Genomic DNA, 72,089 nt, shown 5'->3' on the forward strand with positions numbered 1-72,089 from the left:
ATCATGTAGCCACAAGCACGGTCCTCTATCTCGAGCTTCTCCAAAGTCCTAATCAAACACAAATATAATATTCCTTGTCATTAACCAATCCAAGACTACCTTCCCGATACCTAATCCACACTCTCGGAACCCCCAAAACCCTAGAACAACATCCTGGAGACATCCCCCGAACCCCCGGAGCAAAGGTCAAAAATTGCAAAATATCACTCCCTGAAATTTTCCTTGTGCCGCGGCACCACATTCCTTGTGCCGCGGCACCCACCTCCAGAGACCCCTAGGCCGCGGCAAGCAAAAGCCGTGCCGCGGCACACCATCGCAGACCCAGATTTCTGGGTTTTCCTTCGCATTTTCCCGAGCTCCAACCTCACCAATTCACCCCAAACTCTATCCTAAGTCCCAAAACCAACTCTAAGCCCCTAACAAACCTCACAACAATCCAAAGACATCATGCCTAAGCTCACTCACACCTTCAATCCTAAAATTCACTTTTGAATTCCCACTTGACAACTCAAACCAGAAAAGTTATGCACAGCTTGAATTCAAGCACAACCCACACTTCAAACTCCCTAAACCTTAACAAAACAAATCTAATAAACATACAGAGACCTTACCTTAAGTGATAGGTTCAACCTCCAGCTCTTGACCTTCTTCCCCCTTGGTTTCCAAATTCTGAAATTACATAAAACCAGCCACCAACTTATCTCAATTCACCTTCCTTAACTAAAATTCAGACTTAAAACTTGGATATAGCATAATCAAAATCTTACCTCTGAGTTTTCTTGGCCTAAACTTGGTTGATAACTTCAGACATCCCTTGATTCTCCTTCCAAGAGTCTAGATTTCTGCTTCTCCTTTCTATCTCGTGTTTGTTCTAATTCTAGGTTTCCACCATTCAGCATAAACCCCTCTCCAAAATATTATACGTATATGTTATTCCCTCAGCTCAAACTCATCTATTTACTACCAAATTACCATTTTAACCCTCCATTAATATCACTTACTAACTAGACCTCAAGGGCTTATTTGTCCTTTCCCTAACTTTGCAATTCTACCACTTTCCCAAAGAAACCTGTTACTCTCTATAGTTACTAACAGTTACGCAGGTTACCAAATCACCAGTTACCATTATCTAGTTTCCTAGGACCGTCTTGGCACGTGCATCACATTTGTATCACAGCAGCCACACAGTACAATTCACATATCATAATTATCACATAATATAATTCACATATCATATAACATGCTTAAAATCATAATCATCACACATAATTCTCATCATGCCCTCCCGGCACACTAATCAAGGCCCTTAAGCCTTATTAGTGAATTTGGGTCGTTACAACTAATGCCCCTGCTGCTTTTATGGATCTGATGAATAGAGTGTTCAAGGATTATTTAGACCAGTTTGTGATCGTCTTCATCGATGATATTCTGGTATATTCTCAGACTGAGTCAGAGCATGAGCATCATTTGAGGTTGGTTCTACAGAGACTGAGGGAACACAGATTGTTTGCTAAATTCAAGAAGTGTGAGTTCTGGTTGTCTCAGGTATCCTTTCTTGGGCATATTGTCAGTAAGGAGGAGATTAAGGTAGATCCAGCAAAGATTGAAGTGGTTAGAGATTGGCCAAGGCCAAAGAATTCTTCTGAGGTTAGAAGTTTCCTTGGATTGGCAGGTTATTATAGGCATTTTGTGGAAGGGTTCTCAAACATAGCTAGTGCTTTGACTGAGCTGACATGCAAGAGCCATAAATTTGTGTGGTCAGATAAGTGTGAGAACAGTTTCCAGGAACTGAAGCAGAGATTGATTACAGCTTCGATTCTGAGTCTTCCAATAGATCAGGAAAAGTTTGTGATTTACTGTGATACTTCTCATAAGGGTTTGGGCTATGTTTTGATGCAATCAGAGAAGGTAATTGCTTATGCTTCTCGTCAGTTGAAGGAGTATGAAAAGAGATATCCTACCCATGATTTAGAGTTGGCGGCTGTGGTTTTTGCTTTAAAGATATGGAGGCATTATCTCTATGGAGAGAAGTGTGAGATCTATACAGACCACAAGAGCCTGAAGTACTTCTTCACCCAGAAAGATCTTAATATGAGGCAAAGGCGTTGGCTGGAGTTAGTAAAAGATTATGACTGTGAGATTTTGTATCATCTACGAAAAGCCAACGTGGTAGCTGATGCTTTAAGCCAGAAGGGTCCGGGATAGATTCATGGAATGAGGCTAATAGCCAGAGAGTTAGCAGATGATATGACCAGAGCTGGTATAGAGTTGCTGGTGGGCCAGTTGGCTAACATTACGCTACAGTCTACACTGTTGGAGAGAATCAAGGAAGGTCAGCTGAGTGATCCACAACTGATCAAGATCAGAGAGGGTGTTTTGGCTGGAGCATCCAGAGATTACACAGTGTCTGAGTTAGGCTTGCTGAGATACAAGGGGCGGATATGTGTTCCACTGGACACTGCTTTGAGGTGAGAGATTCTGGATGAATCTCATACTACACCTTACTCTTTGCATCCATGCACCACGAAGATGTATCAGGATGTGAGATCATTGTATTGGTGGCCGGGGATGAAGAAGGATGTAGTGGAATATGTGGCTAAATGCTTGACTTGTCAATAGGTCAAGGCTAAGTATCAGAGGCCGGCAGGGTTATTGCAGCCTCTGGATATTCCAGAATGGAAATGGGAAGACATCACAATGGATTTTGTGGTGGGCTTACCCAGGACTGTTGGTCAGCATAATTATATTTGGGTGATAGTGGATCGCTACACCAAATAAGCTCACTTCTTGCCAGTGAGGATTACTTATACAGTTGACCAATATGCAGATCTCTATGTGAGAGAGATCGTGCACCTCCATGGAGCACCTAGGTCGATCGTGTCAGATCGGGACCCTACTTTTACTTCCAAGTTCTGGGGGAGTTTGCAGAAGGCCATGGGGACACAACTGAAGTTCAGTACTGCTTATTATCCTTAGACAGATGGGAAATTTGAGAGGACGATCCAGATTCTAGAAGACATGCTGAGAGCATGTGTGCTGGAATTTGGTGGATCTTGGAATAAGTATCTGCCTTTGATAGAGTTCTCCTATAATAACAGTAGTCTACCATTGGAGTTGCACCTTATGAGATGCTATATGGTAGGAAGTGCAGATCTCCTAGACAGGTGAAATGAGATACTTAGGTCCTGAGGCAGTTCAGAGGACCAGTGAAGCCATTAAAAAGATTAGAGCTCGGATGCTTACTTCTCAGAGTAGACAGAAGAGCTATGTGGATCCCAAGCGCAGGAACGTGGAGTTCCAAGTGGGAGACTATGTTTTCCTTAGAGTCTCACCATGGAAATGGGTGAGAAGGTTTGGGAAGAAAGGCAAGCTGAGTCCTAGATTTGTAGGTCCATTTGAGATCCTGGAGAGGATTGGTCAGGTGGCTTACAGATTGGCTTTGCCTCCGGCGTTGTCAGCCGTGCATAATGTATTTCATGTTTCAGCTCTTCGGAGGTATGTATCTGATGTGAGCCATATTTTGAGTTATGAAGATCTGGAGCTTGAGCAAGATCTCTCCTTTGAAGAGCAGCCAGTCCATATTCTTGACAGAAAGGATAAAGTCCTCAGGAATAAGATGATACCTTTGGTTAAGGTGTTGTGGAGGAACAACAAGGTCGAGGAAGCGACCTGGGAGCTGGAGTCAGATATACGGAATCAGTATCCCGAGCTGTTCAGGTAAATTTCGAGGACAAAATTTCTGTAAGGAGGGGATAGTTGTAATGCCCCGAATTCTCCAATGTGGTTTAATGGCGGGATTAGTAGGCTGGGAGGGCCATAATTGTTTAATTATGCCATTAAATGAATATATGCATGTTTATGTGAATTATATTATGATATGATGTTATATGCATGCATGTGGGTCCACATTTTAATTACAGGGGTGTGATGGTAATTTGGCCCGTTGAGGGTATAATTGTATATAAGTATGCATGTCGATGATATATTGTTGAGACCACATTATAATGTGGGTTTGTTCGAGCTATTCGGCATGAGATGATCTTGGATTATTAGTTAGCAGTCTGGTCATAACAGGTTTAAGTTCGGGGCTCGGGATGAGTTTCGGGGTGATTATAATGATTAGAGCATTACCGAGAATTAAAGGGTAACAGGACATGAATTATTGGTGTTTGATATTATCGAGAGTAGCAGAAAATGGAGAGCATTAATTATGATTAATGAGATAGGTTGGAAAGGACAAATTTTCCCTTGGGAGCCTTTAGAAACCCTTAATTGACCTAGGGGTATAATGGTCTTTTTACCCCTAGGATAGATATAAACCCTTTTGGCTGTGAAATAGGCGAAAACAGAGCAAGTTATTGAAGCTTACCCGTACCTTCCTTCTCCTTCATCTTCTTTGTGAATTTTTGAGCACTTGTTGAGGATTCTAGCTTGGGAAGTAGACCTTGGGAGTTTGGGAGAGTGTTCCACCATTGAAGAGCATCACAACCTGGGTTTGAGGTAAGGTTTTAGCCACTAGTTTCCTGGTATGCTCTATTTTGGTGTTTAGTTTCAGCTTGTGGTTTTGTTGTGGATAGTTGGAATTGATGGAAGTTTTGATTGGGGTTTAACTTGGATTTTGATGAGGGAGTGCTATAGATCAAGTTTAGGGGTTGTATTGGATGTTTGAGTGGTGTTTGAGCTTGGTTTGAAAGGTTGGTTCCAAGGGAAATCGCAAGGGAAGAAAAACCAGAGTATTGGCTGAACTGGGGGTTGGGCCGCGGCTCTTGAGGGGTGCTGAAGGAGGCCACCTCTGTTTGAGGGGCGGGCCGCGACATGGCTAGGGAGGGCCGCGGCCCTTAGTGGCATTTTGGCCAGAAATGAGTTTTTGGCTCGGGGGTTCTAGCCTTAGGCCTCGGGATCGATCTTACTACCCAGTTTAGTAGTATTCGATGTCTCGGAGGCTAGGTTTTGGTTTGGGAACCCATTGTTATTCATTTTATTGATGGAATCCCATAATTGGTTATGACCAGGTAACCGCTAAGGAACCAAAAGGTTGATCGTTCTCAGGAGTCGTTCTTATTATTATCTCTCGCTCGAACAGGAGGTAAGAAAATTGCACCTTGTGTGTATATGACATGCGTGATTGTTATTGAGACATGTTGATTGATAAATGTGGACATGGACTACCTATTAAATGCTAGCGAATGTTGTATACTTGTATATGTACTGACTAGTCAGGGACACTGACCTAAGAGTCAGAAATGGCATAGCGTCAAGAACGCAGGGCCAAATGAAGATTAGATCTAATTGATATCAGCGTTGAATGGATCTAAGGCATTAACACTGGACCGAACCTAAGGTCGATGAACTTATAAGCGCTTGCCTAGTCTAAGACTAGTTACTAGAGCCAGGGCCAAAGGCATAGGTGACTGTTTGTCACATGGCTAGGGAACGATGTTCCAGGGTTATGACTCTAAGGTCATGAGGAAGGTTATGTTGGTGACTAGTCACCATGCACCTATCCTGTTCGAACTAATAAAAGTTCACTTATCTATTAAGCCTCGGTGACCCTATCGTCACAAGGCTAAAGGGAGCTGGACCCAACTTAGTGACTTTTGTGACTGTCACCTATTTGTTTGGACTGATGGTCCTGAATGATTATTATGATCATTGATGATATTATATCATGCTTTATTGTGTTTTCTTGCTGGGCCTTGGCTCATGGGTGCTATGTGGTGTAGGTAAAGGAAAAGAAAAGCTCACTCAGCCTTGAGTGGAGAGCTTAGGTGGTGATGTTTACATGTGTGGCCGCTTGACCACCACGACCAAGGAGTTCTCAGAGGAACTAGGGGGTTTACCCTATTTTTGCCGCTTAGGTCGGCGGGTTTGTAATTTTGAAACAGTAATGACCATTTTGAGTTGTAAATAACTTGTAAATGCTTTTATGGGCCCATGAACAGTTTTATGTATTTAATAAAATATATAATTTCCTTTTTATTGATTTTTCCACCTTATCCTGTTATTAACACTTAGAACACGTTTTTAACCAAAGGACTCAGGTAGCGGGTCAAATTTCTGGTTCACCGTTCATTGTAACTATTCTGGGGTAACCAAGGCGTTACACTTGACGTCCATAAGCCATATCTCATAATCATACGTGGCAGCTATGGATAAGGGGATGCGAATGGATTTCAACATGGTCATAGGAGAAAATGTTTCTTCAAATCAACACTTTCTCTCTGAGTGTAACCTTTGTCCACTAGCCTTGCTTTGAAAGTGTCCATTTTCCCATCTACACCTCTTTTCTTCTTGTATATCCATTTACACCCAATGGCCCTGATCTTCAGGTGGATCTACAAGTTCCCAGACAAAATTGGAATACATGGATTCCATTTCTTGGTTCATGACTTTTTGCAATTTCTCATTTTTAGGATCATCCATAGCCTCTTTGAAGGTTAATGGATCGTCCTTATCTGTATTAGAAAAATGGACATGTGCCTCATGTTCATAGTGAACAGGTTGTCTCACAATCCATATTTATGAAAGTGGGGCTTCCTGGGGTTTGTCGTTTATCATTTATCATTTAATGATGAAGATGAATGTGATGGAATCTTATCAGCTGTGCGTTCCTCCAATACTACTTTGCTCCAAGGTTTATAGTTATTCATATAGTCGTGTTCATGGGAGGTCACATTTGTTGAAGCAAATACCTTTTGGTCCTTGGGACTATAGAAGTAACTACCTCTTGTTTCTGGAGCGTAGCCCACAAAAATGCACACTTCAAACTTTGAATCAAGTTTCCTTGATTTTGGTCTAAGAACATGAGCAGGACAACCCCAAATGTGGAAATGGTGCAAACTAGATTTATTTCCTTTCCACAATTCCAATGAAATTTTGCTTATGGTCTTATATGGGACCACATCAAAATGTAAGTCTCTGTTTGAAGTGCATATCCCCAGAATGAGAGAGGAAGTGAAGAGTAGCTTAACATAAACCTGACCATGTCCAACAAGGTCTTATTTCTTCTTTCTGAAACACCATTTTGTTGTGGTGTTCCATGTGCTAAGAGTTGGGTTAGAATATCATGCTCCAGGATGAAATCTTTGAATTCTAAATCCAAATATTCACCACCTCGATCTAATTAAGGTGTTTTAAGAGTCTTACCTAATTGCTTCTCAGCCTTAGCTTTGAATTCTTGAAACTTACCAAAGGTTTCAGATTTCCTAAGCATTATGTAAGTATGACCATATCTTGAGTAATCGTCAATAAAAGTAACAAAGTAATCATACCCACCTCTTGCTTGTACATTGATTGGACCATAGACATTGCTGTGTACAAGCTCCAAAGGTTCTTTAGCTCTGTTGCCTTTTGCTGAGAAATGATGTTTAGTGATTTTGCCTTCTAGACAAGATTCACAAACTGGAAGAGTTCCAACTCTTAGTTCTCTCAAAGGTCCATCTTTTGTTAACCTCTTTATCCTATCTAGTCCTATATGACCTTGTCTAAGATGCCAAAGATATGTGTCATCCTCATTTGAAGTTTTTTGTCTTTTATTTCCTTTCGGTTTAGCTACTTTAAATAATTCCGAGTTATTTAGCGTTTGTTCATTAGGTTTAAGCATATATAGTCTGTTTGTATGTTTTCCTTGACAAATTTTGAAACCATTCTCCGAAATAACAATAACATTATTATTAAAAAAATATATAAAAAAAAATTATTCATGCAACATAGATAAAGAAACTAAGTTTCTAGAAAATTCAAGAATAAAATAAACATTGTTCAAAACAAGATAATTGTTCCCAAAATGTAAATGGACAGTTCCCTTTGCTCTAGCTGAAACGAGCGCTCCACTTCCAACTCAAATTGTCCCCTCACCATCAGCTAGTTCCCTTGACGACTCAAGTGTCTGAATAGAAGAATAAACAGTGTTAGTGACTCTTGAATCTAAAATCCAGGATGACATTTCGTCTTCCACTACACAAGCTTCAAGTACAAGAAAATTAAATTTACCTTTCTTTTTTAGCTCAGCGAGCTACTTTTTACAGTTTCTCTTCTAGTGACCTTCAACTCCACGGTGGAAATATTTTTCCTTTGCTTCCTTCTCTTTGGAGTTGTTGTCATTCTTGTTCTCCTTGGATTCTTGGTGCCTTCTTGCCTTCTTGGACTTCTTGCCCTTACCTTTGTCCTTGTCATTATTCTTCTTCCTCTTCTTGGTTTTATCCTTAGAGGTTGAAGGTTTCTCCTCTACCACATTTGCCTTAGTCTCTTTGGTTTTGGTTTTTTTAAAAGACTCAAATGTCTGTAGTTTATTCAACAACTAGGTCATATTGAATTCCAACTTCTTCATAATATAGTTTGTCGTGAATGCAGAGAAAGCATGGGTGAGTGATTCAAGTATGATGCTTACTTGTGTACGCTCATCAATTACGACCCTATGTATTTCTGCTTCATGCATCACATTAATCATGCTTGAGACATGTTCACGCACAAAATCTCATTTCTTCATCTTAGTAGCCATGTAGGTTCTAGTAGCCTCATGTCTGCTTTGATCAGATTGATGCCTAAACATGGCCTGCAGAGATTCCATTCTCTCAAAAGTAGTTTCCATGGGTTCATGCTCTGTTCTCAGAACATCATTCATGCTCACAAGCATGTAACACTTAGCCTTATTGTTGGATTGAATCTAGACATCATATTTGTCCCGAATATTCTTCTAGGCATTGGCAACGGGCTCTTCATAACATTCCTCGGTTAGGACAAATTTATGGTTCTCACAGATTAACATCAGATTCATCTTCGATTTCCATCTTATAAAATTATTACCATTAAGTTTTTCAAGTGAAAGTAAAGTAGTTATTGAATTGTCACCATTCGACATTACTGAAAGAAATAAAATACAATAATATTACTATTTGAAAAATATCAACAATTTGGAAAGTAAATATGATGCATGAATGCAACAATTAAAACACATAAATTATCATTTACTATTCTACGATAAAACTAGCCAACAAATAAAGTGCCCCATTAGGGCCGGTCAAGTTAAATTAAGATAGCTTATAAGACAATCTTATCTTTATTATTTAAAACTTAAAATAACTCTTTATTTTCTCTTTTAAAAATAAAGTACCGCTGGTTTGGCCAATGTAACAACCCTCAAAATATACAAGACCAATCATGTGGAAATTTAAAACTTTTTTACTTTTAACTCATTGTACCGAAAATCCATATATAAAAACATTTAAAACGATCGAGTGTCCACACTTTTAGTTTAGCAAACAAAATTACAACTACTCTTTTACAGAGTTAAAGCAAAACAAATGTCATAAAAGAAATAACAAGCTCCCAGCGTTTCTTTTCACAATGGTGTTCCATCAAAAACCTCCCCAGGTCAAGCCACGTGAACATATCTGCAACCAGACTCTGACGCTCATTGCTCCACTTTCCTTTTGCCCTTACCTACAACATGAAACAACTAGGTAAGCAAAAACACTTAGTAAGAATAACCTTGCACACAAATATACTAAACCCAGTAACGGGTTGCCCTAAGGTAGTTATCACTATCGATCATTAGCGTATTGGATAAATCACAACCCTATCATAAAGTTCTCAAACAATTGCCAAATTGAAAACAAATAATTTGATTGTACCTAACAAACAACGTTAAACATATCATGATAACCCGCACCCAGAAAATCCTAGAACATTCAAGATATATTACACATATCATAACTAATCAATGAATCAACAGCAAGGGATCCGAGCCTAAACTCGGTTCCAAAATTAATGTCCTGGCTCCAACTTGAACTATGTTGACGCCATTTTTTGTCAATAGTGAATATAGAGCACGAAAACAATAAATAGTTATGGCCAGAAAAATACAATAAAACAAATAGGATTTTTTACGTGGTTCAACAGTTAACTCTGCCTAGTCCACGAGTCTTTGTTATTAGAACTTAAGATGATTTCTGGAACTTCTTCAAGAATGAATTCTCCAGAGTTTTTCTCAAGATCACCAAATTTCCGTCCTTTACAAAGGTACATGACTTCTCTATTTATAGAGATGGTTGCAGAATTCATTCCCACATATTTCGGGAAGATATTCTATAAATCAATTGAAATAATGATATTAAATGCATTATCTCCTATATACACGGAAACGTCCCACGAAGATCAAGAACGGATAACAGATTAAATGGTATCCCTTATATATTGGGATTACACAACATGAGCATGTTCACACGTAATGGGCTATCCCAGGTGATTCATCAAGTCTTTGAGATTAGCGATTGGCATTGAGTCTATCAAGACTTATGAGTCAGTCACGAGCTTGCCACTTAACTTCACGCTATGCTCGGGATAGGTGGGTGCTGACGAGGCTGTCACATCTGAGCTTGCACTTCCCGAGCTCGAGATATCTCGTCTAAAGACAATCGGTAAAAATATATATTCAAGTGTCGTACCTTTACCCATCGTGAGCTCAGAGAATATTCGAGGTTACACATCCTCAAGGTCGTTGTTTTACTTCAGAGGGGTTTAACTGTTGAACCGTATGATGTCTGCATATATTTCGAGCTCGCACCCGACGAGTCCAGCTTTCGAGATCACAATTCTTAAGGCTCGAAATCTGGGTGTAACATTTTGCCCCCTCAAAAGTATTTGTTCGAATCTTATGAGAAGGAAACTTTTGAACTACTTTCTTCGGGAACTGCACCGTCACACATACTTGAGGGTGGACACGTGTCAGTTGGGTATTGCTCATCCAAGGTACTCGAGTACCTTGGAAATCCGCCCACGATCGTTCACCTGCCACCTTTTTGGTACCATCTTGTCATTTGTCCCTGGCCGTCGGATTTTATAAGGATTCTGGCCAATGGCTCGGATTAATCCCTTTTTACCACTTTTAACTATCTGTATATAAGGCCCTGGACATCTTCTTCCTCTTATTTTACACTCATCAGAGAAAACAGAAAAGAGACAAAACCAGAAGCCATCCCAGAGAGCTTTTTGCTTTTGCATGTTCTCCCAGCCAAAGAAACAAAGGACCGCCAGCTTGTTCGAGACCGTGAGGTTATACTTGCAGCCTCTCCTTCAATCAACGATTTCTCTGCAATCGCCATCATTGTGTAAGTATCTGATGATCTTTTCGTTTTTCTTTATGCCTGTTTCTGTCTGTGTTGCTCTTTTATTTTTGGGAATGTGCTGGTTTATTTTTCAGTTTGACACGCTAGGGAGCTTTGACCGAGAGGCATTTAAGTTTAAGTTTCCACGCTAGATTTAAGTCACTGGTTCCAAATCCATTTTTGATGTAGAACAAACTCAAACAAGGTCTCTTTTTTCTGGGTTTTCAAAATTTAAAAGACATATCTTGCACACCAAGATATCAGGTACAAAATCTTGGTTTTAAAGAATGCACGATACCCAAGACTACCATTTCTGAATAACCGTCACCTTTTTCCCTGATATTTCAGGATTCTAAAAAATTAGATCCACTTCCCTCCTTTTTCTCGTAGAATACATGTTCTGACCCTTAATCGGGTTTCCAGGATCGAGCTCGTTTCGTACCCAAGCACTTTCCGAGCTTGTCTTGCCAAGCTCGTAATTCTTGACTCCTTGCATGCATGGCCCTCACCATTTTTTCTTTCTCGCTAGATGTCACAGAATCTGGAAAGACGGTGGGGGTCGCTGCTTGCCATTCTGTACTCGCCAAAAACTCTGAGCCCAGAATCGCTGTTTTCTCAGAACCAACGTTTGATTCGTGAATACGACCTCGCGTCCGAACAGGAAGAAACCCGAGCGCATTATCGCCGCCAAATCGTCAAGGTCATAGAGAAAAAGAGAAGAGTCCTTCGAGAGGCACTTTATCCGGAATTTGGTTCAGGGCCCAGACCGATCCCCCTTGATACTAGGTTAAAGGTGACAATCGCATACAACCTGGGAGAGCTTCAATTCTCACTGATGGGGGAGCCCTCTACCTCACAGCCAAGGAGAGAATTTTTCGAGGACGAGCACTACTGGAGCTCGGTTACCTCGCTGGGTTAGATAAATGATATCCTGGCCTCCCATGGTCTTAGACTGTCAGGCTCCTTAAGGTGCCGAGCTCCTACCTCCCAAGAGCGAAGCTACCGCGCCCCAGGAGATGGAAATCCTGATAACAAGCTGAGGTATGCGGCTTGGAGCCAGGAGCATATGAAGGCAGGAGCGTTACTGCCTTTGAAGTCTTTCTTCAAGGACTTCACGGACTTCGTTGGGTTGGCTCCATTCCAGCTCAACACCAATTCGTATAGGGTTTTGTCTGCCCTGAAGTCGTCAACAAGCTAAAGTGGGAAGGACGCACGCTAGCAGAGATCTTGTATCTCTTTTGTTTGAAAAGCAATCCCTCCTGAGCTCGGGGAGGAGATGGCTTCTATTACCTCTCGAGCTACCCAAAGGAGAAAAAGATGTTTGAGGATCTTCCCAACCATCCTCCTGATTTTAAGAAGGCCTTCTTCTGGACGGATGGCCTGTCTCCGTCACGATGCTATTCCTTCAGTCGGATCCTTAAGTACCCCAACTTCCTTTATCTCTGTGCTCGAACTTTTGTCTATAGGCTTGCACTTAGTTGAGTTGTATTTTATTTTCCAGCCAACTATCATCGTCCCACTCCTTCTGACGAGATGAAGGAGCGTAGGGAGACCCTGCTTCAACTACCTTATGGCAGGAGATCACTCTCATACCTTTTGCATGAAGGTAAACTTTGAGCTTGCAGGCTCTTGGAAGATGGCCAGTCCATCTCGGATTGGTCTAACAAAAAATACGACCGCTGGGATCTCGTTCCCTTGCCAACAGGTGCCCTTCCCCCGAGAAGAGAGGTGAGGCCCCCGCCTCCAGTTCGCCGGAGGAGCCCGCAATCAGGGAATGAGGCCAACGATGAAGCTTCGAGCTCGGGCTCGGATGATCAAGGTACAGTCATCCTAAGCTTGAAAATGAGGTCCCCCACCTTACTAAAACACAAACCCGATAGGTTAGTGTTGTGCAAGGACGATAGGAACCACTTCTATGTGTGGACTTGGGTAGATGAATGGGTTCATAGGTTCGATAGCTGGCTCGGGCAATACGATACTATGTATAGCCTGAACGAGGTATGGAACGGAATAACCATTCAATACGAAACCAATGACTATAGGGACCTTTCGAGGTTGACGTCTACATATAGGGAAGGTACTCCCCCCGCCTCTTCTGAAGATGGGGGAATTTTTTGGTCTCTGAGCTCAAGCCCGACGGGGAGTTCCAGTTAGGTTTTTCTCCACCTGCCCTTTTTATCACTTTGCATGCTGGTGTGATGTTGAGTTACTTTTTATATATTCCTTTCTTTTTGTTGACTCTACTGTGGTGTGACTGTGTAGGTGAGATGGACTCCAACCTCGACAATATCCTCGAGAGTGGCGGTGCTAAGAGGAGCAAGCGCCCCAGGGGGTCGCGAAAGGTTGATCGGCCTGCCAAGGTCCTTAAGAGGACCGAAAAGACACCTCCTCCCCTGGCTCCGCCTGCCACGAGCTCCACTGTGGTGCCAACTTCACAGGTCGGTGCCTCCATTATGGCTGAGCCTCAGCCTCCTGTATTGGTTCACCCGACACTCGGTCTACCTCCCAAAAAGTCTTCTGCTTCTCTAACTCACAAGTTGTCGGTTTCTACTCACATTGAGGAGTATGTAATTGACAATGCTGCTGGATCACATGGGGCTATGCTGGGCTCCGACGTCTTGTCCCGAGTGGGCCAGAGCTTCAGCAGTTTTGACGCTCCCCAATGGCAATTTTTGAACAACGCCCGAGAATGCACCGCCCTCTCCGAGAGGAGTATCGAGCTTGCCGCTGCAGTAACTTTTTTTTTTAGCTATATTTATAGACGGTCCGAGTGTTAATGATGATTTTTTTTTGTGTGTCAGACTCTTGCTGTTTCTGCCCAGCTCAACTATAAGTTGAACAACGAGATCCATTCGAGCAAGTCCTATGCTCAGGAGGCGAAGGATCTTTAACTCAAACTGAGTGATGACCTAAGGGCAGCAAATGCAAAGCTTGAGGCAGGAGCTGAGGAGCTTAAGGCCAAGGCATTCGAGCTTGAGAAGCTGAATGCTAGGCTCACAGAGCTTGAGAAGGAAAATGCCAAGCTCGCGGGGCTTGAGGAGGAGAACACTCGGCTCCAAGAGGCTAATAAAAAGCTCGAAGAAGACACAACCGCCACTTTTGATATAATTGAAGGTGAAAAGGCTCGCCTCCTTGCTGAGTACATAATATGGGCCAATAACGACGACCTCGATACCAGCTTCCTAGGCCCTTTTGAGGCAATGCTCCTAGATAAGTGGAATGCTCGGCTTGAGGCGGAGGAGGCTGCTCGGGAGGCCGCTAACGAGGCTGCTCAGAAGGATAGTCATGCTATTCGTCCTGAGGAGTCTAGTGCTGCTGGTGCTGAGAAGGCTAAGGAGACTGCTCCTTCTTGAATCTCATCTCGGGGCTGTGTCCCTTTATTTTTATAATTATTTTATTTTATGCCCGTAGGGCTGATACAATTTCTTTTTCTTTTCTTTTAATACTCATGCTTTTCATTTCTTTGTTTGAAATATTTTTCACATTTTATATTAAAGAATCGTGTATGTTTATTTATTCGTACAAACATAGTTTGGATTTAGGCTCGAGGCTCAATGCATTCATGCACCGTTTGCTCGAATTATCCGCCTTCCAATCTTGTTATTCATCAAGGTCGGATATTACTTTAAGCATGAACCCGAAAGTACTTGTATGGTGTGTAATGCAAACGGTTTAGTTATATCTTATTATTTAGTTACTTTTTCTCGTCCTTGGTTATTTCTCCGAGGTTATGAGTTCGAAACTATTTTTTTATAAGATACTCCAGCCTCGATCTCGACTTATCTCGAAGTAGGTTTAGGTTCCAACTTATCGTCGATTAGTTCTAGCTGGTTTGCTCCAAACCTTTTAAGGTTGTGATTGGTTTGTAATCCATACACTTATATGTTTTTGATAATTTGGTTTTACCCAAACTTCCTTAGCTCGCGCATTTGGTTACATCCAAACACTTGTACGTTTTTGATAATCGGTTATATCCAAATTATCTTAGCTCGCACATTTGGTTATATCCAAACACTTGTATGTATTTCGTATATGTTACTTTATTTTTCAAGCTGGTGGTATTTATATATATATACCAATGATGCCCCCTTAATATCCTATGAATGTGACCATAGGTTATTAGATTAAGAGAGATTGCAAAAGTAAATTATATCAGACGAAATAACTCTTTATTTAATAAAATCCAAAAGTAGGCAAAACAATACAGATAAACAAGCATAGTTACAGGCAACATCCTTCCTACACTATTAATAGTAAGGTCTTAGGTGTTCGCCATTCCATGCTCGCGGTACCAGGCTCCCATCCAATCTCGCTAGCTTATAGACATTGGGTCGGATGACTGACTCTATTTGGTAGGGTCCTTCCCAATTTGGCCCGAGCACGCCAGTTGCTGGATCTCGCGTTGCCAAAAATACATGCCTTAGCACCAGATCTCTCACACCGAACTTTCGATCTCGAACCCTTTTGTTGAAATACCTGGTAGCTCGTTGCTGGTAGGCAGCGTTCCTCAGCTGAGCTTCGTTTCTTCTTTCTTCGATCAAGTCTAAGGTTTCTTCGAGCTGAGTATGGTTTGAGCTTTGGTCATAAGCATGAGTTCGAATTGTAGCTATCTCGACCTCGATAGGCAACATAGCTTTGCAACCGTATGCCAGAGAGAACGGAGTATGTCCTGTTGATGTTCGAGCTGTAGTCCTATATCCCCATAGGACTTGGGGCAATTCATCGGGCCATCGTCCTTTTGCTTCCTCCAACTTTTTTTTAGCGAACATTTGAGAGTCTTGTTTACAGCTTCGACCTGGCCATTCGCCTGGGGGTGAGCTACTGACGAAAAACTCTTTATTATTCCATTCTTCTCGCAAAAGTTGGTGAACAAGTCGCTATCGAACTGGGTTCCGTTGTCGGATACAATTTTCCTCAGCATCCCATATCGGCATATGATGTTCTTTACCACGAAGTCAAGGACCTTTTTGGAAGTTATTGTTGCTAACGGTTCAGCCTCTGTCCACTTTGTGAAGTAATCTACGACAACTACAGCATACTTCACACCGCCCTTGCCAGTTGGAAGAGAGCCTTTGAGGTCGATTCCCCATACCGCAAATGGCCATGGGGAAGTCATCATAGTCAGCTCGGATGGTGGAGCTCGAGGAATCGTTGCGAACCTCTGGCATTTATCATATTTCTTTACGTACTCGAAAGAATCCGATTTAATGGTAGTTCAGAAATAACCTTGGTGTATGATTTTCTTGGACAGGCTATGCCCCCCAGTATGGTCTCCACAGAACCCTTCATGAATTTCTTTAATGATCTTCTTGGCTTCGGGTGGAGTCACGCACCGAAGTAATGGCTTGGAATATCCCCTTCTATACAGCTTTCCATCCAAAATGGTGTAACGGGTAAGTTGATACATTAACTTTCAAGTCTGGTTCCGATCTTTTGGAAGGAATTTGGCCTTGAGATATTCGACTATCGGGGTCATCCAGGTAGGCTCGAACTCAATCATACACACGTCTTCCTCCTCCAGCTCGTTAATGCTAGGTGCCAAGAGGTGTTCTATTGGCACAACATTTAGCTCATCATTGTCGGCGGAAGTAGCGAGTGGAGCTAAGGCATCTGCATTTGAGTTTTTCTCTCGGGGATCCTGTTCGATCGCATAAAACTCGAAATGTTCCAATGCGGATTTTTCCTTCTCTAAGTAAGCTGCCATTTTTGTGCCACGGGCCTGGTATTCTACCAAGATTTGGTTAACCACAAGCTAGGAGTCGCTGTAGCAATGTATTGCTTTAGCTTTGAGCTCTTTGGCTATACGAAGTCCCGCCAGTAAAGCCTCGTATTCGGCCTCGTTATTTGATGCATTGAAGTCGAATCTTAAGGCAGAATGAAATATGCTCCCTGCAGGAGTAATCAAAATGAACCCTGCCCCCGATCCATTTTCATTAGATGACCCATCGACGTAAAGTTTCCACAGCTCATGGGCTGGGGTTATAACTTCCTCGTTGGTCATGCCAGTACATTCCACTATAAAGTCTGCCAATGCCTATGCCCTAATGGTCATCCTCGGGTGGTAGGTGATCTCGAATTTTCCGAGTTCAACCGCCCATTTAAGAAGTCGACCTGAAGCCTCCGGTTTAGACAAGTTTTGCCTAAGTGGTTGATCAGTCAACACATGGATGGGGTGCGCCTGAAAGTAGGGTCGAAGTTTACGAGATGAATGAATTAAGCTGAGAGCTAGCTTCTCCATCAAGGGGTATCTTGACTCTGCCCCCAGTAATCTTTTGCTGATGTAATATACGGGCCTCTGTACCTTTTCTTCTTCTCGCACGAGCACTGCACTTATTGCATGTTCGGTAGTGGAAATATATAAGTACAGTACTTCTCCCGTAATAGGTTTTGATAAGATGGGGGGTTCTGCGAGGTGCTTTTTAAGCTCCTAGAAGGCAAGCTCGCACTCTTTCGTCCATTCAAATTTCTTGCCTCCCATCAAAAGGTTGAAAAACGGAAGACAACGGTCTGTAGATTTCGAAATAAACCTACTTAGCGCCGCCATCCTGCCGGTCAAACTTTGGACATCTTTGTGTCTTCGAGGTGAGGGCATGTCGATCAGGGCCTGGATCTTGTCTGGGTTGGCTTCTATTCCACGAGCGTTTATAATAAAGCCCAGGAATTTTTGTGATGATACCCCGAAGGAGCACTTCAGAGGATTTAGTTTCATGTTATACTTTTGGAGCACGCCAAAGCACTCTTCGAGATCGTCAACATGGTTTTCGTTAAGTTGAGACTTGACTAGCATGTCATCAACATAAACTTCCATGTTGTTCCCTATTTGCTCCGAAAACATCATATTCACGAGCCGCTGGTATGTGGCTCCAGCGTTTTTGAGCCCGAATGGCATGACATTATAACAGTATAGCCCCTTGTCCGTTATGAAGCTCGTATGTTCCTGGTCGGGGGCATGCATGGGAATCTGGTTATATCCAGAATAGGCATCCATGAACGACATCAATCCATGACCCGCCGTGGCATCCACGAGCTGGTCAATCCTTGGCAAGGGAAAACAGTCCTTCGGGCAAGCTTTGTTGAGGTCCGAATAGTCAATACAGGTTTGCCACGTCCCATTAGGTTTTGGGACCAACACTGGATTGGCTACCCAGTCAGGGTAAAAAGCATCCCTAATGAACCGATTTGCTTTTAACCTATCAACCTCCTCCTTCAGTGCCTTTTTCCTGTCGTCATCCAGCTGTCTTTGCTTTTGTTGCTTTGGAGGGAAGCTTTTATCAATATTTAGCGCGTGGCTCGCTATGTTCGGACTTATTCCTACCATGTTCGAATGTGACCATGCGAAGACATCCTGGTTTCTCTTCAAAAAGCAAATTAGTTGCTATTTGGTTTCTTCCTGGAGGTGTTTTCCAACCTTTACCTTTTTCGAGGGATCAGACTCTTCGAGCTCTTCTAACGGTTCAAGATCAACTTTCTCCTCGACCCTCGGATCGATTTCTTCATCAATCTCCATGACCGTCCCATCTTTATTCTGAACAATGACGAGTGCCTGTGCGCTTGTCTGTTTCTTTCCTCTTAAGGAAATGCTGCAGCATTCCCTTCCAGCCAACTAATCTCCCTTCAATGTCCCGATGCCACTAGGGGTCAGGAACTTAACGGATAGATGCCTTACAGACGAGACTGCCCCCAGCCCAACCAGGGCGGGTCTTCCGAGCAACACATTGTAAGCTGAAGGTAGGTCTACTACTACGAACTCCATCATCTTGGTTGTCGAGACTGGGTAGTCTCCCAAGGTTACGGGGAGTTCAATGGATCCCATGCAAGCGGTCCCTTCTCCTGAAAAGCTGTACAGTGTTGTTGCGCATGCTTTCAGGTCGCGAAGAGTGAGTCCCATTTTCTCCAAGGTGGCTTTATAAAGAATGTTAACCGAGCTCCCATTGTCTATGAGAACCCGGTGAACTCTCTTATTTGCGAGCTGGAGAGTGATGACCAGTGGGTCATGGTGAGGAAACTGGACATGGGACGCGTCGTCCTCAGTGAAGGTTATTGGCTGGGATTCAATCTTTTGATTTTTTGGAGCTCTAGGTTCAGGTTCATAAGGAGACCCGTCCCCAGTTTTTAGCTCGTTCACATATCTTTTCTAGGCATTTCTACCCATGCCCGCGGGATGAGGCCCTCCCGAGATGGTTATCACGTCTTCTCCATCAATTGGAGGGGGCCTATCTTCTTCCCTAGCTCGGGAATTGTTGTTTTGTGCAGGCTGTGGCACGGCTGCCCTTTGGCTCGTAGTCACCTGATTAGTATTCTGGTTTTTGACATATTTTCTAAAATAACCTCTTGAGATCAATCCTTCGATCTCATCTTTCAGCTGTCGACATTCATCAGTAGTATGCCTGGTGTCTCTGTGAAATCGACAATATTTGCTGGAGTCCCTCTTGGACTTTTGATTTCTCATTGGGTCTGGACGCCTGAAGGGGACCTGGTTTTCATTAGCCAGGTATATGTTCTCCCGAGACTCGTTGAGCTCGGTGTACACTCTGTACACGGAGAAATACCTCTCCCCCTTCCTTTTCTTACCTCCCTCGGCCTTGGGGTTACTCCCTTGGAAGGGTTTTCCACAGCAGGCTTTGAAGTTTGTGGGTTCGTCGAGGTTGAGGCAGAGTTCACGTTTATCGTTGTAGTTACGGGCTGGGAGGTCACATTAAGTGTCGACCTCGCTTCCTCTACATTGATAAATCTCTATGCTCGTTTGTTAAACTCGGTTAGGGACCTCACTGGTTTTCTCTACATGTCATCCCAAAGGGCACTTCCTGGCATTACTCCAGCCTGGACAGCCATTAGATGACCGCTGTCATCCACATTTTGAGCTCGGGCAACTTCCAAGTTAAACCTTGTAAGGTAACTTTTCAATGTCTCACCTGGCTGCTGCCGAACGTTAGTCAGAGTTGATGCCTCAGGTCTAACCCCCATCATGGCTCTGAAATGCTTCTTGAAGTCTTTAGGCAGCTGATCCCAAGAATTTATTGAGTGTCTTCTATATTTTTCGAACCAGCTTTTGGCTGGTCCTGTCAGCGATGCTGGAAATAACATGCATCTGAGCTCGTAACCCACGTTACTTGCTCTCATTATGGTATTGAATGTACTCAAATGGTTGTACGGGTCGGACTTTCCCTCAAACGTTGGGACGTGAGGGATCCGAAATCCTTGGGGAAACGGAGTGTTGGAAATATGGGGAGCAAACGGTTCAAGCTCCTCATCAGAATCTTCATATCGACCCTGGGCCCGACGCTTTCTTTGAGGCTGAGAGGATCGCCTCGAAGGTCACCACCCAGGGGAAAGTGAATAAAATCTTCCTTTCCCATAACATTGAGATAGGGAGGGGCGCCCTAGACGCCCGACCTCCCCTTGAAGGCGAGCGGAGCTGCGCACCACTCGATGAGGAGTACGCCGCTTGGAGTGACGAGCACCTCAAGGCTGGGGCATTCCTTCCGCTGGACCAGTACTTCGCGGATTTTCTAAATTACGTGAAGGTGGCTCCTTTCCAGCTCCCCCCTAATTCATATCGCTTGTTGGCGAGGCTGAAATATCTATTCCTGAAGCAGGAATTGTAGGTCCCCACGCCGGCGGACATCCTCTACTTCTTCTGCATCAAGGCCAGCCCAGAGTAGCGGGGGTGAGGCGATGGGTTCTACTACCTGACCCATTTTCCAAATTTGGCCGCGGTCATCGAGCTGCCCAGCCACCCCAGCGACTTTAAAGACCAGTTCTTTATGTCCAAGGGGTTTCGCAACAGCGAACACCACTATTTCAACCGCCCTCGTAATTACCCTCTACTCTCAACTCGTAAGTTAATTTGCTGATTAGCCTCTTTTATTCGTTCCTGACTTAGAAACAATCATGAAGCCATTTTCGCGAGGACGGCAAACTCAGTGACCCTTGGGGGTCAATATGAGACCTTGGCGGGAATCCCCCCTAAGTGAAAAGGATTATCGCCAGCTCGTGTCCGACGAGACGATGTTGGCGTGCAAGTTAATCTCTCTGGGCCAGACTCTGGCCTTGAGGAGACCGCGGAGCCTCCCTCCTGCTCGTGAGATGGCGCCCATCCCCGAGGAGGAGGCCGCGGGCAAGGAGGAGGATGAGGTGCCCCTCGTGCGGCGGAAGCGGGCTCTGGAGGTCGCCCAAGAAGTGAATGTGGAGAGAGCCCAGTCTGGGGCAGCAGCCAGCCCCTCCGGCCAAGGTAATCCTTATCTGTTTAGGGATTTAGATAGGGCCACCACAGACCTTCGGCTTGCTAGGTTCAATCCCAGCCAGCCCGTTCATCGCCATCGAAATGACCCAGATCGTGACATAACCTTACTCCAATGCATCGACCAGCTCGTGATGGGTTATGACATGAGCCGCCCTAGGGGCACTGTAGTTATAGATAATACCCTAGCCTTTACGTTGGCCTTTTTCGAGGAGTACGGGACCAATCTTCGGTCGTGGCCCTCCCTCCGGGAGGGTGTAGTAGCTCCGGGTCTTAGGCAGTACGTAGAAGAGTCTATTCCCAAGGCAAATTCGGACCCAGAGCCTCTTCTAGCCCGTGAAGTCATTATCTTAGACTCCCACGCTGAAGCTCCAGGGCCAGAGGTCGTGACCATAGATTCCTCCTCTAGCTCGGAGGGTAGGACCCCTTTCAATACACACTTGAGCTATGTTTTCCCTTTTATTTTTGTTGTTCTGCAAAAATATTTTTACATGTATATTAATGCTTTGCTTTCTTTGCTTCAACAGAGGAGATGTCTCAGCCCGGGAACAATGATTTGCGAGCCATGTTCCCTAGAGGGAACCCTTCCTCCGGGGCTTCCGGGCCCATGGTGAAAAAGCTTCGGATGGCGAAGAATGCCATTGGGACTACCTCCAAGTCCCCTGCAAAGGGGAAAAACCAAGCCCTGGCTGCTCAGGAGAAAGTGCCTCCACCCCCTCCTGCAATGGAGAAGATGCCCCCACCTCCTCTGCGAGCTCTCGTCTATATTCGGTAACTGGAGATGCCCACTGGGACCTTGGCGACTACACCCCCCGAGGTGTGCATTCCAGTCAACTCCCGGGCCTTAGAGAAAGTCCCTGATGTCTTCAGGGGGAAGGTCTACAAGACTGCGACCTACATGGTGGACCATTGTTACAATGCCTCCGCGAGGGATCTGCGGGAGATCGAGACAAGGAGCCCTGAGAAGGTGATGGAGTCTTCGTTGGGGATGACTCTCACGGTAAGTTGGCCTTTCCATTGGTACTCCTTGTTTGTATGCATCATATGTCTTTTTTCTTCTAAGATAGTTGCCTTATTATCTTTTGGTCTTGCAGGGTTCTTTGGCCCTCCACCGGAGCATATCTCGGTCTAAGGCCAGGATCGAAGAGATCAGGGGTGAGCACCAGGCTGCTCAGCTCGCCCTCGCAACGACTCAACAACAGGAAAGGGATGCCAAGGCAGCCCTTGCAACTGTGCGAACCGAGTTGGAGGCATTCCGGACCAAGCTACAGGAGGCCGAGGCCACCAAGGCCGCCCTAGCCGCTGCGAAGACTGAGCTCGAGGAGGCCAGGGCTGCTCGGGCCGCACTGGACGCCGCGAAGGTTGAGGCCAAGGAGGCCAAGGCCGCCATAGCGGCGGAGAGGCCAGCTTCCAGCTCCTCCATGGAGGCTATGCTGTACCACTGCTGGGTCTTCAACCCAGATGGTGACTTCTCCTTTCTGGGGCCGAACGCGTGGGAGTCCTTCCTGGAGAAGTTCAAAGCTCGCCTTCAGCAAGAGGCGCCCTCCGAGACCGGGGAGACTTCCACAGCCGCCGAGCAGGATGGCGAGGTGGTGACCTCATCAGAGCGGCCTGGCGAGGCATAGGACTTCTCTCCTTTTCTTTTTATCATTTACATATATTTTTTTGTAACTTTATATTATGAGGTTTTCTAACCTCGAGACAATTGATTTCTTCAATCTTATTTAAATTGATTTACATATTTTTGCCTTTATCTCATTTCTCTTCTATACTTTTGGTAATACTCTTAGTTTCTGTTGGTGTTGTGATTGACATCTTACGCTTTTCTAAAAAAGACATCTATTAACCAACTTGAACCAACTTCTAAGAGTTAAGTCCTGGTTGCATCCAGGACGTTAATTTGAAAACTTAGTTCGCGTTAATCCTTTATTAATATCTCGTGCTTTAAGAAAAACATCGATCAATCAATTTGAATTAACTTCTATGTTTTAGGACCTGGTTACATCCAGGACATTAATTTGAAAACTTAGTTCGCGTTAATCCTTTATTAATATCTCGTGCTTTTTAAGAAAAACACCGATCAATCAATTTGAAATAAATTTTAAGTTTTTTAGGACGACCTGGTTATATCTAGGATACAACTTAGTCCGTGTTAATCCTTTATCGATATCTCGTGCTTTTTAAGAAAAACACCGATCAATCAATTTGAAGTAACTTCTATGTTTTTGAGGATGACTTGGTTATATCCAGGATACAACTTATTTCGTGTTAATCCTTTATCGATATTTCATGCTTTTTAAGAAAAACATCGATCAATCAATTTGAATTAACTTCTAAGTCTTTAAGATGACCTGGGACATATGCCCCCCAAGTAATTAGGAAAGGGTCTTTTCATGGTTACTTGACATTACATCCACAAACATACACAATAATGAAGAAAGATTTAATTCTCATTACTTAATAAACAAAAGATGGCCTTTGACCAAGCCTTACAAAGGTATCACTGATAATATTTCTTCAAATGGATAGTGTTCCAAGTTCATGGGACTGCTTCTCCATTAAGCCGAGCTAACTTATAGGTTCCTTCTTTTATGACCTCGGTTATTTGATATGGCCCTTCCCAATTCGGTCCCAATACTCCGTCTTTGGGATCTTTACTGGGTAAGAAGATTCTTCTGAGGACCAGGTCGCCAATGCCAAAGGCGCGTTTTCTGACCTTTGAGTTGAAATAACGAGTGATCTTTTGCTGATAATGCGCGAGCTGTAGCTGTGAATCTTCTCGTCTTTCATCAATCAGGTCGAGGGATGCGCAGAGCAACACGTGATTGAGGTCCTGGTCAAACGCCTGGACTCTATGCGAGGCTACCTTTACTTCGACAGGAAGGACTGCCTCACTCCCGAAAGCTAAGGAGAAAGGAGTATGACCCATCGGCGTTCGATGTGAGGTCTGGTATGCCCACAATACCTGGGGGAGCTGTTCTGGCCAGACTCCCTTGGCTTTGTCCAGTCTTTTCTTAAGGCTCACCTTTAGCGTCTTATTGACGGCCTCGACCTGCCCATTTGCCTGGGGATAGGCCACGGAGGAGAAGCTTTTTACAATGTCGAACTGCGTTCCGTTGTCTGATACGATCTTCCTTGCAGCCCGAATCGGCAGATAATGCTTTTGACCACGAAGTCGAGGACTCTTTTTGAAGTGATTGTTGCCGAGGGCTCTGCTTCTGCCCACTTGGTGAAGTAGTCAATAGCCACCACTGCATAATGGACTCCTCCCTTTCCAGTAGGGAGGGCACCAACCAAGTCGATTCCCCAGACTGCGAATGGCCACGGGGACGAGATCATCTTCAACTTGACTGGGGGAGCTCGAGAAACTGTGGTAAATCGCTGGCACTTGTCACATTTTTGAACGTAGGAGATCGAGTCCTTTGACAGAGTGGGCCAGTAATATCCTTGCCTTAAGATTTTCAGGGCCAAGTTTTGCCCCCCGGTGTGATCTCCGCAAAAACCCTCGTGCACTTCTTGCAAAATGGTCTTCGCTTCGCCTGGTAGAACAAATCGTAGGAGGGGTAGAGAGTGCCCACGCCGGTATAATATCCCATCTACCACTGTATACCTTGGAGCCTGGTAAAGTACCTGCCTTGCGTCATTATGCTCTTCAGGTAACTTTCCTGCTGTGAGATATTCGAGGATGGGGGTCATCCAGGTCGGTCTGGCATCGATCATCTCGACCTCCGCCCCGACTTCTTCTACGCTTGGTTTCTCCAAGAACTCTATCGGTACTAACCCCAAAGTCTCCGTCTCCCCGGAGGTAGCGAGCTTTGCGAGGGCGTCTGCGTTGGCATTCTACTCCCGAGGTATCTACTGGATTGAGCCCCGTTCAAATGCAGACAACTCAACTTTTACCTTGGCCAGGTAAGCAGCCATGGTGGTTCCCCGTGCTTGGTATTCACCTAGAACTTGGTTTACCACGAGCTGGGAATCGCTGTAACACTGATCAGAGCTGGCCTTCAGCTCTTGGGCCACCCTTAGCCCGGCCAGTAAAGCTTCGTATTCACCCTCGTTGTTGGATGCCTTGAATCCGAATCTCAACGTCGAGTGGAATCTATGTCCTTCCGGGGATATCAAAATGATTCCAGCCCTGGAGCCATTCTCGTTAGATGAGCCATCTACGAAGACCTTCCATGAAGCCTGGACTAAGGAAGCCTGGGGTGGATCTTCCACAGGATCTTCTCGGAACCCTGTGCATTTTGCCACAAAATCAGCCAGGGCCTGGCTTTTTATTGCAGTTCACGGAGTGTACAAAATCTTGAAATGGCTGAGCTCAATATCCCACTTCAACAGACATCCCGATGCTTCAGGTTTTTGCAAAACCTGCCTTAAAGGTTGATCGTTTATGACATGTATTGAGTGGGACTGGAAATACGACCTGAGCTTTCGGGAAGTCGTAATGAGACAGAAAGCCATCTTTTCCATCAACGGATACCAGGACTCAGCTCCGAGAAGCCTCTTGCTGATGTAATAGACTGGCTTCTGAGACCGATCTTCTTCTTGGACTAATACGGCATTAGCTGCATCTTCCATGACAGCTAGGTAGAGGAAAAGAGGCTCTCCTACCGTTGGTTTGGACAATACGAGCGACTCGTCTAAATGTGCTTTCAAATCAAGGAAGGCACGTTCGCACTCCTCGCTCCATTCGTATTTCTTATTCTACCAGAGCAGGTTGTAGAATGGCAGACACTTGTCGGTAGATTTAGAGATAAACTGATTAAGGGCCGCCACCCTTCCTGTCAGGCCTTGAACGTCCTTTCGTGACTGAGGTATGGGCAGCTCGAGCAACGACCTGATCTTATCGGGGTTTGCCTCGATTCCTCTGGTATTGACAATGAAACCAAGGAATTTCCCTGATGCGACCCCGAAAGTGTACTTCTGCGGGTTAAGCCTTATGCTGTATTCTCTTAGTATCTTAAAGCATTCCTCCAGGTCGTAAACATGGTTATTGGTAGTTTTCGACTTGACCAGCATGTCGTCAACGTACACTTCCATGTTCTTCCTGATCTGGTTGGCAAACATCCTGTTTACCAATCTCTGGTATGTAGCCCCGGGGTTCTTCAGCCCGAACGGCATGAACTTGTAATAATAAACGTTAGTTGGGGTCATGAAGCTAGTGTGCTCCTGGTCCGCTGGATTCATGGAGATCTGATTATAGCTCGAGTACGCATCCATAAAGGACATGAACTCGTGCCCCGCCGTGGCGTCTACCAAATGGTCAATCCTTGGCAAGGGGAAATAGTCTTTGGGGAAAGCTTTGTTCAGATCGGAGTAGTCGATGCAGGTCTGCAATTTCCCGTTGGGCTTCGGGACCAACACAGGATTGGCGACCCAGACCGGGAACTTAGCTTCACGGATAAAGCTGCACTTTAATAGCCGGGCTACTTCCTCTTCTAGGGCTTCAGCTCGGGTTGTTCCTAGGTGCCTCTGTTTCTGGGATTTCGCAGGCACACTTTTATCCAAAATGAGGGTGTGCATGATGACGACTGATCCCCACCATGTCATCATGAGACCATGCGAACACGTCCAGGTTCTCCTGCAGGAACTTAATCAGCTCCGCCTTCCTCTTGCCACATAGATTTTTCCCGAGCTTTACCATCCGCAAGGGGTTCTGTGGATCGATATTTACCTCCTCGAGCTCTTCGATAGCTTGGAGCTCGGATTTATCCTCGCCTATTCTGGGGTCAATATCATCACTTAAGATGATATTTTCCCCCCCGGTGTTCTGTGGTTTTTCAATCTCAGGATTAGGCGAAGGTTCCTGAGATTCCTCATTTCCACCTTGGACGGTCATCGTTAACTGCACGGGTTATAATTTTCCCTTCATAGAAATGCTGTAGCATTCCCTGGCAGCAAGTTGATCGCCACGGCCCGTGCATATCCCCATGGAAGAGGGGAATTTTAGCGCGAGGTGGCGGATGGAGGTAACGGCTTCAAACGCTATTAGTGTAGGTCGACCCAAAATGGCATTGTATGCGGCGGGACAATCGATGACTACAAACTCGAGGAGTTTCGAGACTGTTCGAGGTCCCTCTCCCAAGGTGATCACCAGCTCAATCGTTCGGATTGCCGCCGATCCTTCTACAGAGAATCCGTAAAGCATCGTGGCAGTGGCTTTCAGCTCGGTGACAGACAAACCCATCTTTTCCAGCGTGGATCGGAACAGTAAGTTTACCGAGCTCCCGTTATCGACCAACACTCTCCTAACCCTCCGATTAGCGAGCTGCACGGCTACGACCAGAGGGTCGTTATGAGGGAACTGGACGTGGCTTGCATCTTCTTCATTAAATATGATTGGCTGCCTCTCCAATCATTGTTGCATTGGTAGATGCTGCTTAAGGACGAACTCCACTCCATTATGAGCCTTAAGTTCGTTGACGTATCTCTTTTGGGCACCTCGGCTCATGCCAGCCAAATGGGGACCTCCAGAGATCATGGAGATCTCTCCTCCTATCATGGGAGGAGGGACGTCCTGATCTACCCGAGACCCGGGCTGACTGACCGGGACTTCCGGAGCTGGATGGCCTGTGGGAACTCTATTCCGCACATACTGAGCCAAGGGTCCGGCTCTGATGAGAGTTTCGATCTCATCCTTCAGGTGTCTACAATCAACGGTATTGTGGCCAATGTCATTGTGGAACCGACAAAACTTGGAAGGGTCTCACTTACCCTTATGGTGCTTTAACAGTTCTGGCTTCTTCCAAGGGAGGCGAGCAGAGTTTGCTAGGAAGATGCTCTCCCTAGAGTGGGTGAGCTCGGTATAAGTCGCGTAGATCGGCGTAAATTTTTCTATGAACTTGTTCTTCTCTGGGCCGTGCTGGTTGCCCTCGCTGCTCCCCTTTTCTTGCCTCCACCAAACTGGTTATTCTGTGTAACGGTCTGGGTCACTGTCACGACCTCCGTTCTCACTCTAGCGGGCTGTTCAGGGGCCTGGCTGGTTCCTGCGGCTGAGGCTTGCGCCTCCTCTAGGTTGATCCATCCCTGGGCCCTATTTAGGAATTCATTTACGGTGCAGACTCCCTTCCTTTGTATCTCTTTCCAGAGTCCCCCTCTGACGAGGATCCCAGTTCTCAAAGCCATGAGCTTGGAGCTGTCATCTGCGAATCTGCTCAGGTAAGCCTTTAGAGGCTCGTCAGGTTGCTGCCTTACGTTTTCTAGGGTGTCGGCCTTGACGCGGGCAGCCTGGGAAGCCTAGAATGCTATCTTGAAGTTAGTAGAGAAAGTTTTCCACGAGTTGATTGACTGTTTCTTACTCTGTTTGAACCACTGTCTGGCCGACCTAGTCAAGGTGGAAGGAAATATTAAACACCTCAGCTCGGGGCCAATGTTGTGGGCCATCATCAAGGTATTGAACATACCCAGATGATCTGACAGATCCCCGTCTCCGTTGAATTTGGACAAGTGCAACATATGGAAACCAGGTGGATACACTGCTGCTGCTATGCTGGGGGCGAAGAGCTCAAGTTCGTCCCCTAAATCATATTCATCTGTTTCTTTTTCTGATAGGAGCTTCCTCATCAGCTCCTCCATCTGAGCCAGATGCTCAAGGGTTTTGTCCTGACCTCCTTGGTTGTTCGGGGCTGTTCAACAGCTCCGGATCCATTGTACGTGTTTGGCAGGTTATTGTCCCTACTATCTTGAGATAGGTTATATGGGACGTTCCCGTTGTCGCGTACTTCAGACAGGTCTTCCCTTTGGCGAGCCCGGCAACCATTTCCCACTGGGTCTCCCATTTGAGAGTTTAGACGATCTCGGAGGTTGCTCCTCGGGGCGGCCTGAGGACTTTGCGCCGAGCTCAAGCGTTGGCGCAGGTCTCCGCTGGAGAGGTCACTTCGACGGCTTCCGGTCCAATAGCTCCCATTTCAGAAGCTTAGAGCCCACCTCTGGGGATGAGGATCCGGGACTTCTCTGGGCACCCGGTTACGATGGGAAGGTCCGACGGAAGGAGGATTTCTCCTACTGCTCCCATGTGTCGGAATGTCTCGGACTGGCCGGGGAGGAGACGGGTATCTTATCAGTGAAGGAGGATGCCTGACCGGAGATGCAATCCTAGTCTTGTCGGGGTTGATCAGGTTAGGTTGGGGCTGCTCCACTCTACCATCCTCCGCATCCTGTGCTCGGCGGTCTGAGAGGGGTGCAGGAAGGCTGGCCGGGGCAGGCTGTCGCTGTGAGCCCTCCCCGGATCTCCTTCGCAAGCTCCCTCGAGCCCTCCTGGGAGTTGAGGTTCGGACCGATCGGCTTACTGCTGCTCGGCCCTAGGTGGTTCCTCAAAAGTGATTTCCCGGTGGTGCGATGTGGGAGTAGAGTTTGATTTCGGGGATCTTACCGACCGGCTGGGCCTGGACCGATTACCCCGACGGGACTTATGAGTCTCGCCTTGCCTCTTTCCAACGTTAGCGTCGGTTGTAAGAGGGGGTAGTCGGGCCAAAACCTCTTGAATCTGCTAGTTAACTTTCGCCAGCTGACTCCTCAGCTGTGCATTTTCCATTTCCACTGCCGTGTAAAAATCTGGGTTCCGATTGGGCAGCCGGGGAGCCAAACTTCCAGTGTCATCTTGGCCTATTGGTTGCTTGCCCAGCCGCTGCTGAACCTCAGGGTTCTGATCATCGGAAATGGCAGCATGATGGGCCTCCTGCCCTTCATGTTGGTCCACCTCATTACCATGTCTTGAGCGAGTGATTACCATGGTTGGGTATTTACGATAGCACGAATCTAACAGCTCCCAACGAAAGCACTAAACTGTTGACGCGGTTCTTCGGCAACAGATAATTAATAGAATAAAGAGTGGGATTAGTGCTAAATAATGAACCGCAATAGATGAATGATCTTAAAGTAAAATGGTAGCACGAATACTTTTTTAGGTGGTTCAAAGGTTAAAATCCTTCTAGTCCACCAGCCAATATTATTGCTATCTTTATGATATTCTTTACAGGGTATTTCTTTACAAAATAGAATCCAACCCCTTGCAACTCCCAGGGTCTCCATATTTATAGGGAGAGGGCACCTGGGGGTTGGCAAGGGGGGTCATCCCGTGACCTTCTTACCCATCATGTCACTTCGGTGACATTCATGATTAATTCCTAAAACCTGATATTGAAGTGTGGTCTAATCAATAGGTAAGGGGGATAATGGGCCGCACGGCCCAACCCAGTCGTGGGTGCCTGAACACGCACGTTTATGCTGCGTGTCCGAGAATTCAGGGATATATCAGACACATGATGTCTGATATACGCACGTTTACATTGCGTGGTTGACTTTATAAGGGGTCAGAGGTGCCAACTCAAGGTCGTACCTCGAGCTTGGTGTAATCCTAGCCCGTGGTGTCCATACTCCTGACCCGACTCCTTAGTAATCTCGTCAAGCCTTTGGTTACCTCGAGCTAGGGAGGTAGGACCTGGTAATAGCAGCTCCGGGTACGTGACATCCACGTGGCTGATATAATTATGCCATTTCTCAGCTCGCTAATAGCCCGTGGATATTTAGGGCGTACACATCTTTTTCCTAAATTGTGCAGATAACAGTTGTAGAATACGATTTCTTTTTTCTTAAAAAGTATTCTATATAATTTTTCTAAAAAAAACTATGTACCATTTCTTTTAGATTTTATTTTTCTTGTTATTGTTTTATAGATAGAATCTCTTTCTCTAACTACATTTAGATTTTTATATTTGAATATTCAATCTAAAATTTTAAATTATTTGTTAATTATGTTTAGATTTTTATGATTTATTTATTTATTAATTAATATTAATTCATATATGTATACAATTAGATTTATTTTCTTCAAAAGAACGTTGAATTTTCAAATGAGTTCAGACATAACGTATACTATTATTATTATAAACATATATTTATCGTTAAATTTGATATTTATTTTATAAGAGCTTTTATGCAGTATATGCCAAACACTTTGAAAAACTCTTCAACAAAGAAAAAAACTCTTTCAAAATATAATTCTAAACATGAATTCGAAAGCTCAATTTTTACTTCTCTTCTTCTTATGTCTAAAAGTAAAAGATAAAAGATATGCCAAACAGACCCATATATAAGTTAGTACATAATAGTTTGATGATCATTTACTCATAGATGCTTACATAGATTTTAGCCATTAGATATTTATTTAATGATATATTAAGTTTAGTAGTTGACCAAATCATTTTAATAAATTATGATAATTCATTATTTGAAATAAATCGTATTATTATTATATAATGACTGTGGAAACGTAAACATTAAATTTTATTTCATATGTAATCATACTTTAGAAAAATAGATGTTTTGGCCGCCTTTCTCGCTATTAACGTTTATAAAAGAGGTTAAAGAAATAGCTATATGAACACAGGTTTTTACGTGGTTCAGGTTATAAAAGAACCCTAGTCCACGAGTCTTTAGTATTAGGGAGATTTCAAACTTGTGGTTGCAAGATTCTACAATGTCTTCTCAGGCAACATTTAGATTGCTCTGAGTATAAATATTTTTCTCAACAAAAAGCCCACCCTTTACAATGAGACCCCAGCCCTATTTATAGGAGCTGGGGACATTAGTATTAATCACAAGCTATTTGTTGATGCGATTTTTCGCCAACAGTATATTAAGAAATAAAATGGGCAGATTAGTGATTGATAGTAAACCGCAATGAAAATAACAAGAACCCACGCAAAAGCACAGAACTTTTACGTGGTTTAGTGGTTAAAGTCCACTTAGTCGACGAGTCAATATTATTACTGTTTCTCTCTCTATTTTGGCAGAGTTTCGGTAAATCAGAATATTCTCCCCTTCCCTATCCAATATTCCCAGTATTTATAGGGGAATTCCATGGACAGGTTTGGATAACCGTGTAAATAAACCGCGTAATTATATATGGTATATAATTAATACAGATTATTCCTATTTACATTGGGATATGATTTGGTAATAGAATAAACACGCTCCCGCTATCTCGGGTAGTAAATGATATAGATATAATACAACCTAGTCATTAATGAGCGTATAAATAATTCTCGAGTCTGGGATCCTTCAGTATGCGTTATATCTAGGTCCTCATCAACTGAATGTCTCACCCTAGCTCGTGCTTAACAGCTTTCTGACTCCGAGCTCGTAGTAAATCCAGGATGCCTAATATTGGGTCTGACCATTATGAGTCTCAAGCTGTTCACATGGTTAATAACTAATTTTACTTGGTTATCTTTCCACGTATTCAACTGCCAGCTGTACCCGAGCTAGGCAAGTGAACTCGTGCTAAGTTTAGGGTGCAACATTTGTCCCACAAGCTCCTGCTCGTGTTTGATGTCGTCACTTTCTGACATAAACAATAGGGGCTTTTGGACTTTTTCCATATAAAATCGTGCATGCCCACTACTCCAGTATTGGATACGTGGCTTCCTGCAATTGGCGTCCATTCGAGTTTCGAGGAATGAAACAACTGTCTTGTCAACTTTTTGCTGCCATGTGGTCTATTTAACCTTGACCCTTGGATCTCGAACTAACCCAATTGGATGACTTAGATTGATTTTCGTGGTTTACGTATAAATATGGTGATCAGTCCTGAGACCTCACCGTCTTTATATTAAAAAAGAATTTCCTTTTCAAACACTCAAGCCACCTTTCTTCTACTCTAGAATCCCCATAAATTTTCATCGTCTTGTAGAACTTCAGAAGTTTTCAAGGAGCTTCCAGTGGCGATGCCTACATTTCCTCTGAATCAAACGTATTTTCTGTAAGTATTTCATCCCCTGGTTTGAGAATTTTTTTTTATTCTTCATTTTCCAATGATAGATATTCTTTTTTCTTCTTCTTCTTCTTTTTCTTTTACTTCAAAAATGTTCGTTGTTCAGTATCGTTAGGCTATTTCTAAATGCCAATAGGAAATGAGTTTTGGTTTAGGCTTCATGAATGAACCCAAACCAATTTTGAAATAGGACACTCATAAATCTGGGCAACTTTTTGGGCAAATCTGGGAGAACCCTATTGGCAAATCAGTTTCAAGAATACTTGTTTGGGGTATCGAAACCGAAGGGGTTTTAGGTTGGAACCTAGGTAGCTTAAGGGTTATGATTCCTTAGGCAGTTTTGCATTAAACTGCCTCCCAAGGGAAAGTAGTGGGTCTGATAGTTCTGACACTCGAATTCTGAAGTATTTGGGGATTTTAAGAAATTGAGGTGCGCGGCCTAAGATACCGCGTGACACCACACATTGAGACTAGGAAAAATTTTAGCTCGTATAAAATTTCAAACTTTGAAAGTAGTCCTTTTCGTCTTCTGTACCTCCACGACCATAATTATAGACCACCTTAGGTCGCCTAATAACTAGGCTGCTTTGTCCTTAAGCGATATGAATTATGGCACCTCCTAAGAAGAATGTCGCGAAATAAGCAGATCGCCTCTGAATCTCCTATCCCACATTTTGGTTCTGTGGTGACGAGAGAAGTCATCGTCGATCCCAACACTTTTTTCGAGGCTGAGCATATAATCTTAAGGATAACAACTCAGGGGAAGGTGAAAAAAATCTTGTTGAGTCATAATATCAAGATGGGAGCTGACAGTCTCCTCGTCCGACCTGCATTTGAAGGAGAATGGAGCTGTGCCCCCTTCCAAGACAACTATGGGGCTTGGAGTGACGAGCACCTGAAGGCTGGTACTTTCCTCCCATTGGACCCATACATCGTAGATTTTTTGAACTACGTCAAATTGGATCCCTTCTAGCTCCCCCCAAATTCTTACAAATTTTTGGCGAGACTAAAATATCTGTTTCTGAGGTATGAGTGGGAGGTCCCCACGCCAACAGACATTTTATATTTCTTCTGCCTCAAAGCGAGTCCTGACCAGAAAGGACGAGGTGATGGGTTTTATTACCTCACCAGATTCTCTAACTCCAGCTCCGTCATCGAGCTTCCTAGCCACCCAAATGACTATGAAGATTATGTCGAATGGGTTCAAGAATTGTGAACATCAGTACTTCAACCGTCCTCGTAAGTCTTCTATCTTTATGAACTTAGCACGTGAATTTTTATTCCTTTCATTGTAATTGTTTTATATATATGTCCTGATTGAGTTTTTTCCTCGTGCATCTATATTCGCAAGGACATTCAAATCTGTGACCATCGGGGGTCAGTACAAGACTTTTTCCAGTCTCCCTCCCGAGGAAAATGATTATCGCCAGGCCGTGAATGATGCCACCATGTTAGCATGCAAATTGATCAGCGAGGGTCAGACATTAGCTTTGAGGACCTGAGCTCTACTCCCCGTTATCCTCAAGCTCTCCTCTTCTCAAGAGGCCTTGCCAGCCAATGAGGACATTGAAGAGGAAGAAGACATGGTGCCACTTGTGCGAAAAAGACGAGCTTCCGAAGCCAATCAGGGGCTCAATCCTGAGCGAGCTACGTTTGGGGCAGCAGTCGACCCTTCCGTCCAAGGTAACCCATACCTTTTTAGAGAATTAGATCGGGCTACTGCCAGCTTTAAGTTAATTCGTTTTAACCCTAGCCAGCTCGTTAGCCGACATCCTACCGATCCGGATCTAAACATAACCCTTCTCCAATGCGTGGATCATTTGGTGGTACGCTATGATCATAGTTATCCCAAAGGAACCGTTGTAGTTGATAACACATTAAAATGTAGATCCTCCATCTTCAAAGAATATGGAACAAACTGTAGGACATGGCCTTCTTTGCTTAAGGGTGCATTTGCTCTTGGGTTCAGGCAATACATAGATGAATCCAGCCCTGAGGAAGGACCTGAACCCCGTAGGATCCAAGAGACATAGCCTTAGATTCCCCCTCCCCTTCGTTAATCCCGGAGTTGGAGGTCGTGCCTAACTGCTTGGTATTTGTTTTCAGATGTCCGAGGAGCTTCACTAGCTCCACCAACAAGGATTCTACGCATTCGACGATGAAATCCTCCAGATGGCCCAGGAGGAGGAACAACGTTCCGAGAAGGAGAAACATGAAGCTGGTAGTATCCAGGTCCTCATCGTTCGAGAGAATCCGGAGCTGGTGGCTGAGAGGCCCCGTGGGGTTGGCCTCTCGAAAGAAGAGGCCAACATCAGTCTGATGTTGTCAGAAGCCCTTTATCCCGAATCAGATTTGAGGCTGCTGATGTTCCAAGCAAGCTTTGGCATCAGGGGGCCTTGAATAAAATAATCACCAACTACAGGGTGGACGACAGTGACATACTGGTGCGCATGTCCCGGGAGGATGAGAGGGCACACGAAAGCATCCATGGACTCGGGCCTTGAAGCGCCTCACTCCTCCAGGCGGGAGCAACATTGGCCCTGCACCAAACTATGTCAACTTCCTCAAGTACGTCGACATAGCCGCGTTCCAATTCTCACCGAACTATTACTGGATGTTGGCCGGACTCTACGTCCTCTACAAAAGCAAGGATTGGCCTACTCCTTCTTCTGCCGAAATACTGTATATCTACAACTTTTGGCAATGCTCGAAGAGAGGGGAGAAGGGAGAGTACTACACCCTGATGAAATATACAAATTCCGGGAAAAAGGGGTATGAAGCTCCGTTCGGCAACAAAAATCATTCTTGGGCCTACAAAGATCAATTCTTTTGGGCTGACGGCTTTCCGACGAGGACTAACCCCACCGTACTCTTGAAATTCACTACTGTTGGTAAATACTGAATCTTCATTAGTTAATTCGAGCCCTTAGCCTTTAAATGACATCCGTCTTAATTTTCTCGATCAGGTCCATATCGCCGTACTCCATTCGTGGAGTCGTTCAACAAGAGGCCGTGAGATGGGCTTTCTTTTCGACGAGGAGTTAGAGCTTCCCCGTCTTGTCGCTGACACCCATCTTCGACAATGTGGGCTATTGCAGGTGGGGCAGAGTGTGAATCCCGTGGTCCTCACCTCTTTCCAAGACTCGAAGAGGTCTCAGATAGAAGCAAAAATACACATAGACTTCATGGCGGCCAAAGCACTCCAGCGGTACCAGCAGCGCCTTCGCGAGGAGTGTAAAGAGAGCGTTCTTGCCATCAAAGGGGTTGAGGATGTGTGAGAGGATGCGGAGCTTGAGGCGATGTTGGAAGTGGGGATCAAATCATCCTTTGCCCACCAAGGTAAATCTCTGATCCTTCTCCACTATGCTAGGCACGTAGGGGAGTATCAAGATTACTAGGATCTTATCGACGTATTCCTTCACAACCCGAAGGGGAGAGTGCACCTTCCTGACTTTATACCTCTCGACGAGTCAACGGCCATGTGTGCATCTTGGTTTTGTCAGTACGGGACCAACTTGACGCAAGAGATGGGTCGTCTCGTACATGATTTCACCCGTACCCTCCTTCACTCCGAGGAGCCTAACTGTGGTTGGGATCCCAAGGAGTTTTTAGTTTTTTTTTTGCATGTATTATCCCGTTATACTTTTCTCTTTATTTGTCATGATTGACCAAGGTGTTTCTTTTGCAATATAGTATGGGCCTTTTTGACTTGGTGCACTCGAAAAGTCAAAGGGTGTCGGGCCCTTATAAGATCGATCTCCAGTTGGTCCCGACAATGATGCCACTACCTCTTCCGTCTATTCCGGCACCGTCTGCCACTACTCCAATGACCCCTACCTCAGGCGCAGTAGTCACCGGAGAGGTCATAGTCCAAGAGGGCTCCTCCCCCCGAGTTGAGGGGTTCTCGGGGAAAGGCAAAGAGATTCCCCCCAATCCCCCTCAAGCCACGGATCCTCGCTTGGATATCATTATGGAGTACTATAATGTTCGCATCGACAAGGGCAATGAAAGGGTCCGACTGCTGACTGAGTATTCGTGCAAGGACTGGCTGCAGGAACCTATCTTTACTCCCCACCGCGAAGAACTTGAACCTCTCCTCGCAGGGAGAATTGGAGAAAATGCCATGCCACTTGGCACGGAGCTCCTGCAGGGATTAGCAACGCCCCTGTGCAAAATGACTGCAGGCAACTTCGCCCATTTCGGTGGTGACAATGAGGTGGCACTGGTGGCAACTAGCCGACACACCGCCACTAGGGTAAGTCTTTGGTTTCTTTTTGATCTCATTGAATGTCTTGTTTTTATTACTTTCACTGATCCATCACCCTGATTTCTCAGGTTGCTGCTTTAAACAAACGACTCGGGAACTTGGTGCTGACGCAGTCTCTTGAGCTGAAGAAGACTCGGGAGGAGCTGGATCGCATCCATGCAGAACTTGCTCAAGCCAAATATTCAGCAATTCCTCTGGAGGAACATTCATGGCTCTAGAAAGAGGTGGAGGACACCAGGGGATGTGTTCGCGATGTGGAGGATTAACTGGTCATGAAGAGATAAAAACTGTTCGCTTTGGAGGAGACATCTGCCAAGCTGTTAGAAGATGTTGCGACCCAGACACAGAGTGTGGAAGAGGACCTGGCCCGAATCCGCAAGGAGTTTCGGATAAGTCGGACGACACTTGAAGCCTGCATTGGCGAGTTGGAAAGATCCAATGGAAACCTGTCCAAGGACCTCGATGTAATGGCTGAGGACATGCTCTATATCGCGTGGCAAAATAACAAAGACATGGACCTATCCTTCACAGAGCATCCTGATATGAGGACAAAACTCGAATCATGTCTCGAGGTGGACACTACCCACGAGGTTCAAGAGATAGAGGCCTCAGCGTCTGGCCGGATTCCCGATTACAACCCTGTGGTCGAGTTGGTGACAGAGGTGCCATTAGGCGAAGGCCCCTAGGAACCCGAGCATGATCAGGCCTGCGTGCCACAACTTTTAGGGGTACAAACATACATTTTAATGTTCGAGCTCCCAATCACTCTTGTATCTTTTCCGTTTAACCACGTATCTTCTCTTTCACTTGATTTGGTTCTTTGAATTCGGCGTAACCTAATCTAGCACACGAACAAGCACTCAAACCATTTTAAACACTTACTTCCATAAATTCAACGTAACATGAATGTCACGAGAACAAGAACTCAAATCATTTTAAACATTGTTCTATAAATTCAAACGTAACACGAATGTCACGAGAATAAGAACTCAAATTTTAATGCAGGTCTTTACTCGTTGCCTTATGCCCTTACACCCTAAAGATTCGGGCTTTTAGGGGTTCTGGTATGTTGAATCATTTGTTCCTCGAGTATGCACTACTTGAGAGGTCAGGGTTTTGACACTACTTCCTGAGTGCATACCTACCTTCTAAGCTATCTTCTCAGGAGGTGGTATTAACGAGATACCCAGGCGAGGCCGCCTGGGTATCCGTTTATGCTGCACAGACCAGGATTTGGTTATTACTCTCTGAGTGGGTGCTTTCGTCGGGAGGTAACCAAAGTTCCTGCCTGCTACTGGCTTTTCTAAATACGGGATATAGTGATACTAAGGGTGCTTTGCTCGTCGACTAGCGAAGCTTCTCGTATCACAGATTTCCCAGGGCCAAGTATGGGTACTCGACCCTCCGTTCGCATTTCGAGATCAAGAGATTTGGTCAGAGCTCCTCGGGCCCCGTGTCCACTGAAGATGACTGGTCTATTCTCGTGCTACTTGGATTATCTAGCCCTTAGGTGCTAAGCTTAGTTCTGCTTAGAACATGCTACCTTCTAGGCTAGAATTGGTTAGTTTCCTGAGATTTTCTATTTTTGGGATGGCGACACTAGGTCTACTTCTATTGGCTAGACACAAGTTTAGGTTCCTGGGTCGTACCTTGCAAGGTGCAGTGCCAGTTTAACCTCATGCCCCCCAAGTAATCAGAGACTGGTCTGCAGTCACTTATTCGGATGAAGGCGCTCTTAACACAACATTAATAAAAATATAACAGAAACTAAAGAAAAAGACAGAAGAAAAATAAACAGATTTCTTACCGTGTTTTATTATATACACGGTTTCCATTACATGTGCTCGAAGGCCACAGGGGGTATTACAAAAATAAGAAATGTTTGTTGCAGTTGCTACTGGTAGTACCGGTGAAGATGCTCGGCATTCCAGGCGTGAGGAATTAGCTCCCCACTAAGATGGGCTAATTTGTATGTCCCTGGACATACAATTCTCTCAACTTGGTATGAGCCCTCCCAGTTGGGTCGCAGCACTCCTGCACCTGGATCTTGGGTGGCTAAGAAGACTCTTCGCAACAACAGGTCTCTGACCCCAAATTTTTTGTCCCTCACTTTGGATTTGAAATACCTAGCTACCTTCTGTAGGTAGGACGCTACTCATAGCTTAGAAGCTTCACGTAGCTCCTCCACGAGGTCCAGGGACCCCCGAAGTAAGGCATGGTTCCTGGTCGGATCATATATGTCCTGTTGGTGCGTGGAGATTGCTGCTTCAATTGAGAGAATAGCCTCGTAACCGTAGGCCAACGAGAAGGGAGAATGGCCCGTGGTGGTCTGGGCAGTGATACGATAACTCCACAATGCCCTAGGCAACTCCTTGTCCCAAGCTCCTTTTGCCTGCTCCAGCCTTTTGTTCAAAGTGGACTTGAGTGTCTTGTTTAATGCTTCCACTTGGCCATTGGATTGTGGATCGGCTACAGAAGAGAAGCTCTTGATGAAACCATGCCATTGATAGAAGTCTATGAATACATCACTGTCGAACTGCAATCCATTGTCGGGCATTATCTTCCTCAGAAGCCCATACCGAAAAATAATATTTTTTATGACGAAGTCCAAAGCCTTTTTGGAGGTAAAGGTGGTGAGCGGCTCGGTCTCAACCCACTTCATGAAGTAGTCGATGGCCACTTTGGTGTATTTCACCCCTCCTTTCCCTGTAGATAGAGACCCGATAAGGTCGATGCCCCAAACGGCAAAAGGCCATGGGCTGGTCATTTGAGTAAGCTCATTCGGAGGTGCTCGGGGGATGCTGGTGAAACGCTGGCATTTGTCGAATTTCTTGACATAATCCATCGCGTCCCCGTTCATGGTGGGCCAAAAATATCCTTGCCTTAATATCTTCTTGGAGAGGCTTTTTCCCACAACGTGATCACCACAGAACGTTCATGTACTTCTCGTAGTATTGAACTGGCTTCTGGCTAGGACACGCACCGAAGCAGGGGTAAAGAATAGCCTCATTTGTAAAGCTTGCTATCCATAATTATGAACCTCGACACTTGGTACAACAACTTTCAGACTACCTTCTTGTCCTGGGGCAACTCCCCGGAGATGAGGTATTTAATTATCGGCTCCATCCACCCATCTTGGGGTTGTACTATTTCCACCTCGTCTGGAGCCAAAATAAATGGAGAATACAAGTATTCGATGGGGACCACATTGATTAATTCAGCGTCTTTGGTCATAGTAAACTTTGCGAGGGCGTCTGCATCAGAATTTTGCTCCCTCAGCACTTGCCGAATAGTGAATTTTCAGAAGTTGTGCAGCATTTCTTGAGCCTTTGCCAAGTATGCTGCTATTTTTGTGCCCCGGGTCTGGTATTCTCAGAGAATTTGGTTCACCACGAGTTGGGAACCGCTGAATATCTCGAGTCCCTCGGCCTTGAGTTCTAATGCCATGCGAAGTCCACCAATTAAAGCTTCGTACTCTACTTCGTTATTAGAGGCGCTAAATCTGAAGCGGAGAGCACTATGCACTCTATGCCCCTCAGGGGAGACCAAAAGGAGTCCCTCCCCTGCACCATTTTCGTTTGAAGATCCATCTACAAACAACTTTCACATTAGAGAACACAAGGGTTTTGCGTGGATCAGGCTATAAAAGAGCCCTAGTCCACCAATCTATGGTATTTAGTGAGCTTGAAGCTTGTTTTAGCAAGCTTCAATGGTAATTCACATGAAGCGTATGTATTGCACTAAGTTACAGAGTTTCTCTAAAAGTACAAACCCCCTACAAGGAGATACCCCAACCCTATTCATAGAGGTTAGGGTCATTAATGTTGATCATCTATCATTAATACAATTTCCCCAATCCTGCGTATTAATCTTGAATTAAAACGAAAAAAGGTGCCCTAAATAAGGACTATGACCCAGGAGAATTTTACGGGGCCCATTGCAAAAAGCCACGCACCAACTTTATGGGCAACATATCTATGACTGTCAAGCTGCGGCACACGTTTGCCCATGCCAGGCGACGTTGTGGGAAATGTCGATTGTCGAGTGTACAAACTTGACACCACTAATCGAGGCTCACCAAAAGTTGTCAGACTATCTTTTGGTGGCCCATGCCCGCAGTGATGTCCTTTTGCAATGCTAATGATCACGATCCATGCCTTCTGAATCCTGAGCATTGGATCATTCTTGAGTACCTAAGTCGTAGGTAATTCGACGGTCGGGGTGGAGTTGCTTCCACCCCAAGTTCTGTGAGTATAAAAACTCGAGAACCGCCTCTCAACATTCACCTTAACCATTCAAAATTCAAAATTTCTAGACTTACAAACCCTCTCTTCTTTCTTAAGCTTCCCAGATCTTAAACCATTCCAGGGTTTTCTCTACAATTTTCGATGGTTGGCGAGAATCCTCTTACTTCTGGGTGAACGACAAGCGATTCTTCAAAGTCCGGACTCGTTTCAACACCTACCGACACTTTATCTCGAATAAGTATATACTGGCTTTGTGTTGACATTGAGTTGAGAGTTTAGGTGCATGCTTAGGAATGAGCTTTTTGTGGCATTGGAGGGACTATTTCGACCTTCTATTGGTTTTTTTAGGCATATATTGGTGTTAGACGTGGCAAAAATGGCCTACTGCACACCTAATGATTTTTTTGTCTTTCTGAGCGTTCAATCGGAATCTGGAAAATTCCCAAACTCCAGTGATGTTCATAATCTCCCGTGGTGTTCTCTGGCACCGAATCCTTGGCCCCGAGGACATCCAAACTCATAGAAATTCCCATCTCTTGTCCCCGAGCAATAGTCTTAGGATTTCTCGTGTTTTGACCTTATTTTATTTGGTAAAAAAACTAACTGCTTGGTTTTCGTCTCTAATGTCCGAGGAATTACGATTGCTGCACGAACAAGAATTTTTACACTTTGATTAGGAAATCCTTGACATTACCTGAGGACACTGCATTCAACAAGATGGCGTGAAGGTTGAGACCTGAGAATTAGTTAGAGAACTGGTTGTCCATATTGATGACCCGACATTGGGAGGCCCGTGCTACCGGTCCCAAGGGGGTTGACCATGGAAGAATTCAATGGAGCCCCTATTCCACATCCCACTTAGTCATACAGAGCTGATAGATTTGAGACAAAGGAGTACTGCACCCTACACGATCGGGGAGAGATGTCTAGTGCGCCTTTGTCAGAATCGAAGAGAGCGCATCGCAGCGTGAATGGTCTTGGAAACTGGAGCCATTCCCACCTGATGCCTGGGGCCACCCTACCCTTGCATATTTATTTCCTAGACAACTAAAGTTTGTAGGGATAGCTCCCTTTCAACTCTCCCCCAACACTTATCGGGTGCTCGCAGGGATGTATATTCTGTATTTGAAGTAGAACTGGCTCGCACCTTCCCTGGCATAGATCTTATACTTCTACAGCTTCTGCACCACCCCGAGGAAGAAGACCAACCGGGATGGCTACTATGCCTTGATAAAGTACCCCACCTCATCCCTCGATTACAACACTCCCCATCATAGAGAGAACCGTTCTCGAGATTACAAGGGTACTTTCTTCTTCTTGAACGGGTTTCCGAACCGTAACAACCCAACCCTACCTCTTCTTTTCTAAGGTTGATGAGTATCTTCCCTACAATTCTCCCTCTTCTGTTTCTTTTATAACTTCGTGTTCTTTATGTATAGTGTGGAATAAGTCCCCTCTGCCAGACTCCATATGTCAAAATATTTAGGGACCATCTCAAGGATATGAAATCCCTCCCTCAGCAAGACCTAGAGCTCAGCTTTTTGGTGACAGAGGAAAACTTCATTGGGTCGATGCTTCTTAACACGGGGTAGACATTCAGCAATCTTGAGCTGACCAAGTACCACCAATCCAAGAATTCCCACGAGCTGGCATCCCAACACATTAATTATATTGATGGGCGTTCCCTGGCGATGCTGAACCAACACCTGCAGGAGGAGCGGCAGGAGAATATTTGGGTCGCAGACGCAGCTCGAGAAGCCCAAGAAGACTGGGAGCTCGAGGATGAGATCCAAGCGGGGATGAAGGAATTTAATCTTGCCTCAGGTACATCTTCCCTTACTCTATACCATGCCACACACGTAGGGGAAAGGGTAAGTCCCGAGCATGTCTAGGCTTCTCCCGCTGTAACACCCTGGGTAACCAAGACCGTTACACTCTATGTTTAAAATAGTGCCAGACTTGCTACTCAAGTTGTTTGAACATAAATGTGTTTCTAAGATCGACTGATAGGTTAGGGTTAAAAGATTTTGATCGTAAAATGGTTGGCTTGTATGAAAATCAGAGTTTGATACACGGGATCCCAAAAAGAGTGTTTACATGGCAGATACAACCCTTAAAAGTTAATAAAAACAGTAGCCAGTCTAAATTGTAAAATACAAGTTTGAGCTCTAGTCCCCTTGTCCGTGGCGGTCGAGCAGCTGTCGATGTACACTTCGCCCCCAAAGCTCTCCAACTCATGGTTGGTCCAGCTTTCCCTTGCCTTTACCTGCACCACGTAGCACCCGTGAGCCAAGGCGCAACAAGAAAACCTTAATCAACAAGCATAGATAACACAAAAAATGCATAGTAAACTTTTAGATCAACTAGTTCAAGCAACAACAAAGTACAAGCAATAAATTAGACAACTGTAAACATATAATTCAATATTGAATACAAATATTTAGGTGTCAGTGCACTTAGGCTGAGCCCTCTGGTTATTTAGCTGATCCCAGCTCGCCTAGGTCGAGCTGCGTTCAGTACGCTTATCATCAGCCCCGACTCCTTTAGGCCATACTTTCACATTACACATAACAGATATATAAATTACAGAACACATATGTTCATTGAGAGGGAATCTCAGTCTCATTCACAATTTGGGTGCAGTTTTCTTACCTCGAATCCTAAGCAAAGAATGTAGAGCTGTCCCGAGCATGATCCTTAATCCCGAGCGTTAACAGTAACCCTAACCACAAGCGATAATGGATAACTATCAAAATCTTATCCAATTAAATGCTTTGGAAACAAATACTAGCCTCCAGGACCTCGAATTCTACTAAACCAGGTAGTAGAATTCGTCCCCAGCACTTAAGTTTAAATCTCCGAGCCTACCCGAGCCTAAAATCAAACCTAGGCTATGGCTGCCTAGGTGGGTTGCAACCTAGCCCTATGGGTCGCAACGCGCCTTAAGTCAGAGGCGCCAGCCTCTTGTGCCAGGGAAGGAGTACCGCGACTTGCCTTCTAGGGCCGTGGCGCACCCACAAGTCAGCAAGCCCTCCTAGGGCCTTCTGGGTCACAGTGGCCGCGTCGCCCATGAGCTGGGTCGTGGCGCGCCCCCGTGTACCCAGAAATCCCTGGGTATTCATCATCTTTCCCTCAACTCAACTCATCATAAAATCCCTTGAAACCTTCAACCAAACCCAGAATCGAGTCTAAGACTCTTAACCACATAGCTTAGTCATAATAAATCACCCAAAAACATACTGAAACTACCACCCCAAATCAACAATCAATCAACACTCAAAAACCCAACCAAAACTCATCCTAACTATCTAAATTCCCAGAAGAATCAAGATAGAATTCTTACCTCAATTTATAGCCTCAATCCACAACAATTCCTTGACTGACCCTAGCTTAATATTCCCAGACTTCCCAGCTTAAAACCAAGCTTCTCCCTTCTAGAATTCCTTCAACCTCAAAGCACAAGAGAGGGAGAGAAAGGGAACGTGCAAGAGAGAGAGAAAGAGAGAGAGAGTGTAAGAAATTCTCATATGTTCTAGCCTAAGTTTGATACTTTCTAACTATATCCCATAATTAAAATGACCAAAATGCCCCTTATGCTAACCCAACCTCCTAATTTCCGTTAAGGGTAAAACGATCATTAACCCCAATTCCCGCTAATTACTCGAGTCATCCTACAAATTCCCAATTAATCTCGTCATGCCCAACTAACTACCAAATACTTACCCATTACTCGATAAATCGCAAATATACATTAAAACTTCCCAAAATACCCCTAAGCTCACCCCGAGCTAAGTATTATACCCTGTTGTGACTATTCCACTAATCCTCTCACTAGGATTGCCTCGAGCCGTATACTGAAAATATATCCACATAATAATGTGGTCTCAATCAATTAACACATATAACCGCATTTATGCCCATAACAGGCCAAAATTACAGATATCCCCATATAAACAAGAACGGGCTCACATGCATATTTAATACTTATAAACATGCATATAAATATATTCATATTATCATATAAATCATGCATGCCACATAGTCACGCATTTAATCAATAAATCACACACATATCTAATATGCCCTCCCGACACGCTAATCATGGTACTAAACCCTATTAGCATTTTTGGGACGTTACACCTGCCTTTCTCCATTGTGGCCAGATTGCGCACCAGCATTGGACTAAGGAAGAGTATCAGGATTACTTAGATTTGATAGACATCTATCTTCACCGCATTAGGAGACAGTTACCTCCTCGGGGCTGTTTACCTATAGACCATGTGACATCCTTCCACTACAACTGTTTATGCAATTATGGCACTAACATGAGCTGTGAGATGGGAGATAAAACTAGACTCCTCCAATACGTGCACTAAGACCAAACTTATGGTTGACTTCCGAGAAGCCTATAGTACTATTTTATGTCTCTTGGAATTTGTGATAACAATTTATTTTTTCTTGGAGACCACATGGGGCTAGCTGACATTGCCCGACCAGCCTTATAGTTGGGAGTGCCCTCAACATCATCGAACGCTGGGGAACCATTGTGTTCTCGAGAGTATCCCAGCTCTCCTAAACCAGCAAAGAGGCAGATGGTTTACTTTCCACCCGCAGATGTTCCCATGACAAATTTTCCCCAAGAGGCTGGAGAAGTGGCCCAAAGCTCGGACAATTAGAAGTTGGCTCCTCACCTCCGACTTCTGGAATACCCCGAGAGGTACGAGGAGGACCTACTGAAGCAGAACCAGGAGATGCTCCAACATTTTGATGTGAGGATGGTGGAGGGTAATAGAATCCTTCATGAAACAGCAGAGGCCCAACGCTAGTTGAAGCCTCTAAGAGAGTGACCTATCGTGCCTCAGATAGGTCGGGCTGAGCTGGAGACTCTCTTCTCCGCCAAGCCAGGGGAAGTCGTTGCCCCTCTCGTGGCCGAGCTCCTCCAGGGGGTGAGCTCCACCATGTGCGATTTAACCACCTATAGCTTTGCCTAGTTAGGTGACAGCAATGAGGCCTCTCTCTTTGCTTCATGTTGGTATGCCACTGTCCGAGTAAGTCACCCTTTCTCGAGATCTTACTTTACTTATCCTCCACACTTCTTGATTTAATTTTTCTTTTTATGCATTCCACTTTGGCTTGTCAACGCTTAGGCGATATCATGATGAAGAAGTCATACGAACTCCAGCGGGCCCATGACAAGATAGTCGTTCTTAAGGAAAAGAAATGAGTCCCCCCTAGAAGAGTTCACTCGCCTTCAGGCTGCCTTGGAAGTCGAACAAAAACACTCTCGGGAACTCGAGGAGGCCTCACTCAAGACCTCTGAAGAGTTGCAAAAGGCCAAGGAGGAGGCTAAGAAGGCAACGACGGAGTTCGCTTGGGGAGTCCTGGAAATCTCTCAGCATCAGGAGCAACTCAAGAAAGACAACGACAGAGCTGATCTTGGTGAGAGAAAGGCCATCCAAGCCATGGAGATGAACATGTTCTCTCAACATCAGGTGGACAAGTTCAAGAAGGAAGTTGAGTCAATTGTCGAGGATGCCTTTTATGTGGCCTTGTTTCATAACCAAGAGCCTGGACTTCATGGGAGATCTAGAGTAGTACAAACTCCTCTTCAAAGATCATCTACAGGCAACTCAAACTGCGGAGGCATCTAAGACTATGGATTGCGAGGCTAGGAAGGCTCCAGAAGTGGATCCAATCATTGATCTGGTGGAGGAGCTCCAGCAGGGCCACATGGCATGACTCTCTCCTTTAGGCATGCGTGCCATAGTTTACTGTGGTATAGACAATTAATGCTTGAGCCCCGAAGATCTGTTGAAAATAATTTTCCGTTTAAACTCCTACAACTGCACTACTTTATTGCCATGAACATACTATTACCAACAAATTGAAGCTTAGTAAATAGGCAATGTGGACTTTGTTAATTCTACTTCGCATAATCATAACTCACGAGAATCCCAAGTCGCAGACTTAGGTCTTGTGCTCGAGTCTCAAAAGCTCAAGTCTTTATCGACTTCTCTTAATACTTAAACAATATTTAGGCATTTAGTGTTGCTTTGTAGGCTCATGTTCCTTGAGAGTAACTTTAATGTGACCTTGCATCCCTGAGTTCCAACGACTTAGGATGGGGACAACCTCCGGTACATAGAGATTGAGGATCTTCCTGGTAGTGTCCAGACACTTATGCATTTAGTGTTCCCTCTTAGGCTCGCGATCTTAAGAGTAACTTTTATGCAGGGTCAAGTAAGGGCACTTGACTATCCTATGCCCTCGAATTTCAACAACTTGGGCTTTGAGGAGGTTTGTTTGCACTGTAGGGTTTTGCCTTAGTGCTCGACGCTTAAGTCATTTATTGTTGTCTTCTAGGCTCGATGTCCTTGTGTTGACACGGCTTTTTGCCAACAGTGGAATAAGAAATCTAATATTAGATATATTAGTGCTCTCTTACTAAACCATAATTAATCAAATGAATAATGCTTCAAACACTCACACTTTAACGTGGTTCTGTGGTTAAAATCCACCAAGTCCACGAGACAATATTTTTAATCTCTTTCAGGCTGTGGATGAAATAGTCTCTCACAATTTCAACAGAGTTTCGACATATAAAAAAGCTGTCCCTTTTCCTGTCCATTCCCTTGATATTTATAGTGGGTTTATTTCTGGAAAACTTTGGGTAACCCCGTGCATAAATAGGGTAAGTAATCAATCAGAATAATATCTCATCTACAGAGGGATATGATTGTTTATGGAATTAACAACCACTATCTTGGGTAATAAATATTTAATACAATCCCGGCATTAATGAGCGATAATGATTCTCTGAGTATTCTAGGATTCTACAATATGCATCATGATCAGGCTTTCCGCGAGCTGAATACTTCCCTCGAGCTAGATGTCAGAGAGCTAACAGAACCTGACATGGGCCAAGTTCAGTGCCTAGAAGGCGATCTAATCATCATGCATCTTGAACTAGGTTATTGGCCCATTTGGAAATCTGGAGATTATCTTGGTGTCATACTGCCAAGTTTGAGTTGAATTGCTCATGCCAGAGTTTGATTGATGTTCTAGCTATTCGCTTTCTCCATGCACCTATCTGCCAGCTGTACCCCAAACTGAGTGATTCGGTACACATTTATTATAAGGTACAAAATTTATCCCCAAGCTCCTGCTCATGCATGATGTCACCTCTGACATGTACAGTAGGGACTTTTAGGCTTCTGTTATGTGAAATTGTGCCCACCCACTACTCAAGTGTTAAACACGTGTCCGTTTGTAATAGGTACCTGTTCGGGTTTTGAGTACAATGACAACTACCTGTCAACATTTTTTCGCAACAAGGGTCATTTAATCTTGGCCTTTGGATCTCAAACTGACCTAATCAAGTGGCCCATATTGGTTCCCGAAATTTACATATAAATAGGAGAAACAGACCTGAGCTTCACCACCTTCACATTAAAATTTTTTCCCTTTTCTTCATAGAGAACTTTAAAAATCCTTAGGCATCTTCCCATTCTTCAGAAGCGTCTCAGAGAGCTTTTGTTGGCGCTATCACCATTTGCCTTGATTTACCATACAAAATGTAAGCATTCCTATACCCAGTTTAAATTTCTCCCTCTTATTTTTTAGTATGTTTTTTAAAATTTCCAGTATAGTTTGTTACTTATGGTACGTTCAAGTTTGATAGGGGTTTGTGATGGACCCAAAAACACGATACTAGGTTTGGTTAGAAATAATGTGCGTAAATAATTGGGTAATTTTCTGGGTTTTGAAAGAGGGTTGCCTGTTTATCCGTAGAAATTTGAAGGGGTTTTAGGCTAATTTTGGGTAGCTTAAGGGTTATGATTCCCCGAGTGGTTTTGCATTAAACTGCTTTCAAAAAGGTATTGGGTCTAACACACGAATCCTGAAGTATCACGAGATTTCTCGAATTTATACAGTGTGGCTACTGAATGCGTCTAGACACATGCATTTTTGCTAGGAGATAACTTAGCTCAGTTATATATTTTTTAGATTGAATAAATCGAATTCAAACCCTTAGGTTTTGTCTTAGGTCATCGTACCTTTATCACTGTAAAAAAGGTTTTGTATTAGGTCGCCCCTAACAGGCTGCTTTGATCGTCAGGAAAGTTAGATCATGGCCCGTCAAAAGAAAACAATCGCGAGCTCCTCTTCTCAAAGAAAGAGTAAGGGAAAGCAAATCGCTCTGGAGACCCCTATTCCCCACTTCGACCGATGGTGGATAAGGAGAACGTGATTGACCCTAATGCCTTCTTTGAGGTGGAATGCATCGAATCTCGAATAAAGACCCAGAGCAAAGTGAACAAGATCTTGCTGAGACATGGGATCGAACTGGGGTCTGAGGGCCTCATTGCCTGACTTCCACTGGAAGGAGAGCGAAGCTGCACTCCAATCAAGGATGACTTCGGGGCATGGAGTGATGAGCACTTGAAGGAATGTGCCTTTCTATTGTTGGACCAATAGTTTGTGGATTTCTTGAACTACGTCGGGCTGGCGCCATTCCAACTTCCCCCCAATTCATACCGTCTACTGGCGGGGATATAGTATTTGTTTTTAAAACACGAGTGGGAGGTCCCCACTCCTGCAGACATCCTGTACTTCTTCTGCCATAATGCCAACCCTGAACAGAAAGGGCGAGGTGAAGATTTCTAATTCCTCACCAGATTCCCCAACACGGCCTCCATCATTGACCTCCCCAACCACTCGAATGACTACATGGATCAATTCTTCATGTCAATCGGTATTTCAACTGACCTCATAAGTTTCTTAACTCTTCCAATTTTGTACTTGAATTTCTTCTTGATTGAGATTAGACATTTTTTGATTGATTTGTTATTTTTTAAAGCTATATATAAGAGGACTGGGGGATCAAAGACCCTTGGAGGTCAGTATGAGACGTTGTCTCGTCTCCCTGCCAAGGAGAAGGAGTTTCGGATGGTGGTTAATGACGATACCATGGTGGCCTGCAAACTAATCCAGAAGGATCATACACTGTCCATTAGAGCATGAGGTCCTCCCCCCAGGCTCCGTCATCCTTAGGAGGTCCTCCCTGTCAATGAAGACACCGAGGATGAAGAAGAAGTCAGGAAACTGGTGCGGAAATGAAAGGTCCCTAAAGATGGGAAACATCTTGACCCCAACCAAGCTGAATTGGGGGCAACAGCCAACACTACCTGCCAAGGTAACCCTTATAGAGAATTAAACCGAGTTGTTGTCAGTTTTTGGCTAGTTCGATTCAGCCCCCGACAACTTGGAGTTGACATCCAATTGATCTGGATCTGAACACAACCCTCCTTTAATGTGTGGATCACCAAGTTGTACGCTACGACCATAGATACCCCAGATGTACTGTAGTGGTAAACAATACCCTCCACTTTAGGTCCACCATTTTTTAGCAGTATGGTACCAATCGTTTGTCGTGGCCTTCACTACGTCAGGGTGTGTTTTCCCCATGTTTTAGGTAGACTATAGATGAACCTACCTCGGATGAAGAGCCTGAACCCCGTAGAACCCAAGGCGTGATAATATTAGAGCTCCCCCTCCCCCAATAGTCCATGATTTAGAGTTTTTACCCAGTCCGGTTCGTAACTCAGAGCTAATCATAATAGTTTCATCCTCTAGCTAGGAGGGTAGGGCTCTTGTTCTATTCCTTTCCTTGCATTCCTTAGAAAAATTATTTCTTGTCTCTGAATTTTTTGCTCGTCCCTTTGCAGGTGAAGATATGGACCTGAAGGGCGCCTTTAAGTCTGGTGGGGTCAGAGACGGACCCGTAATTGAAAAGGCTAGAATATCAAAGAAGAGTGCCTCCAAACACAGAGCTGCCACCGAATCTCCTACAAAGGATAAAGGTCCAAGCTCTGCCCAGAAACACCAATAGTAAATGCAACCACCAGCTCCGGTAACTGCAGTTAGCGTTCTTGAGGCTCCACCACCTATTCCTTATGATGAACCTGCTCCAGTTCCCTAGATTGTGCAGAGCGAAGTCCCCTCCGTTCAAATCCCAGTCAAACCCCTCGAACTAGAAAGGATCCTAGAAGAACTTCAAGGAATTGTCTACTGTTAGGAGTATGTCCTAAAAGCATGTAAAAGACATTTATTATTCCAATGAATAAATAAATACAATGGTCTATTATTGTTATATTTAGATTATTAAATTATAGTTTGAATAATTTTCTTTGTGAATATAAGAAAATTTTCATATTCATTATTGAGAATGTGATCTTGTATTAGTACGAGAGAATTAAGATCACATGAATGAATAAAAATAGTCAACAACAAATTGAAGTTAATACAAATAATCTAGATTCAGGTTATTGATGTGGTAAGACATCTCAGTAAATGTGCTTTATATAATATGATTATATATGACAAGGATCGATATGAATAAAAATCTTTATCCAAAAACGATTTAATAATAAAGATTTGTAATTCATATCATAACTGATTATTTATAGATCAACCTAAATCCTGAGTGTTCATGAACTCCTGTTTATGTTTATTAAATCTTTTGATTCATTCGTTATGGTCTCTTCATAGATTGAGACTAATGACTTTTGTTTTGGAGATTTAATATCATGGATGGCTGGGAACATGTATCAACAATACGGAATCTAATCTTTCCTAAGAGATCGTATATTGGTTCCCTTAAGGGTTAATTCTGGAACTGAATGATTTTGAGCTTAAATCTATAATTAGATTATAGATTAATTATTCACTAGTGAATTAATGGTACTTAAGGAATAAGAAGTAAATTAGAAAGGTAAAATGGTAATTCTTCCATTCTAATTTATGAACTAATTAATTAGAGGGTTAAACTATTGTAAGATGGTTATATCAATGGACAACTTAAAATAAGATTTCTGTAAAAGTATATCTATAACATAAAGAGTTCAATTCTGAATTTATAGTGGAGCAATATCAGAATTAATAAACTAACTATTATGATTAAAGAATTTAATTATTTATTTTTAATTTATTGGAGCTTAATGTTATAGGTCCATGGTCCTCGAAATGACTCAGACAAACACTGACAAAGATAAATACAAAAATGGGCACAAGGACTTATTCGATAAGTAAAATATTTTTCTATGCACTAAACATAATTATTATATAATTATGTGTAATTAATAAATTGATAATTAATTAATTATTCGATTTAACAAAAATATAATTAATTTTGAATTATTTTATTTTTGGGAATTTCAGTATTTAAATAATGATGAAAAAATTGGGAAAATCATATGCCCTCCCTAGCATGGATTGGGCGTGTAGCATAGTGCATAGACACTGTGCTACACGCATAAGAAGATTCCAGAAGAATCTTGGTTCAACAATTTTAGTTATTTAAATATTAAATGAATAATGAGATATTTTAATATGATTAAAATATTATTATTTAAACAAAAATCTAATAACTGATTAGTTGTTTTTAAATTGTTTAAAATAACTAATATTATTTATTTTAGTATATATTGGATATATTAAATATAGGAGATCAGTTTTTCCAGAGCGATACTTTTCAGAGATAGAAAATATATCGTGAAATTTCCCTGAGAGAAATAGAACAGTGCTACAAGCATAGTTCACTGTTCTTCACAAATTTAGGTCCAAACTTTATTAGATCTCATGTGTTGAGAACATCTAATAAATAGATCTTTCCTATTGTTTTGTATAACGAGCCCACATTCGTTCTTTGTGTGTTGAGAACATTTTGGAAGATCTTGGTGTGAGATCTCAAGGATTTTGCCGTACAAAAAGATAGCAGCAAGGAAGGATTTGAGGTAATTTTTCTATTCATCTCTTTGATTCAATATATATATATGTATGTGAAGAAGTAGATCTAGAAATCTTGTGGGGTTAAATTAACAATTTTGATTGTCGTTCCGCTGCGTATAATCTCTGATTTGATCTATAAAAACCAACATCTACGACATGGCGAACCATATGGTGGGTCACACCTATTGAGCCAACATTAAGGACCAAAGGCCATGGAGGAGCATTCCCTTGGGGATGTTTTGGATTCCGCCTTGGGGATGAACCTGACCGCGAGTCATCTTTCTTCCTCCTATATTATTTCCATCTCTTTTTTTTTTTCCCTTTCGTGAGCTAAACCTGTCTTATGTCTTTATTTTGTAGTTTGCTCTATCCCAACTCTCTGGCATCACCTAGTTTTTGAGTCAAAAGAGAAGAGCTCAAGACCACCCTGGCCGTGTCTATAGAGTACGAGAAGATAGACAAAGACCAGGTCATTGAGGTGAACCAACGACGGGATCAGCTGTAGACCGAGATCAAAAAGAAACTTGAGGAGGTTGATGCACTAAAGAGCAAGCTGTCCAAAGTCGAGGCCAAAGCCAAGGATGATGCTGAGATTGCGAAGATGGAAGTTGCAGAATCAACGAATGCCTTGGAGGAGATGCACTACTGATGTTGGGCTTACAACCAGGATGAGGGTTTCTCTTTTATGGAGCAGGAGCTTTGGGGGCATTATGTTGCCAAGTTTCAGAGCTGATTCTTGGAAGAGCCCTCCAAGACAGCAGATACTTTTGGGGGTGCCGAATGGGATGGAGAAGCGGTGTCATCACATGAGCAATTTGCCGAAACTCAGTGATCTTTTCCATATTCTGACTTGTTTTTTTTTTGTAACTATGCTCATTGAAAAATTGCCTTCGGGCTTAGGTCGTGATAATCATACACTTGTATATTCATTATTTTTATAATCTATTTTTGTTCCCCGTAATCTATTAACTCGTCATGCTTATAAATTTGACATTCTTGCACCCGAATTATAAATTCCTGTACGTTCATATTCATAAGGTTTATATTTAGATCGAGATAGGTTTCTAATAGATTGACCAAACAATTCTGGTCAATATCCTAGTTATACCCATGATTTTGCCCGCCTAAAAATATTATAACTGTTAGGAATCAACTCTCAGACCTTGTTATGTTTAGGAGTTTGTCTACTTAATAACATTATACATGTTAGGAATTAGGTCTCGGACCTGGTTATGTCCAGGAGTTTGTCTGCTTGATAGTATTATACCTGTTAGGAATCACGCCTCGGACCTGGTTATATCAAGGATTCCCTTGTTGTATTCTAGCTTTTGTTTTATTTTTGAATTCTCCTAACTTAGTTCGTATTTGGAATTGCTACAAAAATTCGGGCTTTAAAAATCTGTTGAGTAATCAACCTTCGAAATTCTAAGTTTCGAATTTTATTCACATGCTAAATACTTTGAAAAGCACTTCAAGGGTTATATGCCCCCCAAGCGATCAGGATTTATGGATATTCTAAGTCGCTTCTACAAAATGAGTGCATGATACAACACGAGGATAAGATAAAAATAATGATTCTACGTTTTAATTACGTAGAAATCCAATGTTATGTAAATAAAATGGCCTTTATAAATAAGACTTAAAAAAAATTAATCTAGTCGTTCTACTACTGATAGTTTTTTTTAAGATGTAAGTAGTTCCAAGTCAGTGGGACCAACTCTCCATTTAACCGAGCTAGCTTGAAGGTTCCTTCTCATAGGATTTCCACGATCTTGTATGGTACTTCCCAGTTCGGTCCCAATACACCTTCTTTGGGATATTTACTCACTAAAAACACCCTTCGAAGCACTAAATCACCGAGTCTTTGTCTGCGGCCTTTTACCTTCGAGTTGAAGTAACAAGTGATTCTCAACTGATAATGGGCAAGCTATAATTGTGACTCTTCCCATTTTTTGTCGATCAAATCTAGAGATGCATTTAGTAATTCATGATTTTGATATTGAACGAAGGTTTTCTATCTATGTGTCGTCACTAGTGCTTCAACTAGGATCATAGCCTCATTTCCAAAGGTTAAAGAGAATGGTGTTTGCCCCATGGAGTTATAGTGTGAGGTCCCATAGGTCCAAAGTACTCGTGGGAGCTACTCGACCCATAATCCCTTGGCTTCATCTAGTCGCTTCTTCAAGTTTGCCTTTAGGGTTTTAATTACAGCCTTGTCCTACCCATTACCTTGCGGATATGCCAGTGAAGAGAAACTCTTGGTTATGTTGTATTTCTCACAAAAGCTTGTGAAGATATCGCTATCGAACTGAGTTCTGTTGTTAGAAATGATCTTCTTCAGGAGCCTAAAACGACATATGATTTTCTTTAACAAGAAATCCTGGAATCTCTTCGAGGTTATGGTCGCTAGGGGCTCGGCGTCGACCCATGTCATAAAGTAGTCGATGGGGACAACTACATAGCGCACACCTCCTTTTCTCGTTGGAAACTGTAACACCCTGGATAGCCAAGACCGCTATACTGTATACTTATAAAGGTGCAGGACTTGCTAATCAAGTCATTTAATGAAAAACGTGTCACTAACCATAAATGTGCTAGGGTTTAAAAGGGTTTTGGTCTCAAAAGATACATTTTATATAATTAAACAGTTTTACACATGGGATCCCAAAAAGAAACAGTGTTGAAAGGTCGGTTTACAGAATCTCCAAAATACAGACAACCATCAGCCATTCTATGGCAAAACAGACATTTCTGGTTCCCCTGTTCCTGCCTTCCCCTCAACCGTGGCGGCTAAGTTGATGGTCATGTACATTCAGCTCACAGAGCTCTCCAAGTCAGGGTCATCAAGTTTTCCCTTGCCTTTACCTGCACCACGTAGCACCCGTGAGCCTAGGCCTAGCAAGAAAATATAATATGCATCACAAACAACAATAACATATGGATAGTATTATAAGCATGATAGAATACTTAGTACTCATATTAACCACATAACATGTATTCAGAATCAAAGATGAAACCAAGCATTAACAACAATCAAGTTACATGATTATCAGGACCGACAACTTAGGCCGCATCCTCTGTTTCTCCCACTAACTCCGGCCCGCTTAAACCGAGCTCAGTGCATAATAAGCTGTCCTCGGCTACTAGTGGCCGAGTCGCGCCCTGTGTGCTAGTGTAACCTTGGGCACTCTTAGGCCGTGGTTTACTGTTTACATGGCATAATACCATCCTTTCAAAGTATAAATATTACGGAACCCTTAGTCCCATTACAAATACACAATCGGGTGCAGTTTTCTTACCTTTAATTTCCACGTTCACTGACTACGAGTGATGACTCTCAAGCACGATCCGCTTCCCGAGCCCTAGCTTAACACCTAGTCACAACCAAGGTAATGGATTCCATTAATATTCAAATAAAGGTTTCTGGGTACAATGATAGCTTCTGGGTCATCGAATTCCACCAAACATGGTGGTGGAATCGATCCCGAGCACCCTAGGTTAGATTCCCGTGCTTAAAATCCCCGAAAGATCAAAGATGCACGTAAGGGTTGTGGCCCCTGAAACCTAGACACGGCCTGCCCTTGAAACAGAAACCAAGCCCCTCAGAGGGCAGACACACACCGCGTACCTGCCCTGTGGCGCTGCGGTGCTCCCCTTCGGCTAAGCCTCCCTGGCTCCTTTGTTTCGTAGGGCTGCAGCGCTCTAGAACAGAGCCGCGGCCCAACCCTTCGTGCCCAGAAAAACCTCCATTTTTTATTCTCAAACCTCACTCAAACTCCTCCAAAATTACCTAAACTCCACAACTCAATTACCCAAAGATTTCCCACACAATTCCAGCAACACAACCCAGCTGAAACCTAGATTAGAAACCCCTCAAAAACCTATTTCAATCTCTGAAACTTACTAACTTAAGAACACAAAAACCAGCCATGGAAACACCAAAATTCAGCCATTAAACCATAAATTCGAGCTTACCTTAACTACAGAATCAATCCTCCAAAATATTTCTGGGCTAACCTTCAAGGTTCTAGCTTCAATTTAATCTTCAAATCCAAAACCCAAAAACCACTTAGAACACAATCCAAAATCACAGAATTTCAACAACAGAGAGTGGGAATCAATCCTTACCTTAGACCCTGATTGAATCCTCAATTAACCCTTGAGCTAATCCTCTAAATCCCAGCTTCAATCCTCAGAATTCCAGCTACAATTTCTAGGTTCTATGTTTTTTCCTTTGAGAGAGAAAGAGAGGAAGAGGAAAGTATCGGTCTAATTTGTTCTACTGTTTTCTAAAGCTTCTTAAGTCTGTCCTCGAGTGATTAAGCTAATCCCAACGCTCGGGGTACCGGAAACGTCCCTGAGGGCAAAATGGTAAAATTCCCCAGAATTCTCGCCTAAGCTTCCTAACCTCAAATATGTCTCCATATATTTGTTTCCATAACCAGACAGCCTAAATAACCATCTGATACCTGAAATACCCCTGACTTGTCCAAAGTCAAATATTAAACCCCGTTGTAACTTTCCTGCTATCTAGCTCCCTAGGATCGCCTCAGGTCGCACGCTGTAGATCTACCCACATAATAATGTGGTTCTCACAGATATAACATTTAACCACACTTACATTCATATAATCACACAAGCATGCATTAAATCAATAAATTCACACATAAACCAATTGTGCTCTCCCGGCACACTAATCAAGGTCCTTAAGCCATATTAGTGATTTTGGGTCGTTACAAAAACAAACCAATCAAGTTGATTCCCCGTACTTCAAATGACCATGGGGATGAGATGATGGTTAGCTCAATAGGCACAGCCTGGGCAATTGTGGCAAAACATTGACACTTATCGCAATTCTGTACATACAAGGTCGAGTCCTTTTTTAGCTTAGGCAAAAAATAGCCCTGTCTCAATATCTTTAGAGCTAAATTTTGCCCCCCAGCGTGGTCTCCATAGAAGCCTTCATGTATCTCTCGTTGAATAGTCTGTGCTTTTTCGAACAGAACACACCGCAGGAGGGGCAGCGAATGCCCTAGTCAGTACTGAATTCCCTCAACCATAACATACATCGGGGCTTGGTATAGCAATTTTCTTGCATCCTTTCGATCGTGTGGTAGTTTACCGGTTGTGAGGTACTCCACTATGGGGGTTATCTAGGTCGATTTTGTGTCAATCACTCCAACTTCAACCAGTTCCTCCGTTATGCTTGGTTGTTCTAGGAATTCCACCGGGACTACATTTAGTGTATCCCCTCTTTGGTGGTGGCAAGTCAGGCTAAATGGAGTAGGGGTACCTGCTCAATGGGGTAGAACTCAACGTATGATAACTCACATTTATCCTTAGCTAGGTAAGCCGCCATTTTGATACCATGAGCATGATATTCCCCTAATATTTGTTTAACCACGAGCTAATAATTACTATAACATTGGATTGTCTTTGCTTTTAGTTCTTTCGCCACACTTATCCCTGCCAGTAGAGCTTCGTACTCTGCCGCATTGTTGGATGCTTTGAACCCAAGCCTTAGGGCTGCATGGAATTGATGCCCCTCAGTTGAGATCAAAATTATCCCAGCTCCAGATCTGTTCTTGTTGGATGATCCATCAACGAAGATTTTCCACAACTATTGCACAGGTTCTCTGATTAGCTCATCTTGAAAACCTATGCATTCGACCAAAAAGTCAGCGAGCGCTTGACCCTTGATTGTTGTGCGCGACATATACAATATCTCGAACTGTATAAAGTTTGATGACCCACTTAAGCAAACATCCCGATGTTTTCAGTTTTTGCAAGACCTGCCTTACAGGTTGATCAGTTAAGACGTGGATGGTGTGGGAATGGAAGTACGGCCTGAGTTTTCTTGAGGCCAAGATCAAGCAGAACGTGAGTTTTTCTATTAAATGATATCGGGACTCAGCTCCCAGAAGTCTTTTACTCATGTAGTACACCAGTTTTTGTGCCCAATTTTCCTCTTGAACTAATACGACGCTGATTGCATTCTCTGTGACAGCTAGGAATAGGAGAAAACATTCTCCGGTTGTTAGTTTTGATAGTACGGGGTGTTTAGCTAGGTGAGTTTTCAGATCCCGAAATGCCTGCTCGCATTTTTTGGTCCACTCAAACTTTTTGTTTCCCCTAAGCAAGTTGTAAAACGGGAGACACTTGTCGGTGGACTTTGAAACAAAGCGATATAAGGCCGCCGCCTTTTCTGTTAAGCTCTGTACTTCTTTACGCACCCTAGGCGATGGAATTTCTAGTAACGATCTGCTCTATTCTGGGTTCGCCTCTATTGCCCTCGTGTTAACTATGGAGTCCATAAACTTTCTTGATGAAACCCCAAAGGTACACTTCTGGAGGTTTAGCTTCATGTCATACTTCCTGAGCACGCAATAACATTCTTCCAGGTCAGATACATGGTTACTAGCAGTCTTTGATTTAATGAGCATATCATCAACGTACACTTCCATGTTTCTCTTGATCTGGTTAATGAACATATTGTTGACCTGCCGTAGGTACGTTGCACCAGAATTCTTTAGCCCAAATGGCATAACTTTTTAGCAGTATACGTTATGCTCAGTCATGATACTACTATGCTCTTGGTTCGCAGGGTTCATCGCGATCTGGTTGTATCCAGAATATGCGTCCATGAAAGACATGAGCTCGTGACCAGCTGTCATGTCTACCAATTGATTTATTCGAGGTAGGGGAATGCAATCCTTATGACACCCCTTATTGAGATCAGAGAATTCAATGCAAGTTCTCCACTTCCCATTGGGTTTTGGGACCAAAACAAGGTTGGCAACCCATGTCGGATACTTTGCTTCCTTGATAAACCCAAACATAAGTAGGCGAGCCACTTCTTTTTCTAAAGCTTCTGATCATTCTCTCCCCATAAGCCTCCATTTTTATGACTTTACATGCACATTCCTGTCCAGATTTAGAGTATACATTATTACATTCGAACTGATTCCCACCATATCTTCATGCGACCAAGCAAAGTCGTCCAGGTTGTTTTTAAAATACTCGACCAACTCCTTCTTCCTCTCAGCTCCAAGGATATTTCTAACCTTTACCATCCTTGAAGGTACTTCCGAGTCGATGTTTATTTCCTCAAGCTTTCCAATGCTTGGATCTCGGACCTGTCTTTGCCTAATCTTGGATCAATGTCTTCCTCCTAGGCGACCTTGTTACTTCCTTCCTGAGATTCTTCCGCCTCGTGGGATATTTCCATTGCCTGGGGCTCCTCTCCTCCTTCAATCATGACCATTGCTTGCTGCCCGGGTTGTGATTTTCCCTTCAAGGAAATTCTATAGCATTCCCTGGCAGCAAGCTAGTCTCCTCTCACAATACATATACCCGAGGTTGAGGGGAACTTCATCATTGGTAGTCAGATTGATAAGACAGCCTCAAAAGTCATCAGCGCGGGTCGTCTGAAGATCGCGTTGTATGCAGTTGGACAATTGATTACGACGAACTCAAGAACTTTAGAAGTTGTTTGTGTATCATCCCCTAGCATGACTACTAGTCTGATCGTCCCTATGGCTTTCGTTCCTTCTCTTGAGAATCCGTACAGAGTCATTGGGGCGCCTTAAGACCGGCAATAGACAATCTTATCTTTTCTAAGGTTGACTTGAATAACACATTTACTGAACTCCCATTATCAACCAATATCCTTTGTACCCTTCGCTTGACGAGCTGAACGGTTACTACAACTGGATTAATATGTGGGAACTAAATGTGGCTAGCGTCCTCTTCCATGAAAATGAATGGGTGTTTCTCCAACCGCTGTTGTTTAGATAACCATTGCTCCAGGATGAATTCAACATCGTTGTGGGGTTTCAGCTCCTGTATATACGCTTTTTCGGCCCCATTGCTTATGCTCGCCAAATGGGGTCCTCTGGCAATAGTGATTTAATCCCCTCCTACTCTTGGAGGGGGATCAACTTAGTTCCCCTGGTCTATCTGAGCCCGCGGTTTGCTGTTCAGATTATCCTAAGCTGGATGAGTATTTTGCTTAGTTTGTTGGTTGGGAACTACTCGATTTCGGGCGTACTGCGTTAACAGTCCAGCTCGGATGAGAGTTTTGATCTCATCCTTTAATTTTCAGCAACCATTTGTGTTATGGCTGGTGTCATTGTGATACCGATAGAACTTAGAGGGTTCTCTCTTCACCCTCTGGTGCCTCAATGGCTCTGCCTTCTTCCATGGAAGGAGATTTGAGTTTGCCATGACAATATGCTCCTTTGTATCAGTCAGGTCAGTATATTTGGTGTAATTGGGCTAGAACGTTTCTCCACGCTTCTTATTTTTTGTTCCGTTCTGGTCACCCTCACCAGCCCCTTCCTCTTATTGTTCCCCACCTGGGTAACAGGTTGAGCCGTAGCTGCAACATCGGCCACCGCTCTAGTGGGCTGAACAGGGGTCTGGCTGGTTCTTGCGACAGCAGATCGTGCCTCCTCCATAGTTATCCATTTCTGAGCTCAAGCTAGGAATTCATCTACACTTTTTACTCCTTTTCGCTGGAGCTCTTTCCATTAATCACCTCCGACCGTGATTCCCGCCCTCATCTCTATGAGCTTGGAGATATCATCAACATCCATAGATCGTGCTGCTGCATTGGTGAATCTACTCAGATATACTTGTAGGGACTCACCAGATTGCTATTTTATGTTGGCCAACTAATCAGCCTCAACACGAGTTTCCTTCGAAGCTCAGAACTGTATCTTATATTCAGAAGAAAATTTCTTCCACAAGGTGATTGAATGTCCTTTACATTTGTTAAACCACAACATAGTAGGTCCAATCAGAATTGCGGGGAACAAGATACATCTCATTTGTGGGCCATCATTAGTGTATGGAATGTCCTGAGGTGATTGGATGGGTCTGTGTTTCCATCATATGCAAGTATGGTCGGCATCGTGAAGCCAACAGGATACTGAGCTATTGTGATTTTTGGAGTGAAAGGCTTGAGCTCCATCAAGGGCAACCACTTGAGTGTTGGATCTTTCGTCTCTAGGTTAGTTGCAAGATGATCACCAACCCTCATCCTATTGCATGCATTAGATGGGTTGTTTCCCCTCCAAGCTTGAGCTCGGTTTGGTGGGGCATTCCCATTATTGCGTACGATAGACGGATCTTCCTCGTGCGGAGTATAGCTCACATCATCATGGCGAGCTATATACCTTCTTGGCAGATTTAAATGATCAAACAGGTCAGGATGTGGATCGGAGCGAAGACTTTGTGCGGAACTCAAAAGAATTCCTCAAGTCGCTCTCAAACCTGCCGCCATGCTGGCTCTCCGTCCATTAACTTTCGTAAGCAAAACTTTCAACCCGCAGCTGAGATCAAGGACCTGGATTATTAGCGCGAGGTCCTGGGATATAGATGTCCTCTGAGGGAGGAGGATTTCTCCAGCTATCCCCTCGAACTGGAGCATTCTTTTGCAGGTGCGGTGGTGTTGGATGTCTAACTGGTGATGGAAGGTGTCTTATTGGTGAGGCTATCCTCGTTCCATTGGGGTGCACTAGGTTAGCAAGTGTTGGTTAGACCCTGATCTCTCGGGTCCTCTGTTCTAGAGGCTCCGATCATGGAACAAAGGGATTTTCTGGGGTTTTTTGCCTCCTTGAATTGGTCCCAGCTTGCCATGTTGGGCTGTTGTGAACATTCCTTGGAATCTGTTTAGAAGGCACAGAGCTGGGGGTCGCAGTTTTGACTGATCGACTAACATGGGGATGATGGTTCCTATGACGATTAGTAGGTTGAGCACTCTGCTGATTTTGCTCGAAAGGCATGGAGCTCGGAGTTGTAGTCTTGATAGAACGACTTGTGACATCCCGAGTTTTGAACACTTATTAGTAGCTGGTTCAAGCCGGTGAAGAATTGTATGGAATATTATTTTGATAAAAAAATATTATATGAAATTGTGTCATTTCATGATTTTTTTAGCCGTTACGATAATCTGGTAAATGGTTTAAACTTATGCAAAGAAAAATTGGTCTCGGACCGAGTGTCAAACCCTAATAGTGGGAAAATCTCGAATTTGGTAAAATAGGGAATACCATGGCATAAAAATATTTTGGCAACTGGAATTTAATAGTCGATCCAATAAATTTAAGAAAAATGATTGAGGTTCGAAATCCAATCAACCGGGCCTAAGAATAAAAATTTCTTGCTCGAGCCTCTATTGGCATTTTGGTCAATTTGATAAAATTGCCAAAATCATGTGATATGTGAAAATTTTTATTTATGGGTCACATTTAATTTAATTAATTAAGCTTGGAGATTTAAATACTATAGGGTAAAAAAATTAGGGAAATTTAGATAAGCAAAATTACTGAAGGACCCTTGAGTGTCTTAGGAGAAAGGTAAAAATGAGCAAGGGCATAAAGGTCTTTTCCAAGGGAGGAGAGAAAGAGAGAGAGAGAGTGTTGGGTGGCAAGGTTAGGTCCTAGGGCTCTCAAGAGCCTAGGACACATACCCTTGGGGAAGAGTAAGAGTCTTACCTCAGTCACAAGTAAGGACCTAATCATTTTTTCTCACAAAATTTCTTTTCTATCAAAAAACACTCTCTCTTCCATTTTCCTCTCCCAAACTCGAAACCCTAAGATCTACAATCCTTGATTGCTGCAACTTTTTCTCCATAAGCCAACTGCACTCATCCCTCCATTGAAGAAGGGAGAATCTCAAGAGAAACCTTGTCTAGAGGAAGCTTGTACTAGTTGGATCTCAAAGGTTGAGCACTTTGGTGATCAACTAAAAGCAAGGCAAGAGATCTTTGTAGTTTGCGTGTTCTTGTCCCTCAACTAAGTCATTCTACCGTAATTCTTTCTTAAAAATATGCATGTGGGACTTTGGGGCTCGGTTTGAGAGTGTAGAACACAAGGGGGAGTTTTGAGAAGCTAAGGAAACACATATCCAAGCTAGAACTATCAAGAGGTAGAAATCTATGGCTATTCTTTGAGTTTTGTATTAATATTTGTAAATCTGGTTGTATAGGTTATTTTAATGGTTTTTGGATCTTATGTTATGCTTAAGGTTGAGATTGTGTGATTTTATGATTGTCATGCATGCATGTGGCTAGGGTTATGCTAGAAATTCTTGTTGTTATTAAGTTTGTGTAAAAATGCATGCTGCCAAAATTCGTGGTCTAGCTTCCAATGGGTCAGATTGCACTCTACTACCTCTGTTTGTAAAAATAAATTATGTACTTGAATATTTCTTTGTGAGTACTTGTGGTTAGACTTTGGAAAATCGTAAAAAGATATTTTTAAATCCAAGTTATGCACTTTTTGGCATTGTGATGTAAATTTGGAAAATTTCTGAGCAGCAGGCACTCCCAAGATTGTTTTGACTTTTGAATGGGTTCTATTACTCAAAAAATTATAATTTTTTAAGGAAGATAACTTAGAAATTTATAAATATTCCTGTAAAAGTTTAGAAAGAATTGGTCTTCGGTGTAAGAGAAATAAATTTTCATATTTACCTTAAAATCTGAGAAAAATTTCAAGGCAGCAGGCACTGCCTAGGTTGCTTTAAATATTTGAATGGGTTTTTCCATCCCAAAAATTATGAAATTTTGAAGAGAATTAGCTAGGATGTGTATAAGGACCTCTATAAAATTTTAGAGAAATTTGTGTCACAGTATAAGAGAAATTATTTTTCTAAGTTTGCCCTAAAAGTTGAAAAGTAGTAATTTTGAACCTTAACGAAAATTGATTTTTGGGAGGCTAGTTCTCTTAACCTAAAACAAGTTTTAACGCGAGGCGTTCACCTAGGCCCCGTCCTTATGACACAGAATACATGAACAATAGTTTAAGGGTTTTTTCCAAAAACTCAACTTAGGGCAAAAGTTTAAAAATGAGACTTTACCATTTGCCATTCTTTTAAAAAATAACATAAAATGAGATCCTAGGTTATGGATAAAAATGGTAAAAATGGGAGTTTAGGTTTTGTAGAACCTTTAAAAGAAAGGGGTAACATTGTCAGATATTAATGGTACATGGTCAAAAGGCGGTATTTTGGTAAATAATAGAAAACAGTAAACTTTCGTAAGAGAGCGAAAAGTTTGTATTTTTCTACAGAGAAGGGTTGTTTAAAATTATTTTTTCTAAAAACCAAAATACGAGTTATGTGTTAAGAGAGTTCTTTATTCAAATAATATTAAAATGCACAACATGGAGAGCATGTTGCGGTGAGACCGATTTTCATATGATACCGTAAAGACCGAAACGAAATCTAGCCTTATACACTGTGAACTGTATAAGAGGCTATAGTATAGAGTCTCTAAGAATTTATTTCATGTAGCTAGAATATTAGCTATAAGAATATGCCATAGTTTAATCTGAGTACACTGTATTAATTACAGTAACCGCACAAGGGAAAACAAATAGCAGTGTTAAAGATCGAGCTGGGAACTAAGGACTCCAAGTATAACATGAATATACTTGTGTGTGCTTGTAGTAGTAGATTACACTACTTTTGTTTAGGTCAATAAGACCAGGGTATTCTTAATACCCACTCTTGCAATGCTTTTGCATTCTCCAGCTATATGGTAAGTAGGTTTGGGTTGAAGCCAGAACCTTAGCATAATATTGTCCGGGTTGTAGCCAGGACACGATAAGAATGTAGTCTGCATAGGAGCCAAGACATGGTGAATATATAGTCCAAGTAGAAGCCAGGTGCAATGCCCTGGTTACCCCAAGACCGTTACAGTGAACGTTGAACCGTGAATTTAGCTCGATAACTGAGTTCTTTGGTTAAAATCGTGCTTCTAGGTGATATTAATAGGTTAAGGTGGAAAACCAATAAAATGAAAGGATATATTTATTTAAAACATAAAACTGTTCATGGGCCCATAAAAACGTTTACAAGTTATTTACAATGCAAAATGGTCATTACTGTTTAAAATTTACAACACGCCGATCTAAGCGACAAAAATAGGGTAAACCCCTTAGTTCCCCTGAGAACCCCTTGGCCGTGGTGGTCAAGCGGCCGCATATGTACACATCGCCACCTAAGCTCTCCACTCAAGGCTGGGTGAGCTTCTCTTTCCCTTTACCTGCACCACATAGCACCCATGAGCCAAAGCCCAGAAGACAACACAATAATGCATATAAATATTATCAAATGATTATCATTATAATCACACAGAGCTTAGAGCTCTGAACAAATGAGTGAATATCACTTGAGGTTCTGGTAAACTATAATGAGTGACTGATGGGTAAGTCACTAGCTTAAACAGATGAGTGACTGATGGGTAAGTCACTAGCTTAAATAGATGTGTGATTGATGGGTAAGTCACTACGGGGCTCAGCACCCACAGCCATGTGACTAAACAGTCACTGTGGCTCTAAGTAGCTAGCCTTTGGCTAGACAGGCGCTTATAGTATTCATCGAACTTGAGGTCGGTCTGGCATTGAAGCTCATTCGAGTCATTCAATGCAGATGTCGATTAGATCTAATTTTTTATTGACTCTATGTTCTTGACGCTTATGCCATTTTTGACTAGTCAATGCCATACGCAAGTAAGCAAGATTTGCTAAGCATTTGATATGCAATCAATGTCCACATTTAAACATTCAACATGTCTCATGAATAACCATGCATATCACATATGGGGTGCAGTTTTCTTACCCCGGGTTCGAGCGAGAAATAATATAAGAACAACCATTGAGAACGATCGACCTTTTAGTTCCTTAGCGGTTACCAAGTCATAACCAATTGGAATCCATTAATAAAGCGAATCAATAAGAGGTTCACAATCTAAAACCACGCTTCCGGGTTCAATCCTGCACTCTCAGGAATCTCAATCTACCTAAACGGGGTAAAGGAACCCATCCCCGAGCCTTAAAAGTCACCCCGAGCCTTAAAATATTCTTGCTAGAAAATGGACCAGCGCTGCAGCCCTATTAAATGGTGCTGAGCCGCTATTCTAGGTCAGAGAGGCCCAGCTCTCTGCCCTGCCTAGCACTTCTGTGCCAGGAATGGCGCTAAGGCACCAATTACAGACCAGAATCCTTCTGGTTTCCTTCCTTGCGACTTCCCCTTGAAACAACCCTCCAAACCAATCGCAAACATTACCAAAACATCAAATTCAACCCCTAAACTTCATACATATCACAACCTCATCAAAACCCAATGAATCTTACTCACAAACTTCCATTAATTCCCAACTTACCACATCCAAAATCTCAACTGAAAAACCTTAAGGAAAAACAGAGTATAACTAATATTCATGGATGAATTCTTACCTCAAATGGGATTTGAGTCCTCTTCAATGGATGAACCAAGTATCTAAGCTCCAACCTTTGGTTTCCTAGCTTGTTTCTTCAAATTGGGGTTCAAAAATTGAAGGGAAGAAAGAGAAGAAATGGTGTACGGGAGAGGTTTTGAACTTGCTCTGTTTTGGGTAACTTCTACAGCCTTCAATGGCTTATATCAATCGTAGGGGTGAAAAGAATAAAATGCCCCTAGGTCAAATAAAAGTTTCTAAAGACTCCTAAGGGTAAAACCGTCATTTCCCACATATTTTGTTAATCATAATTAACACCCTCCAATTCTCGCTATTCTCAATATTCTCAAATACCAATAATTCATATCTTGTTACCCTTTAATTCCCGACAACGTTCTAATCATTAAAAACACCCCGAGCCTCGAATTTAATCCCGTTATGACCAAACCGCTAATTTGCATTCAAAGATCGTCTCATGCCGAATAGCTCGAACAAATCCACATTATAATGTGGCCTCAATAATAAATAACAAACATGCACCAAAATATACAATTATGCCCTCAACTGGCCAAATTACCAAAATACCCCTGTAATGAAATGTGGACCCACATCCATGCATTTAACATCATATTATTATATAATTCACATAAACATGCATATAATAGTTTAATTGCTTAATAAATCAATCATGGCCCTCCCGGCCTACTAATCCAACCATTAAACCATATTAGGGATTTCGGGGCATTACACCAGAACAATGGTGAATACATAGTCCGAGTTGGAGCCAAGACATGGTGAATATATAGTCCGGGTTGGAGCCAGGAAATTAACGATGGAACTGGGTTGACACCCGAATTCCTGGCTGATAATGTAATTACTTAGTCATGATGTGTGTTAAATTTATCTTGAATATTATGATAATCTTTTGAGTGCATGATATTACGATATGAGTGATATATTGTATGTTCTGGGAATTTTCTGAGTGCAGGTTATTGTGTTATGTGTGAACTTGGTTGTTAGAGACAACCAAAGTTATTATTCGGATATGGTTATTTATATTGAATGTTCAGGGAATTTTCTAAGTGCAGGATATTTATGTTATGTAACAAATTGGTTGTTGAGTGCAACCAAAGTGTTGTTATCTGTTATGTTATTACATGAAAAATTTTATGGTAGTGTTCGGACTTATCCCATACCCTAGTGATCGGTAGTTATATCTACTTTAGGTCGACCCGTTGCTGGGACTTAGTATAGTTGTGTGTGTAAGGCTATTCTTACTAAGCGTTGTCGCTTACCTAGTTATTCATGTTGTAGGTAAGTCCAAAAGTAGAGTGGAGTAGTGAGCGCCGGAGTCTGGTTGCAGAGATGTACATGTGGCTCGAACTGAGGAGGTTTTTGATAGAACACCATTTTGAAAAGAAAAAGCTGGGAGCTTGTTATTTCATTTATGAATTTTTTTTTGCTATAACTCTGTGGAAAAGTAGTTGTACTTCCGTTTGCTAAACTAAAAGTTTGTGCACACAGTCTTTTCTTAAAAGGTTTTTTATATGGATTTCGGTACAATGATTTAAAGTAAAAGTTTAAATTTCCACATGTTTTTGGTCTTGTATTCATTAGGTCGTTACACGACTGGGATTGAGTTGGTTATTCCTGTGAGACCTATGGGACACACTTTGCCTCTTTCCGACGTTAATATCGGTTGCGAGAGAGGGTAACCGAGCTAGCACCTCCTTAATCTGTTTGTTAGCCCGAGCGAGATGTCTCCTAGATACCACAGATTGGGATTTGGTGGGTGTGATGCTGCACTCCCAGTATCGTCTTGGCCCATATGTTGCTTTCCAAGGCGTTGCTAAGGGTCTAGGCCATTTCCAGGGGAAACGTCCGTATGATGCGCCTGCTGATAACCAGGCTATTCTATTTCATTGTCATACATAGATCGGGTGACCACCATGATGAATGTTGAGTGAAACATTACATAGAGGATTAAGCACTAATGAACTCTCAACGAAAGCACCAATTTGTTGATGCGATTTTCACCAACAGCGGACTAAGAAATTTGCTAATATACATATTAGTGCTCTCTTACTAAGCCATAATTAATTAAATGAATAATTCCTCAAACGCTCACACTTTAACATGGTTTAGCAGGTAAAATCCACCTAGTCCATGAGATAATATTATTAATCTCTTTCAGGGTCTGGATGAAATAGTTTCGTACAATTTCAACAGAGTTTCGCTATATCAAAAAGTCGTCCATTTTCCTGTCCATTCCCCTGATATTTATATTGGGTTTTTTTCTGGATAATTTTCGGTTACCGCATACATAAATATGGTAAGTAATCAATCAGAATAATATCCCATCTAAATAGGGATATTATTGCCTATGGACTTAACATTCACTATCTCAGGTAATAAATCTTTAATATAATCTGTGCATTAATGAGCGTATAAGGATTCTCTGATTCTTTTGGGATCCTTCACTGTGTGTCTTGATTAGAATTTTTGCGAGCTGAATACTTCCCTCAAGCACGATATAGGAGAGCTAACTGAACTTAACATGGGCCAAGTTTAGTGCCGAGAAGGGGATCTAATCATCATGCATCTCGAACTAGGTTATTGGCCCATTTGGCGACCTAGAGATTATCTGGGTGCCGTACTGCCAAGTTTGACTCGAACTGCTCATGCTAGAGTTAACTTGATGTTCTAGTTGTTCGCTTTCTCCATGCACCTATCTGTTAGTTGTACCCCAAACTGAGTGATCAAGTTCACGTTTATTTTGGGGTATAACACCTTGAAAGTAACTTTAATGTCTTCCTGTATTACCGAGTCACAATGACTCAGGTCCCTAGGAGGTCATTCACACTAAGCCCCCACCCCCCGAGTACGTGGCCACTGGTGGGTCAGCTTGGGCCTTTCGGTTTGCCCCCCCCCCCCCCCCCGAATATGTAACTCGGGATAAAATCATGTGGAAGCCATGAACTCATCATCCTAGGTTCATGCAATCTAGTGCCCTCTTAGACTAGATTTTATTTGTTTGCGACACTCAAGTTTTAGCACTTGAGGTCTAGCTCTGAGTTTTAATTACTCGGGCTTCCGTTTGCATTTTGAGATCATAGGACTAGGTTATTAATTCTCAGGCACGGAGTCCACGGAAGGAGACCAAAGTCCGTTCTTGCGCTACTTGGGATTTTTACTCTTGGTCAATTCCTAACTTCGAGTGCTAGGGACTTGGGCCCCTAATCACATCTTGAGATAAAAGGACTTGGTTGTTACTTCTCGGGCACGGAGACCATGGAAGGTAACCCTAAGTCTTCTCACGCACTATTTAGGGGCTATTAGTGCAAGGATCTATAGTATTCTACTTAAGTCTTAGGCGACTTATGCTCGTTCCCGAGTATTGACAACTTGGCCTTCCGTCCACATCTCTAAGATTGAGATTTAGTTATTACTCATCAGGCGCACGCTTTCCTCAAGAGAATAAGCTGAACGCGATCTCGCGTTACATGGGTCACTTTGGCACTGAGTATTTCTCAGGCCAGTTAGCTATGTGGTCTCATGACATTCAGGACACTTCACTCGTCGACTAGCTTAGCTTCTTAAGTCATCGACTTCCCGATGCTATTTTTGCTTGCGGCTTACCATGGACTTGGTCAGTGCTCCTTCGACCCAGTGTCCACAAGAGGTAACTTAAGTCCATGCCTTAGGAGCAAGTATACATGACTTGGTCCTCCGTTCGCATCTCGAGATCTAGGTACTTTTTTAGTGCTCCTTAAGCGCAATGTCCACAGGAGGTGACCTAAGTCCATTCTTCCGCTACTATGATTCTTAGAATTCAGTCCCTAGATGCTACGCCCACCCAGTTCTGAACAAGCTTGGTTTCTTAGGTCGTGGATTCGAGGCTTTTTAGTTTCCTAGGTTTTTTCTATTCTTTGGGAACTGATGCTAGGATTACTTTACTTTTGACAAGCTTAGTGTCCTATGTCATCCTGTACGAGATGTGGAACTATGCGAGGTTGCCCTAATTCTATGCCCCCCGAGTGATCGGAGACTAGTTTGCGTTCACTTGTCCAGGCCAGTGAGTGGGTGATTTACGAGTAGTACATACTGTTGGGAGAGAATGACATAACACCACCTCAAAAATTTGAATCTACACAAAAATTTGAATGGCAGAGACTTAAAAAAGAATGAGAAAGAACTTGCAAACCCAACAAGATCAATTGTGTTCTTCAACTTTGACGAAGCTTCAAAAACCCTAGCCAAAACCACCACCTTGAGTAAATCCTTTGAGCTAAGAAAAATACACAAAACCAAGGCTTATACACGTTGCAAACGCTGTCCTAATACTCTATTTCCTAGGCACCACGGATGCTTTAGTTCTTCTCTTAAGGAAATGAGGATTGAGATGTAACACACCTTAAACTCTCAAAGTCAAGAACTTTC

This window comes from Humulus lupulus, chromosome 1, assembly GCF_963169125.1.
Source record: "Humulus lupulus chromosome 1, drHumLupu1.1, whole genome shotgun sequence".
NCBI lineage: Eukaryota > Viridiplantae > Streptophyta > Magnoliopsida > Rosales > Cannabaceae > Humulus > Humulus lupulus.